The following is a 72089-nucleotide window of genomic DNA, read 5'->3' as shown; positions in this document are numbered from 1 at the left end:
ATTTCCTTCAGTGGATAATATGCAAGTTAGAGGACACTTTCTGAAAGAAATATGAATGAATATTGAGAGTAAAGAATTCTGAATCCCACTCTCTAGGTTCAGACCTAGTTTTCAGCGACATAGCTACATGCACCAAGAAGGTCCGAATATGGGACCAGTTATGGTGCCTCCCTCAGGAAAATGGTGAAGAAGATTGAAATAAGCTGGCACACTAAGTACACTTGCTCCTTCTGTGGCAAAACCAAGATGAAAAGACGAGCTGTGGGGATCTGGCATCATGGTTCCGGCATGAAAACAGTAGCTGGTGGTGTGTGGACCTACACCACCACTTCGGCTGTCAGTGAAATATGCCATCAGAACACTGAAGGAGTTGAAAGACCAGTAGAAGCTCCGCCATTTGAAACACTGCTAGCCTATAATACATGGGTTAATTTATATAACAACAACAAAAAAGAATTCTGAATCCCAGAATTGGTGGTCTAGATCACAATGTCCTTAAGCAAAAGTCAAGAAGTTGTATTTCAAGTGAGAAACCTACTGTTGGGGCGCCTGGGTGGCTCAGTCGTTAAGCGTCTGCCTTTGGCTCAGGTCATGATCCCAGGGTCCTGGGATCGAGCCCCACATCGGGCTCCTTGCTCAGCGGGAAGCCTGCTTCTCCCTCTCCCACTCCCCCTTCTGTGTTCCCTCTCTCACTGTCTCTCTCTGTCAAATAAATAAAATCTTAAAAAAAAAAAAAAAAAAGAAAAACCTACTGTTGGCACAGAGGTGAAGGCACACCCTATCTCCAGGATGGGCCAAGATGAAGGCCAAGAAGTCTACAGAGCATGTTAGGATCTGAGAGTCCCAAGTTAAGACCACAGAACTTTCCAAGGCCAGCTCTTGTAGTAGCCAAAAAGATACATAGGAGTAGCTTCCCCCACAGATAACACGAAGGCTTCTGCATGAAGCAACTTTGGTCACCTAAACTGAGTCACATGCTGTCAGACAATGTGTTCTGTTTAAACCACACTGTCTGGACTTAAACCAACTTTGCTTTCTGCATCAGTGACTCTAAAGAAATACAGTTGACTCTTAAACAAAACAAGTTGGAACTCTGTGGGTCCACTTATGCCCAGATTTTTTACGGTAGAGTATTGTAAATGTATTTTCTCTCCCTTATGATTTTCTTTTTTTTTTTCTTTTCCTTTATGATTTTCTTTTTTTTTTTTTTAAGATTTTATTTATTTTTTAGAGAGCGAGCGAGAGAGAAACAGCATGAGAGGGGAGAGGGTCAGAGGGAGAAGCAGGCTCCCCGCTGAGCAAGGAGCCTGATGTGGGACTCAATCCCAGGACCCTGGGATCATGACCTGAGCCGAAGGCAGACACTTAACCATCTGAGCCACCCAGGCGCCCCTCCTTATGATTTTCTTTTTTTTTTTTTTTAAGATTTTATTTATTTATTTGAGAGAGAGAGAATGAGAGACAGAGAGCATGAGAGGGAGGAGGGTCAAAGGGAGAAGCAGACCCCCTGCCGAGCAGGGAGCCCGATGCGGGACTCGATCCCGGGACTCCCAGGATCATGACCTGAGCCGAAGGCAGTCGCTTAACCAACTGAGCCACCCAGGCGCCCCATCCTTATGATTTTCTTAATAACATTTTCTTTAGCTTACTTTAAGAATACAGTACATAATATATAAAATATGTGTTAATCTATTGTTTATGTTATTGGTAAGGCTTCTGGTTAGTAGTAGGCTATTAAGTTTTTGGGGAGTCGAAAGGTACACTCAGGTTTTTGACTATGCAGGGGTTGGTGCCTCTGACCCCCTCATTGTCCAAGGGTCACCTGTAATTCTCTGGCTTCAGGAACTTCTGATCTCTGGGCTCCCTTTCATTAGTGTCATCCTCTGAGGACTGTCCTTCCCACATAAAGCCAGACAGCTACTAATGTTACCAGAAGCCAATGTACCAGAACAAATATGGCATCAAGACAATGTCCTTATATTGGGAATAAATACATTTTAAAAATAGGTAAAGCCTCCTGAAATTTTTAAAAGTTTATTTATGAGAAATCCATAAATATCCCAATAAGTATGTGAAAATTAATAAAGGGAGGGACGCCTGGGTGGCTCAGTCGTTAAGCGTCTGCCTTCAGCTCAGGTCACAATCCCAGGGTCCTGGGATCGAGCCCCACATTGGGCTCCCTGCTCCCCCGGAAGCCTGTTTCTCCCTCTCTCACTCCCCCTGCTTGAGTTCTTTCTCTTGCTGTGTCTCTCTCTGTCAAATAAATAAATAAATTCTTAAAAAAAAAAAAGAAAATTAATAAAGGGAAACCTCTGTAAGCTAGAGTCTGGAGGCTGGCGGGGGGAGCCCTACCACTCAATGTCAATTACAGGAAGAATTGTCAATTACAGACTCCAACAGAAGAATCCTCTACAGAAGAGATGTACATTGCATCCTTTACAAGAAAGGGACTATCCCTGCAACTCAGTCAATAGGGAATAGTCTTCACCCTAAACCCTCACTTTTCTCCAGTTGACTTTTATTCAAAACAACCCCTCCCAACTTCCTCCTTCTCCATACCACTAACATTTTTTCCCTTTGTTTGTTGGATTTGCCTGTGGTTTTGTTGTAACTTCCATGTTCTGAATTGCAATTCCCTGCTAGTCCTGAATAAACCCATTTTGCTGGTAAAATAACTGGTTGTTTTATTTTTAAGGTTAAAAAGTAAAAAGATGGTGTTTTACTTTAGGCATTAGTATCCTCTCACCATTTTTCTTTTGTGTTTATTAATCTTATGATTAGTACTGGACCGTCCAGAAGAAAAAGATAAAGGCCCTGAACATTTTGCATTATTTAAAAATTCAAAATATTTTTACTTTTCCCTGATGACCTGGACCTGTCATGCTCACCTGGCCTTTTTCGTGCTTTGCCACTGCATCTCACAGCTGTGGGATATCATGTTTCTTTCATGGAGTTCTGGCTTTATAGATTAAGACTTAGTATGCCTCTCAAAATATCTTCCAATATTGAGGTGAAGGAAATATTTAGATTCATCAAAGTGTTACAGAGAGTGAGATGGAAAAGGAAAGAAGCCTTGGTTCTTTTCGCTGCCATAGTAAAGAATTATGGGAAGGGGAAATGAAAGTGAGGCAGAGGAAAATTTTATTAAAGTACACTCCGATGGGGCGCCTTCGGCTCAGGTCATGATCCCAGAGTCCCGGGATTGAACCCCACCTCAGGCCCCCTGCTCAGTGGGGAGTCTGATTCTCCCTCCCCCTCTGCCCCTGCTCATGCTCTCTCTCACTCTCTTTCAAATAAATAAAATGTTTAAAAAATAAATAAATAAAAATAAAGTACACTCCAAAGGAGGAACGGCCAGTCGAGAAAGAGAAAAATCCCGGAAACTTTGGGGTGTGGGCTTATTTTTTCTTTTGGGTGGGCCCTAAAGTCCCAACATTTGAGTGACATGCCTGGATTGTATAATAATTAGCCAACTCTGCATGTCTTTTCCTAAAATGTATTTAAAATACCTGCATGGGGTAGGAAATCGCAACATTATTTCTATTCTAGGGACATAGGTTACATAGTAAGAACAAGCACACAACAAACTTAACTCTTCCTCTGGGGAGATGTTGTTAACCACAAACTGAAGGCTAGATTGGTGGAATGGGGTGGTCCCACTGCAGTCCTGGATGGGAGCTCTCCAGCAGGACATCTCAGGACAGCAGGACATCCATCCTCCTGTCGCTCATGCCTAGCTTCCTACCTAACAAAAGTAGTTATGTTTAAAAACTGCAAAACCACTTGCACCAAGTCATCACTGACTTCGGTAAAGATGACAATTAGATCCTGCCCACCTCAGTGATAACCATGTCAAATCAGCTTGCTGGGCAGCACAGATCCCCCCCAACCCCCCCCCAACTATCCAAAAGCCGAGCATTCCTACAAAACCTTTCATAAGCCGAAACAGCCATGAAGAGAAGAAGGAATTGCCATTAATGTATATGGAAAATTCTTGTGAGCGCTCCCAGACTCAAAAACTTAACCTCTCTTAGGCTTTACTGATACCTTATATCGCTTCTCGCCTTTTCTTGTAAAAGTAAAAGTCCTCTTCAGATTTCCTTGGTTAGCAGAAACAGGTACAAATGGAGTAGGTCTGTGGTAAAAGTCAAGTGGCCTCACGTGAACCTTTGAAAGGTGGGGGATACCCTGCATCACCGTAATACACAGTGAAACTCAAGCCATTAGCTGAACCCACAACCTTGAGACAAACTCTTGCCTTCTTGCCCATTTCAATCTCCCATTCTTTCTCTCCCTCAGTTTTGCTTTTCGTTTTCTCCATATAGTGTATATAAATGTAATGCGTGTAAATCTATGTGTTTGAAACACATCCCTGCTGTTTACTTGGTATGTGCACAAACAAGAAGATGCACGTCCACGGAAGCACTTCTAGGAGTTAGGTTAACTTTTTTTTTTTCTTTTAAGATTTTATTTATTTATTTGAGAGGGAGAGAGACAGAGATAGCCTGCACACAAGTAGGGGAGGAGCAGAGAGAGAGAAGGATAAGCAGACTCCCCGCTGAGCAGGGAGCCCGGATGCGGGACATGTAGATCATGACCTGAGCTGAAGGCAGACGCTTAGCCGACTGAGCCGCCCGAGTGCCCCTAGGTTAACTTTTCTACCCCCAGACCTTTCAGGCTGGCCTCAGACCCAGACACCTACAGGGAGAAGAGGGAGGCTCAGGTGGTCTTCATTCTCTGCCCACTCTCTTGAGGCTCAGGGAGGAAAAGCGGTGGCATACAGAAACGTTTGTACGGTGGTGTCGTAACCTGGCACTGCTGCCCTCGGGATGGTGGAAGCCCAATTCTGGCTTTTTCTCTCCAGGGGTACTTTTGGGGGTCCTCTGAAGCCTTCTACCCCCCGCTAGGTACCTTCAAGCTCAATTTCGTGGGGATTCCTTGGGGTGGGTGGCATGCTCTGCAGTCTGCCTTGGAAGCTTCATCTGCCAGAGGCGTATGTCACCGTCCCCTTGGTGTGGCCAGCAGGCAGTCCTCGTGGACAGCATCGCCTCAAGAGAGCCCCAGCCTGGCTACTTGCTGGACAGCTACTTTGTCTAGGACAGAAAACCCAGCTCTTTGTCTTGGCTGGTTCCGAGCCCAAGCCACTCCATGCAGGAAAACCTCTTATCTTTAGACTTTTCTACCCCTGTGCCCTCACAGTCAAGGGCACACGGATGTTTGCTCCAAACACTTCCACCCAAACCCCTCCCATTCTGTCTGCGGCAGAGGTGGGGCATGGTCAAGGTAAGAACTGCATACAGCAACTAGCATTAAATGGATCCTCACTCAGCTTTCCTTTCTGATCATGCTCCTGGTCTATGTGGTGGTAGAAGGGAGGGATTGGCCCTGTTCCCCGGGGTCCTGACAACAGTTCTGGGGAGATGAGCTGGCAAGCACCTCTCTTGAGAATATATCATTTCCTCATTGTTCTTAGCTTTTGAATCTCAGTGAAAACTGCAAGACAATGAGAAAACTTACGTCTAGCTTCCTGTTGCATAGGGTTGATGTAATTGGGAACCACCCCTCCCTCTCTTTTTCCCTCCAGGCACAAGGCATCATGTAATCAATCAACCACCATACTGGCCAGGTCTATGCCAGGCAGGAAGTTATAAAGAAAAACTAGAATACAAGCCTTTGAGAACTAATCATCCCAATAAATAAAACAAAGGGTGTCCATTTAAAACACAGCACATTGAGTGAGAGCAGACCTGTGTCCCCTGGCACAGCCCAGTTAGGCTGGTCAGACCAGGGATGGGGGAGATGCCTCTGAGGGCCCAGCCTTTGGAGGGGTGTGGAGGGAGGTGATGCCCTCCATGGTCATTGAGTTTTCCTTGACAACCCCAGAACTGTGGCCCGGAGGCCAGAGGCAAGAGTCATGGGAAGGGAGAGGGCACAAGGAGGGGAAGCAGGGGGTAGCCTGTACCTGCAGGATAACCTGGAGAGGGCAGATACAGGATGCCTCCCTGTCTCAGCCACTCCAGGGGCCCACAGGCCACAGAGTTCCTCATCCTCAGGCTAACGGCCTTCCTCAGCCAGAGAGAGCCTAGGAGAGCCAATGTGTGCCCAGCAACTGAGGAAAGCAAGCAAAGCATGGACTTTGCAGTGTACGAGAAGTGCAAGTCAAGAATGAGAATTTGAGGGAAATGATCCTTTGGTTGCTGGGCGGTGTTTCTTCAAGCACAAGAGACTAGACTACATTGGTAGAGCACGAGGAATATTATGCAGAAACAATGAGGAAGGCTGTGCAGTGCTAAACTGAATAGGAAAGGGTAGGAGCACAGAAGAAATTCAGAGACTGAACTGCTGGGAGGACACTGGGAAGGGAGAAGGGACAACTGCATGGGGCTTAGAGGTTGGCGGAGATCTGGCAATGCCCAGAAGGGCAGGAGGATGCACCGAAGAAGGGGAAACAGCTTCCAAGACAGAAACATCAGTCCTTATAAAGCACACACAGTCATTAAGGGAAAGCAAAGGAGTTTGCATCTTTGTTCCCTCTGTAGTCTCAGCCTCAGGAGCCCTGTCCTGGTTATCGAAGCTTTGGCTGAAGTCTGCCCCAAGTGCTCTAGTTAGGATGCAAGCAGAGCACCCTTCTAGATTCTTCAGCATGCATTTGTCTCCTCCTTCTATTTGGCTGGAGCCTTGCTGTGATTGATGTAGACATGTGACTTCACTTTCAAATGTTGCCCTAGTTTTTCTTATCCAGGTCAATCTTTGAAGGACCTTAGGTCACAAATCCAGCCAGACAGGGAACTTTATTCACCCTCATGATTTACATTCATGTGTTGTGTGCCCCTTGGAGAGAAATACCAGTTTGCCCCCTCCCCAGTCATCTGAGTTCTAGTTTGACTAGCCAAAGGGCTAGCTTTTCTCCTTCGATTATTCTGTGTTTACTTCTACCTGCACAAGTCAGTGGGGAGAATGAGCTTGCAGATCATGCTAGACAAGAATAGATTTCTTATCCTCTTAAGACATTACATCAAGACAATTTTGTTGGAACATGCAGTTATAGTATGATCAGATGTCAGCTTCCCTCCCCCTGCCCTATTTTGTCTCCAAAGAGGTACATTACTATCACATACAGGATCTATTTCTTGACTTCATTTGTTTGTCCTTCCTTCTCTCCTTCTAAAAAATCAGTGTTTTGGGGTATAGTTTATATACAATAGCATTTGCCAACTTTAAGTATTTGTCGATTTGCTGAACTTTGACAACATATAGAGTCAGGGAACCACCCCTACAGTAATAATATAGAATATTTCTGTCACCCCAGATGTTCCCTCAGGTCTTCTTGCTGTCGACCCCCTTCTCCTAGCCCTGCCCCTGACAAACTTGGTCCCTTTCTATATGAAGAGGGACGTGAGCAGCCTAAAAAGAGCATGGTCACAGAAATATCCTGAGGCTTCTTGTTCTTAATCTACAGAAATTGCATTTTGCTGGTCGTTTCCTAATTGGCATCCCGAAGAATCAGGAATCATTAAAATCTGTCCATCTTTTGCCACTTATTAGCAGCTGGACTCATTGTGTGTGTTGACTTGCTCCACGAATATCATAGATAAATTTGGTCCATGTTTCCAAAGAGATGACACTGTAATTGACATCTGTCTGGGGCTGACAGAGAGCTGGCTGAGCTTAAAGACAAAGAAATGTACATTGAAATTAAATGTAGTAAACTCTCCCTCCTACAGCTCTTCCTATTATCTTTTGGTTAGATTTTAGTAAGATTTTGTGTCTGAGAGATTGTTATCCTTTTCTATTGCCCTATGGGAATAGGAAGAGATAAGAAGTAATGAACAAAGCTAATCGAGGAATACCAGAAGGGATAATGGTGGTGTAAATGTGGTGGGGTGAACAAAATGCATTATAAACCACTTGTTGGGCATGCATCAAGTATTCCAAGGGCTGGGATACCAACCTAGAATGAGCTGTGGGTCTTGTCCAGCAGGAGCTCTCAGTTCAGTAGGGGAGGCAGCCAGGTAATCAGGCAGTGATGAGATGGTGGGATCAGGCAATGACAGGCAATGCCCGTTGGCTACTGGAGCACATTCTTCCATCAGGGAAGCCTCATGGAAACTGTGGTATCCAGGCTTCAAAATCATGAAGAGTATAACACCTGAGAACTTGTTTCTCGGGGTTGTTCATGGTAATAAGCAATTCATAAAGTAGAAACTGGAGACTATTTAAAATTAAGTGGTATCATGCAGAAGCATGCAAGAAGCGAGAAAAATTAAAAATGCAATCTGAATCAGATTATATGCAAATCTAAGGTGATTCAATTGAATTTGAAAAGAGAAAAAGGGAGGGAGGGGTGGAGAGGGAAAGAGAGAGAGAAAAAGAGAGACAGACAAAGACAGGGAGAGAGAAAGTACATGCCACGCCACGGAGCGGTCACTGTGGCAGGGTCTGAAGACGAGGGCTCTGCATTTGAGGGGCTAATACTCTTGCTGCCTTCCGAAGAAAGGATATGTCGCCCATATGTGGGCGTTGTGTGGAACTCGTGCTGAATAGGAAGTGGAAAACCAGGGTTCTGATTTGGCTTAGCTCTGGGGGAACTCAGCTTACTCGCCTACAAAATCAAGAGATGGAGCAAAATGATCTCACTAGTGTTTTAACCTCTAGACTTTTCTGATTCGATGTTTACCCGGCAAGTGTTTGTAACTTTGTAATGAGGCATAAGGATGTTAAGATGTTACTTGAGGCACCAATAGATGGGCAATGATGACTATATCTGTCCATGGCCCTCTGCAAAGGAAAGCAACATCAGGCTATTCTTCAAGTGGTTATGCTTTTGCCATGTGTGCGGATGTCCAATGAAAGTAACCCTGTTTATCGTGGCTGGAATGACTGGACCAGAGCCACAGGCACCCAGGAAGATGTATGTGAGAAGTAACCACATGACAAGTAACTTGGCGTGAAATACTGCCAGTATGAGTGACTTAATCGGAGCTTTTCTTGCTGGTGTAAACAGGATGCATGGAAGAAACATGGGTCACTGGAACTGCTTTTGCATTCTACAGGACTCTGAGTCAATCTTGAAGCACCTCATAATCTGAAGAGTATTATAGTCGTAGAAGCACTGAGACACAGAATGAATCTAAGTTGCTGAGAATGTTCCAGGGGTTCTTCATTACTGCAGATAGTCTTACAGAAACCCTTCTCATCTAGAGCAATCTGGGTGTGTGTCATCTCTGTTAACTATGGAAGTCCCAAGGACAGGCCGAAAGCTCTAAGTGAGGCTCCTGGGTGAAGACAGATGAGTAAGAGATTTCATTCTGCTAAAAGAAGAGGTGCTTCTGGAAGACACTTTGTAGCATAATGCAGTATTAGAGGAAGCTGCAGAAAAATAAATTTTCTATTTGCTTTGGGACTAAGGTGAAGAAATAAATCGGCAAAATTGGCTTTATGGCTAAATTGATAATGTGGGAATATTGTCTGAGATTTCACCCTACCTGCAGCTAACCAGTTAGCCTACCAGTTTCGTGGATGCTGTTGGCAGAAGACACGAGACTCCTGGCTCAGAGACAAGACAATTGTGGCATTCAGAGTCAGCAATGGCCCCTGTTTCTCAGGCCTCACTTCCCACAGAGTGACACTAAGAGGGTCTTGAGGAGGAGAACTTTGAGCTTAGGGACTTGAAACTTTTATAATTGGCAGTAAGCCTGTCTGCCATTATCTTTATTTTAATGTGTGGGAAACAAACTTGTCCTTTTCTCTGGAGGAAGACACCATGTCTGTCTTTCAAGGCTGTTTGCTATACAAACAGCCTTGAAAGGATAGTATTCTTGAAAAGGGAGTCAGTGCCTCTGCTGGAAAGACAAAGAGAAACAGAGACTCACAGACAACTGTCTCTAAACAGTGACTCACTAATAGAATCATGAAATCAATTTAGGGGATTTAAACACACAGAAGAATATTTCATGTAGTAGGGTAAGCATTGTTTAGGGAAACTTTTCTTTAAAAACATTTTTTTTCACCTTTTTTTCATTGACAGTAAGTTTGAGACACATTGGCTAAGATATTATTAAATATACTGAGTTCTTACATTCTGGGAGACATGACTTGGCTTGCACTTTACCAAGAACTGTGCAATAGCAATATGTATTATGTTGGGGTTCTTCTGTAATACAAATCATAAACACAATGCCATAAACTACATATTCTAATCGTGATTGATAAACACACTCAATTGCTATTTTTGGAGACTAGGAAATTTTAGATACTATATTGTGGGCTTTTTTTTTTTTTTTTTAACTAAATGGAGTTTTAAGAAGATAAATTTTACCTCCAGTTGCAGGTAGATAGCGGGCAAAATGTGTAGTATGAGTTTGGACCACTCAGGGAATAAAATATAGTATGGGAAAATTTACATTACTAACTGAATTGATGATTGCCAAGCATTGGATTTAATAAGGAGCACACACAAAAATTAACAAATGTTTGACATCTTAACAGCTCCAAAGCAAATATTTATTTCATCTGACTTGTATGCCTATGAAATGAAAGTTCTGGACAGACAAAATGAATGTTCTTTAATGTATTTGTTAAATTCAAGATTTTTAAAAACACTTTACACAATAGACAAAATTTCATTAAAACTAGTTTTTAGGGGCGCCTGGGTGGCTCAGTCGTTGAGTGTCTGCCTTCGGTTCAGATCATGATCCCAGAGTCCTGGGATCGAGCCCCGCATCAGGCTCCCTGCTCCGCGGGAAGCCTGCTTCTCCCTCTCCCACTCCCCCTGCTTGTGTTCCCTCTCTCGCTGTGTCTCTCTCTGTCAAATAAATAAATAAAATCTTTAAAAAAAACCAACTAGTTTTTAAAAGTCCACTTTCATAAATACCTACTGAAGTCATTCATATATGCAAAAGGTCAAGAGGCTAGAAAGATATGTAAAATACCAACCTGACTTCATGTGGATCATATGGATTAGAGTGATTACAATTTCAAAGGGTAGAAATTATATGTAATTTTCTATTTTATATACCTACCATGTTACCTCTATTTAAAATAAATATTTGCTGTTATTATTGCTAAGATCAGAGCCACAGTAGAAGGTTACAGTGCTAACACGTTATTTTATATTAATTGAAAAATTTACCCATTTAAATTGAGTATTTCTAAATCTTTGGGAAAATCAATTTTAAGAATGGATATAGATCATGTTTTAGAAACAGGCATATGAAATCTTTTTTTTTTAAGATTTTATTTTATTTATTTGAGAGAGAGAGTGAGAGAGAGATCACAAGAGGGAAAAGCAGAGTCCCTGCCAAGGAGGGAGCCCGATGTGGGACTTGATCCCGTGTTCCAGGATCATGCCCTAAGCCGAAGGCAGTCACTTAACCAAATGAGCCACGCAGGTGCCCAGGAATTGGAAATCTTAACATATGAAAGCCATTGTCCCAAGAATTGTATGATCAGCTAAAGAGAGAACTTCAATGGCAGAACCAAGCACCATATCACTGGGTCTATTACAAAACAGAATTATTGTTTTTATAGGCTCAAATCATTTAAAGTAAGAATATACAAATAATATTCTTGGAATATTTTAAACATGAGGAAATGCCATCAGTTCATTGTTTTTTCTTGCTTTCTCAGAAAAGTATTAAAACCACTTTTCCCTAGGGTTCAACTAGCCTGAACACTTCATTAATTTCATTGTCCCCCTTAAATGCTCTTTCAAAAGAAAAATCATACAAGAAAACTAGCTGGCAGAGATTTCACACACACACACACGCACACACACGCACACGCACACACACACACGGTTTCTCCAAGATTAACTCTGGGGTCAGGAGTCATTCCGACAAATCAAAATATCTTCATCATTTAAGATCTTAATAATGTTCTACAAATGGGTATTATTTATTTCACACATAATGGAGAGCATAAAGAAAGGTGGTATTTGTAGGAAGGTAGCAACATCCGGACTTTAAGGGGAGGTCCTTTGTCTGATATAATCAAGATAAGAGTGGGTTGTAGATGTAAATATCTAAATATATAATCATTTGTCTATCTTTTAATATAAGGCAAAGGGTTTTCTTTGAGTATATTCATTAGTTGCACTTTCAAACACATGAGTAATGCATTATCTAAGACGACCAGTTTGGTTGCCTTCAAGTCAAGCAATCTGATTTCAGCATTTGTTTGAGCTTTTATGATCCTTTTTCTTCACAATTGGATATAATTTTTGCTCCAACACTTAATTTGATTGTAATTTTTGTTTTTAACGACTCACCCGTATCAAGTCATTCAAAGGTTTCAGCTTTATATTTATACTCATATTCAACTGTTTTACATAACATTTAACTTTAACCACAATGGCAAAATGAGGTTTAAATAAACAAAACTAACTCTTAAGAAGTATTTGAAGTTCTAGTAGTGGTAGTGAAAGGGGACAGTGCTCCAAAAGGCGGCATTTACTAGGTGTAAACACGCAGATGGTGGCAAGTAGGGAGTCTGCCAAGCCAGTGAAGTGGAAAGTAGTTAAAGAAGTTTCTACTGTGTGTCAGTTATTGCTGCTATTAGTATTTATACAGAATATAGGTGGTCCTCATCTTCTTCAACACCTAGAAAAAAGGTTATTTTTGAAAGTCGTTTGCCTCGGTTCACAAACCTATTAGTTTACATTTACTTTCATATAATTTTCATTGGTATGTAGCATTCTTTTTGTTGTTGTTGTTTTGGAGAGAGAGAAAGAGAGTGAGCAGGAGGGGCAGAGGGAGAGAGAATCTCAAGCAGACTTCAAGCAGACTCTGTACTGAGCGGGGAGTCCGACACGAGGCTGGGCTTGATCTCATGACCCTGAGATCATGACCTGAGCAGAAACCAAAAGTCAGATGCTTAACCAACTGCACCACCCAGGCCCCCCAGTATGTATGCATTCTTTAGAGCCTCTGACAACTTGTTAATGAAAAAGCAAGTTCCTTGCAATCAAATTCCTGTGAAGGTTCTAAGACAACATCACTGTCCTACATGTAATTAATTACATTTTCTCTTCATCACACAGTTTCTCTAAATGATTACATGTTATATTTTATCAATATCTATTACCTATTCCTTCTGGTCACCTGGGTACTAGAGCTCCTTCTGGAACTACGATATTTATTATTTATTTATTTGTCGGAACTATGATCTTTAACCTCACTCATTTGTTTCACGGCATCTTCTCCTTTGATTCTTTAATCCCTTCCCTGTAGTATAAATGGCTAGAGCTTTCAGGATCTCTCTTATAATGCCACAATGAATGGGGCCCGATAGTCCTTTCCAACATCCTTGGAAAATATTATTCAGTTTATTTTTACAAACCTCATCCATACTTTCTAATGATGCTTTTAATATTTTCACAACTACTCCTCAGCCCATATCTTTTGCTGATCTCAGTATAGTTTGAGGTAGTTCTGTTGAACTTAAGCCTTTCTACTTCAACCCTGATCTTTATATTTATCTCTGGATTTGGTAGCCATAATTATCCTGTGACCTTCACTTTCAGATTTCTTTTGAAAGCAGCTTTGCTTAATTGTGAATTTGTTCTCAAAAGCTGACAAGAACAGTGCCAGTTCCTTAAGATCTGGTTCTGTCAACACTCCAGAGACTGTTCTTTCATTGATCTGTATTTGTACTTGATTTTGTGATGTGATTATTTTTAAGTTACAGATTGCTGCCAGGGAAACCAAGCAATCAATAGTCTTTGTTTATTGCATCTATATAACCATATACGAATTCTACAGATGTTCTGAACTCTAAGGAAGTGGTGAAGGTCAGCCTGTCTCTATGGACTTGCTTAGCAAAGGATGTTCAGAATCTATTCTGTATACTTGCAGTTTTTAAGGTCATTAATGTTTATTAAAGCCCACTTAAAACCACTGACTTTTGGTTATGAACTGTAAAGTAGTCTGCATTTTAAGTTGATTTTATATAAATATTCTAACACTTGAGAATGATACTGCACATCTTAATATTCACTGTGATGGAAAATAAACTTAATGTTTATTATAATACTTGCTAAAATTTAGTAAGTATTCACTATGACTGCTAATTTAAGTGGCATAGAAGGCAGTTATATCTGTTACAGGCTTCTGCAAGTACATTTGGAGGGCCTATATTGACTCAAAGGTTACGTATTCTAGATTGACTGACCATCCTGTGATAATCTTTGTATCAAATGGGCTTTCGCAGACCTTTCCTCTTCGTGTAAAGTACGTGTAAAGTATCCTAAAAAAAAAAAAAGAAAGAGAGAAAAAAGAAATGAGAGAAGCTCCGAGCGTTTTCTTTCATTATGAAAGTCCAGAATCAAGCCATGTTTTTCAGTCGCATAAAGGATGGTTTATAGTCTGGCAGATGGAGATATAGGTTAAAATCTATATAAATATACAGATGTAAATGCATGCACATTTAGATAACCACAGAGAGACCAATACACCAAAGAGCCAAGTGAAATTCTCTAGCACCGTTCACTGCCCACCTATCCCAGGGCAGAGCAGCGATCTAAAGCTACAGGCTGTCTACCTACACAAGCGCCGGAGAAAAAAGGATACCGATCTCTCTGAAAATGGCTTGTAATTTCCTCCGTTCGTCAATAATTTGAGAGTGATGGGACGTCTAGACTAAAATAAAGGCTAGAACTTATGTCAGCCATACATCTTCGTTCGAAGAGAGATTTAATTTAAAATTGCACAGGGCACTCAGCACCTTCCCTGCATGGAAAATTGCCCCGTCACAAGCAAGAACGATTCAAAAACCCGAACACTGCTCCATCCTGACTGAAAGAGGAGGAGCAATCCGGCGGCTCCCCGGGCTCGCCGCCCGCCGCCCCGCCCCCAGGGTCACCCCGCCCCGAGGGCGGAGCCTATATCGCCCCACCCCGCCCCGCCCCCCTCGCGTAACCCGGATACACACCCACGCTCCCCTTTCACCTCGTAGCCGTTGGCTAACGTGGAAGTGAGACCCGCTGGCCGGCTGAAAAGCCGGGACCGCGCTGCCCGGGGCAGTTGGGCGCGCGGCACGGCGACGGTGGGCTTCTCGGCGCGGCTCGGCCTTTCCCGGGAGGGAGCAATGGGGCGCGCGGGCGCCGGCGAGCGGACGCCGGTGTAGGACGCGCGGCGCCCGGCCCGGGAGCGCGGCGGCGGCGGCGGCGGCGGCGGGCGCGGGGAGGCCTGTGAGGGCCGGCGCCCCGAGCCCCGGCCTCCCGCGCCATGGCCCCTATGGGCATCCGCCTGTCCCCGCTGGGGGTGGCCGTGTTCTGCCTGCTGGGGCTCGGCGTGCTCTACCACCTGTACTCGGGCTTTCTGGCCGGCCGCTTCAGCCTCTTCGGCCTCGGCGGCGAGCCAGGCGGCGGCGGGGCGGCGGGGCCCGCAGCCGCGGCCGATGGGGGCACGGTGGACCTCCGCGAGATGCTGGCCGTGTCGGTGTTGGCCGCTGTTCGCGGCGGCGACGAAGTGAGGCGCGTCCGCGAGAGCAACGTCCTCCACGAGAAGTCCAAGGGGAAGACGCGCGAGGGAGCCGAGGACAAGATGACCAGCGGGGACGTGCTGTCCAACCGCAAGATGTTCTACCTGCTCAAGACCGCCTTCCCTAACGTGCAGGTGGGTGCCACGAGCGCTGGGCGCGCTGGGAGCGGATGAGCGGGGGAGCCTCGGAGCGAGTTCCCAGCGCCTTGACTCTTCCGACGGCCCCAGGTCGTGGGGTCCTGACCCCCATTTTGCAGATGTGGAAATTGAGAGGCGAAGTTTAGGTGCTCAGGGTCGTCCAAACAGCTGGCGGGTGAGATGGGTGAGGTTGCCGGTAGTCTGACTCAGAGCCTTTGCCCTCTGGCCCCTCCCGGGCTATGTGTTCATGCTTGTACCTGGGAGCTGGAGCTCTCGGTTCTGGGTGGGCCTTGATATCAGAAGGCTGTGAAAGTTAACTTCATTCCTTACTGCAGGCCCTTTTCTAAAACGAAGGGGTTGGACTAGAGCCCCCACGGCCCTCTATCCCTCCTTGATGTAATTGCTGGAAGGGTTGTGACTATGGAATACACGTTTTCTGCCGGATCTACCAGGAGCTAATTGAGGGCCAAGAACTGTGGAAGTCTTGTTGTGGAGCTGTTAATATGCAGGGCATTTGTGGGGGGGTATGCTCATGATTTACTTTAGGGGTAGAATGATCTCTTAATGGCATGTATTTTGGGGGCTCTTTAAAGAAGTGTTTGGAAGTATATTTCCCAGCAACTTCATTTCAGCCGTCTACCTGGTATTTTCTCCAGAGAATGAGAATTGAAGAACCTTTGCCTTTTATTTGGGTAGGTTTCTGGGGGAAGAAATTGACATTTTCTTAGATAAATCCAGAATTTTGAATTTGTTATTAGTACTTTTAAAATTCATTTTAGGGGAGCTGCTGTTGAATGAATAAAACTTAAAAAAAAAAAAAAGTTGTAATTCCAGAGGAAGAGTTTAGCATAGTGTAACAATACTTTATGAGTGTATAGTGTTAACTCACCTGACAGTAGATTTTGGCTACTGGGAAGAAAAATTGTTTCCAGTGGAATTCTGTTAATTAGATACAGTGAAATCTAAACCCCAACTTCTTTGGAAGGTATCTGACCTTTTACTGTTGTTATTGGAAGAGTTAGGAGAATATTGTCATTGTAGAATTTACTTATCTTGTGTAACCTTCCTTTCGGTCTGTCATATTATTGTTTTGGTTCTCTTCTGTCCTCTGTCATTTTTTCTTACTTTTTATTTCCTTAAAAATTTTTTTTTTGCAGGGGAAGGAACATTGGCTTCATATGGTGAGCTGCTGGCAATCAGCTGTAATTGACAGGAGAATTCTCAAACAAAACACCAAACATATTTTTCTTTTGCCCTACCCTACTTTATCATCACAAATAATACTTACCTTGTATTTGCATAGATGTTAAGATGTGCTTCTAAAGTATTTTCTTTCTCCAAAACACGTGTTCTTTTCAGAGTTTGTGGAAGAAACAGGAGTTTCAGAGAAGCTGATGGAGAATAGTTAAAACAGTAGAAAAAAAATCTTTTTTTTTTTTAAAGATTTTATTTATTTATTTGAGAGAGAGAGAATGAGAGACAGAGAGCACAAGAGGGAAGAGGACAGAGGGAGAAGCAGACCCCCTGCTGAGCAGGGAGCCCGATGCGGGACTCGATCCAGGGACTCCAGGATCGTGACCTGAGCCGAAGGCAGTCGCTTAACCAACTGAGCCACCCAGGCGCCCAATAAATAAAATCTTTAAAAAAAAAAAAAAAAAAAAAGAAGTAAATTTTATTTATGCCAGTTTACGGATGGGAAATCCGAGGCTCATGACACTCCATAGTTTACATGAACTATCTAATTCTTCATTTTAGCTAGATCTTTAGGAGGCTACTTCAAATTTATAGTATAATTTCCTGGGGCAAAACATAAAATTGTAGAAGATTAAAAAGCAGTAGTAATAAAATATATCAAGCAGAGTTGAATTTTTTTTTTAAGGGTAAAAACAAAAATATTCTTAAATACCAAAAACATGGAAGTGTGTGCATGTGTATTCACATGTGAACTCCACCCCACCCCTACCAAACCTTTTGCTTTGGGTAACCTCCACAGGATTCTGCATTTGTTTTCTCACTTATTAACAAATGCTAAGGGAATAGCTGCCAAGGGTGGTGAGCTGCATCCTATTAAACATAAAAGCTAGGCTTTCAGAATTGCAGATGTTGAAGGCTCTGCCTTTATGTAAAATAACTTCTTGTTTTCTTGTGATTGTTTGAATGTTCACATGTATATCTTTAGTGTTGGACTTTTGCTGGAGTAGAGGAGGTTATGTTCATTTATACAGTGTCAAAGTAGCGTGGTGTCATGTTGAGCTGCCTCCTTCTATCACTATGTTGTTAGACTAGAGGCCAAATATTGTCATCTAAGTAGAAACTCAGCCCTGATTCTTTTCTTCCCTCTTGTCCTGCAGCACCCAGAATACAGTCTAAAATGTCTGGTTGTTTTTGAAGCCTCACCTGGATTTTTTTGTTAAGGAATTTAAGTCAAATCCCACTCAGTTGACTTCCTTATGGAAAATTAGCATTGAGAAACCACAAATACTTCCTTCTTTTACCTGGTGCCCTGTGCAAATAGGGAGAGGTCTCTTATTTTCTCCCACGATTTTCCTGTCTAGAATCAGAAGCTTGAGCTCTCCTGATGTTTACTTCTCAGTACAAGGATATACCAGATGTATATCTCTGTACACTCTGGAGTACTCAAGTGGGAGTGGTTTTACCCTTGGGGGACATTTGGCAAAGTTTGGAGATTTTTGCTTGTCACAACTGGGGGTGGAATGCTATTGGCATCTAGTAGGTAGACCGTAAAGAGCCCACAATGCACAGGACAGCTCTCCATAACAAAGAATGATCTAGCCTAAGTTTTCAGTTGGTGCCCTGGTTGAGAAGCCCTACTCTGCAGAAGTGAGTGTTTTCCTAAGAAAACTCCCAAGTTTGTCCCTGGATTTCCTTTTGTCTTCAGCCTTTCTTATTAAGTTAGGGATTTTGGGAGAGTCCTCAGGGCAGTCTTTCTCCTCTTCCTAAACACTCTATGCTTGATTTTATTGTAAGAAAGTAATAGTAACTGCAGCCATTTGTATGATATTGTCTGTAATTATATCCTTCTGAATAGTGAAGAAAATGAAGGCTGACCATAGGTTTTGGAGTGATTTATAGCCACAGAACATACAAATTTGGATTTATAGTTTCAGTTTAACACGGAACTCTCAATGTGAGAAGCTCTATGTCCTCAACTTTACTTGTTCAAAGTTTTTGATTTTGAAAATGATTCATTTTATTTGAAGTTAAAGCATGGTATTCCAAGCTGGTTGGAGTCTTGGGTCTATGCTTTCCTTGACCTCTAGGATGGGAGTTAAATTCTTCTCTCCATAGGACTGCTCATTGGAAAAGTCTGAGAAGTGCTAATATACTGCTGAGAACACCTATCTTGAGGGGCGCCTGGGTGGCTCAGTCGGTTAAAGGTCTGCTTTCGGCTCAGGTCATGATCCCAGGGTCCTGGGATCGAGCCCCTTGTCAGGCTCCCTGCTCAGCGGGGAGCTTGCTTCTCCCTCTCCCTCTGCCTGCTGCTCCCCCTGCCTGTGCGTGCTCGTGCTCTACCTCCCTCCCTCTCTCTCTCAAATAAATAAATTAAATTAAAAAAAAAAAAAAAAAAGGAACACTTGCCTTGGCCAGTCACCCACCTATGTGATCCTGGTCAGTCATTTCACTTCTTTGAGCTACAGTTTCCTCTTCTTTAAAATCTAGATAACTGGTAATTTGATAATTAGTGCAGACATAAGCATCGCAGACAGAAGAAAATCAGGTTGAAAGGAGCTGGCCCAATAGAGGTGGTAGTATAATAAATTCAAGTATCCTGATGGGTCTGAATCTGATGCACATTGGGGGAAATGACTGGAAGAAATGAGGAAGGTAAGCAGGGGCTGGATGGTATGCCAAACTCAAAGAGGTTTGGACCTGATCTTTACTTTAATCCTAAAGTACTAAAGAAGACCAGATTTACCTGACTTTTCTTGAAGCCTGCAGTATGCTTTGTTTGGGCTGTGGGCATTTGGAGGTGGGTGAGACCAGTTAGGGGTATGTTAAAATAGGCTGTGCAGGAGATGAGGACCAGAACTCAGGCAATGGGAAAGTTATGCTCAGCTTGGTTTACTAGCTAACATGTATTTAGTTCTCAGTAAGTAGCAAGCACTGAATTAAGCTTTTAAGCTTTTTATTTCCTTTATTAATGTATTCTTGACAACAGTATAGGAAGTCAAGTACTATTGCCTCCATTCTGCAGATACAGAAATTGAGGCTTGGAGAGGCTAAATAACTTACCAAACTTTAGACAGCTAGAAAATAATGTTAGGCCTGCAGAGAGATTCACTTCATGGTCTTAGAATCATCTCAGGTCTGTTTAATTCTATATATTAAGGCAGTATAGGAGGTATGACTACAGTGTACTTTTAACTAACCTGCAGTATTTTGAATGATTAGAAGGCCTCAGAGTTGATGCTTGGAGAATAGTTTGGAGGGAGTAAACTAGTTAGGAGGGTTTTTCAAGAGAGAGATGATACATTTTAATTTGGGGGTATGTTTGTAGAGAAGATAGAATTCGAAAGAGATGAGAGAATTCCTAAGGATGTTACAGAGGATACGATTCTATATCTGAATCTGGCTTTCGCAATTGGTGTGTTGCTGGAGATAAAGAAGAGTGAGGGATGACCTGTCCAAGGGGGCAGATCATGAGTGCCATCTTATTAGACTTATGAAGTTAGAGTTGTCTTTGATATGGCCAAGGGGACATGTTAAGGAGGTATTTGAATATTTGGGTCTGAAGCTCTGAAGAGGCATCTGAACTTGAAATATGAATTTGTGAGTCATTATTGTTGTGATATTAATTGGAACCCATTGTGGACAGGATTGCTTATGGAAAGAATATAGTGTGAAAGGGGAAGATCAAGGGCCTAAGGCCAAGGGTAACAAAATAGAAAATAATCATTTAATAATAATAGCAGCCAGTTTTTATTAAAAGCTTACTCTGTGTTAAGCACTATGCTAAGCTTGTTTGTTTTACCTATTCTATTTCATTAATTCATCCAGCGAACCCAGTAGGAAGATATATTTATCATCCACTTCTAGCAGCTCAGAAAGATTAGGTGGCTAGTCTAGGTAAGTCACATTCCCAATAAATTGAGGAGCTGGCAATGACAGAACATACTCTTAATGATGGTCCTGTATGGTGAATGGTCATTGGTGAACTTTGTGAGAGCTTGCTTGGTGGCTTGATGGAAAGGGAGCAAAATTGAAAAAGATGGGACAGGGGACAATGGAGGTAGTAAAGACAAAGCTTTTAAGAAATTGGACTTCTAAGGAGCTTGGCTGGGGTCTTATATGGGACTAAGACAAGTTTCTATGGATTTTTTTTTTTTTTTTTGGTGTTTTTAAGATGTGAGACACTAGAACATGTTTAATTAATTATAGGTATATGTTTGAAAGATGGTATTGATAGTAAAATGCTTCTAAAAAGGTGGAAGAAGACATCCATTTAGAAAATAGTTATTGAGTGTTCGCTGTGTGATAGGCACAGTGCGAGGCACTATATCTAAAAACTTTATGATCTTATGATTTACGGAGAAATGCAGTAGTTGGTGCCTTCTTAAAGCATTAACCAAAAGCCTCTTCAACCCCAAAGTACCCGCAATTTCATGTGAATAGCATTAATTGTGTTTTGAAGTCTTGCTTTCCTATTCTTCAGTTCCCTGTTGAGGACTGAGACAGGCAGTAGCAATGAGGGAGGGAGAACAGATTGAACGGAAATGGTTATGGGGAAGAAATGAAAGTACATTGGCAAAGAATAATGTTGTCAATGCAGAAGTATTTATTCAACACCTACTGGGCCAGACACTGGCTTAGGCAGTGGGATGTGGCTACAGTGTGAAGGAAATTGTGTCCTAGAACTCATAAAACTTAAGTTCTGGTGGATCAGAATAGATGGTACACATGTGAACAAATAAACTGATTTCAGATACTGATAAAGGTTTTGAAGAAGAAAAATAAAACCATGTCAGGAGAGTGAGTGGGCGCTTCTTCGTTGGCCATGGTAGTCAGGGCAGGCCATTGTAAGGCTCTGTCATTTGAACTGAGATCTGAATGATAAGAAGCAGGCTAGCATGAAGAGATTTGGGAAAAGTGTATATAGCAGAAGAGTACAAGTACAAAGGCCCTGAGGCCAAGGGACCAGAAAAAACATGTCTGGAGTGTAGGAAATAAGGATGCCAAAAGAGAAAGGGTACTGGGGCCAAATCATCCAGGCCTCACTTTGTAGATGATGGTAAGGCGTCTGGATTTTATTTCTGTGTAATGAGAAACCGTTGGCAGGTTTTAAGCAGGGGGTGACAATACTCTGATTTAGGAAGATGGCACGTTGCTGGGTTGCAAAGGGAAGCTCCATAAAGGCAATGATTTTGTCCATTTTGTTCATTATTTTATCCTAGTGCCCAAAAAAGTTTAGAATATGTGGTCATTAATAGTTGTTGAATGAATGAATGAATGAATGCATCAGTGAATCCATTATAGGAGACCAGAGCGATCGAAGGCTATTTTAGAAATCCAAGTGAGAGATAGATGGTAGTTTAAATCAAGATTTGCTTGGTATACATAATTTCATGTATTTAGAATTGGGAGGTAGAATTTCCAGGACTTACTGGCTGGTGAAATGTGGAAAAGAATTGAGATAGACTTACTGATCTTGATCTTACCAGCTGTTTTCAAGGCTATTTACAGGATTTATTCAATTTGTAGGTGTGTAATGATAGTGGCAGGTTACAAATAGCAGTTGTGCAAAAGTAGATGAGGACATCGTGCTGATGTTTTTGTTCTCTTGCTCCATTTGTTTCTTACTAACCTGACTCTCAGGAAAGATGTTTTCAAATACAGTTCTATAATTTGTTAGGTCATACTACATTGAAAGGATATGGAGAAGCTGACTTGAACTTTAGGCAAAAATCTTGATCATAAGGCACAGTAGTTGCTTCCTAGACTTGGCATTGCCATTTTTGTAAACTGCAGGGGTTTGTAGTTTGTAAACTACTTTGTTGTTTCTGGTAGTCACATTTGTTGTTTAAGTTTATTCTGTGATGTTTGCATGGTGTTACTCTTACATTCATTCATCTGATGTAGCTTAGCACTGTTTATTATTAAGTGCATGGGCCCTAAATCCAAAGTACTTTAAATTGATGTCTGCAAGATGGTAGAATAGGGGTTCTCTACTGTCATACCCTCACAGGACATTGATTTGGGTACTCATTCACAGACAAGAGTTCCTTTGTAGGAGTCTGGGAGTCCAGCAGAGAAGTTCCAGTATACCATTGGGGCCAAAAAAATAAAAAAAAATTTTTTTTAAATCTTAAGAATAGATGCATTGATGAGAGTAAGAGGGATATTTTCACTTTGCTTGCATCACCCCTCCATCAAGGTCAATGCCAGGAGAGACCCGTGCAGCCTGCAATTTCACCCACAGGAGTGTGTGAGTGAGTCCTGGCTTTCCCAGCCAAGCAGGACCCTGCCCAAGGAATCCACTTCTGTCTCTTGTCACCTGTATTACTAAAGTGATCTTTAAGGCTGAGGGGTTGGGAGAGGCTGTGGGCACATAAACCAGGGCTCAGAACTCCAAAGGGATGCTATGAATCTCTTCATAGATATCCATCAGGAAGGCTGCCCACGAGCCACTGAGGAGTCCTTACCCTCAGATCCCCTCAACTGGCTCACAGTCCCCCTCAACACTCTATATGCCTTGCCCAAACCCACCCCACTCACCCACGTTGGCCTGATTTTAGCGTGTGCTCCTGTAGATGGTGAGACAGAGCCTTTGCAAATGGCTGGCAAACAAGTGCAGAAAGCCAGCATAACTGCGGAATTGGGAAAAGGTTCACAGACTTGAGTATTTCAGGGTACCACGCTAAAGAAAACAAGCCTGACCTGGCTTTGTGGGATTGAGACAAAGCATATAATCTTAATGCCCTCCAGGAGGGAACAAAAAGTGTGTAGAAGGTACATCCATAGAAGAGGTCAGAGAAAGCCTCAGAATCCCACATCAGACTCAAGGTAAGATAGCTCTCTCCCAAGGCCAGTCAGTAAAGACTAGGGGAGATAACTCCTTCTTCAGATGTGAAGGCAGCAATGCAAGACTTCAAGGAATACAAAAAAAAAGTAAGGAAATACAGCATTGCCAAAGGAACATAATTTCCTAGTAACTAGACCCCCAGCCCCCAAATAGAGATCTACAAATTGTCAATTCAAAATAATTGTTTTAAGGAAGTTCATTGAGCTTAAGAGAACATAGACAACTCAAAGAAATCAGGAAAACAATACATGAACAAAAGGAGAGATAACAACAAAGAGAAGTTAAAAAAAACACTAGAAATTTTAGAGCTGAAGAATATAAGAAATGAAAATGCAGTAGAGAGAATCGGCAGAAGACTTGATCAAGCAGAAGAAGGAATCCACAAACTCAGAAACAGATCATTTGAAATCATCCAGTCAACAGAGAAAAAAGAAAATAAAACAAGTGAAGAAAGCCTGTGTGCATTATGGGGCACCATCAAGTATAACTATTTACATTTTGGGAGTCCCAGAGGAGGAGAGAGAGAGAAAAGGGCAGAAAGTTTATTTAAAGGAATGGTGGCTGAAAACTTCCCAAATCAGGGGAGATAGGAACATCTAGCTACGTGAAGCTCATAGGTCCACAAATTCAACTCAAAGAGGACTTTATTGAGATACATTATAATAAAACTGTCAAAAATCAAAGACAGAATTTTGAAAGCAATAGAAAAGAAACTCATCTGATACAAGGGAACCCCCATAAAGCTATCAGCAAATATTTCATCAGAAGCTCTATAGGCCAGGAGAGAGTAGGATGATCTATTCAAAGTGCTGAAGGAAAAAACAAAAAAAACCTGCCAACCAAGAACACTTAATTTACCTTGTAGCACTCTCCTTCAGAAATGCAGAATAAAGACTTTCCCAGACAAATAAATGACTAAACCTGCCTTACAAGAAATGTTAAAGGGAGTTCTTCAAGCTGAAATGAAAGGATGCTAAATAATAATGTGAAAACAAAGTATAAAACTCACTGGTAAGTATATAGTGAAATTCAGCGTATTCTAATGTAATAGTGGTGTGTAAATCATTTAACTCTAATATAAAAGTTAAAAGACGAGTATTCTTTAAAACTATAGCTACAAAAGTTTGTTAATGGATATGGAATATAAAAATACGTTATATCAAAAACATGTTGTGGAGGGAGTAAAAGAGGGAAGAGTTCATATGCAATCAAAGTTAAGTTGTTATCAACTTAAAATAGACTGTTATAACCATAAGATATTTTATGTAAGTCTCATGATAACCACAAGGCAAAAACCTCTGATAGACAAAGGATACCACCATGGGAAATCATTAAATCACAAAGGAAGACAGCTAGAGAGTAAGGAAGGAACAAAGAAGCTACAAAAAACAAGGAAGCAATTAACAAGATGGCATTAGTAAGTCCACACTTACTAATAATTATTTGAAATGTAGATGAACTAAATTCTCCAATCAAAAAACAGAGCAGGTGAATGGATTGAAAAAAAAAAAGACCAACTGCATGCTGGCTACAAGAGAAACACATTAGAGACACACATAAGATCAGAGTGAAGGGATGGAAAAAAAATATTCCATGCAAATGGAACCCCAAAGAGAACAGGATAGCTATACTGCTATCAGACAAAATAGACTTTGAGTAAAAAACTCTTGACAAGGGACAAAGAAGAATTTATGTAATGATAAAAGGGTCGGTTTATCAAGAAGATAAAACAATTGTAAATACATATGTACCCAACATCAGAGCACTAAATATATTGGGCAAATATAGATCTGAGGACAGAAACAGACAGCAATGCAATAATAGTAAAGATTTCAATACCTCACTTTCACCAATGGATAGATCATCTAGACAGATCATCAGTAAGGAAATAACTTGCACTACACTTCAAATTGATAAAGGCACTGTCAGATATATACAGACCATTTCATCCAACAGTAGCAGAATACACATTCTTCTCAAGCTCATATGGAATACTCTCCAGGGTAGATACCATGTAAGGCCAGAAAAAAGGTCCTAACAAATTGAAGATTAAAATCATAATCAGAGGGCGCCTGGGTGGCTTAGTTGGTTAAGCAACTGCCTTCGGCTCAGGTCATGATCCCGGAGTCCCAGGATTGAGTCCCACATCAGGCTCCCTGCTTGGCGGGGAGTCTGCTTCTCACTCTGACCCTACCCCCCTCTTGTGGTCTCTCTCTCACTCTCTCAAATAAATAAAATCTTAAAAAAGAAATCATAATCATAAGTGTTTTTTGACCACAGTGGTGTAAAACTAGAAGTCAATGACAGGACAAAAACTGGAAGATGCATAAATATATGAAAATTAAACAATATACCCTTGAACAACCAATGGGTTCAAGAAGAAATCAAAAGGGAAATGAAAAAAAAAAATCTTGAAATTAACAAAAAAGGGGCACCTGGGTGGCTCAGTTGGTTAAGTGTCCGACTCTTGATTTTGGCTCACGTCATGATCTCAAGGTTGTGAGATCGAGTCCTGCACTCAGCTCAGAGCCTACTTAAGATTCTCTCCCTCTGCCTCCCCCTTTCTCTTTCTCCCTCTAAAAATTAACAAAAATGGAAGTACAACATACCAAAACTTATGGGATGCAGCAAAAGCAGTTCTAAAAGGGAAATTTATAATGATAAGTGCTTACATTAAGAAAAACGAAAGATTTCATTATACCTAATGAACTAATTTATACCTTAAGGAACTAGAAAAAGAGCAAACTAAGCTCAAAGTTAGCAGAAGGAAGGAAGTAACAAAGGTCAGAGCAGAAATAGAGACTAGAAAAGCAATAGAAAATACCAACTAAGAGCTGTTTTTTTTAAAAAGATTAGATTGACAAACCTTTAGCTAGTCGGAGATAAAAGGTTTCAAATATATAAATTCAGAAATGAAAGCATAAGCATTATACCTGATACTACAAAATGCAAATGATCATGAGAGACTACTATGAATAATTATAGGCCAACAAATTCGATAACCTAGAAGAAACGGATCAGTTCCTAGAAACATACAACATACTAAGACTGAATCATGAAGAAATAGAATACCTGAACCAACCTATAAGGACATTGAATCATTAATCAACTTCCCAGTAAAGAAAATCCCAGAACTAGGTGTCTTCACTGATCTACCAAACATTTAAAGGAAAATTAATACCAATCCTTTCAAATTCTTCCCCCAAACTGAAGAGGATGGAATACTTCCAAACTCATTTTATGAAGCCAGCATTACCCTAATACCAAAGCTATGCAGGGGCACTACAAGAAAAGAAAATCACGGGCCATTATTCCTCATGAACATAACATGCAAAAATCCTCAAGAGAATACAAGCAAACTGAATTCAATAGACATTAAAAGGATCAAACACCATGATCAAGTGGGATTTATCCCTGGGTTGAAGGACGGTTTACATATATGAAAATTGATCAGTGTGATATACCACATTAACAGAATGAAAGATAAAAATCACATGATTATCTCAGTATAACAATATAAATATAAAAAGCATTTGACAAAATTCAACATTTTTTCATGATAAAAAAACTCAACAAATTAGGTATAGAAATACACCTCAATGTAATAAAGGCCATATGTGACAAGCCCACAGCTAACATGATACCCATTCATGAAAATCTAAAAGCTTTTCTTCTAACATCAGGAAGACAAGGATGTCCACTTAGCACTTCCATTCAACATAGTACTGGAAGTCCTAGCTGGAGCAGTTAGGTAAATAAAAGAAATAAAATGCATCCAAATCAGAAAGGAAGAAGTAAAATTGTGTGCAGAGGACATGATTTTTACATATAGAAAACTAAAATTTTTAACAAAATACTATTGGAACTAATAATAATAACCCTATAAAGTTGTAGGATACAAAATCAACAAACAAAAAACAAAACATTAATAACAATGAACTATTTGAAAGAGGAATTAAGAAAATTCCATTTATTAAATTTATCATTCCAGGATCAAAAACAATAAAATACTTAAGGATAAATTTAAGGAGGTGAAAGATCTGTACACTGAAAACTAAGTCATTGGTAAAAGTAATTTAAGAAGACACAAATGGAAAGATGTTGCATGTCTTGGATTAGAAGAATTAGTGTTGTTAAATTGTCCATGCTGCTCAAAGCAATCTACACATTTAGTGCAATCCCTATCAAAATTCCAATGGCAGTTTTCAATGATATAGAGTAAATAATCCAAAATTCACATGGAACCAGAAAAGACCCAAGTAGCTGAAGCAATTTTAAGCAAGAAGGACAAAGCTGGAGGCATCACATTTCCTGACTTAAAATTAATTACAAAGCTATAGTAATCAAAACAATACTGTAGTGACATAAAACATACACACAGACCAAAGGAATAGAATATAGAAATAAATCCACACATACACGTTTAACTAATCTTTGACAAGGCATCAAGAACATACTACAGGAAAAAGATAGGTTCCTCAATAAAGGTGCTGGGAAAACTGGTTATCTATATGCAAAAGAATAAAACTGGATCCCTATCTTACAACTCTCAACAGAAGCTAACTCAAAATGCACAAAAAATTTAAACATACCACCTGAAACCATAAAGCTCTTTGATACTGGTCTTAGCAATGATTTTTTTGGAAAAGACACTAAAAGTACAGAAATCAAAAGCAAAAATAGGGGCACCTGGGTCTGTCAGTTGGTCAAAGCATCCAACTCTTGATTTAGGCTCAGGTCATGATCTCAGGGTTGTGAGATTGAGCCCCGCCTAGCATGGTACCTGCTTAAGATTTTCTCTCTCCCTCTCTATTGCCCCACCCTCTAAAAAAAAAAAAAAGCAAAAATAAACAAGTGAAACAACATCAAGTTAGAAAGCTGCACAGCAAAGGAAACAACTAAAGGAAAAGGCAACTATGGAATGACAGAAGATATTTGTAAACAATGTATCTGATGGGCTAATATCTAAATTATATAAGGAATTCATTCAATTCAATAGCAAAAGAATAAGTAATCCAATAAAAAATGGGCAAAGGACCTGAATATACATTTTTCCAAAGAAGACCTACAAATGACTGTCAGTTATATGAAAAGGTGTTCAACATCACTAATCATCAGGGAAATACAAATCTAAAATACAACTGAGATATTACTTCACCTGTTAGGATGGCTATTATTAGACAAGAGGTCAATGTTGGCAAGCATGTGGAGAAAAGAGAATTTTTACCCCATTGGTGGGAATGTAAATGAGTATAGCCATTATGGAAAGCAGAATGGAGGTTCCTCAAAAAATTAAAAACAGAACTACCATATGATCCAGCAATCCTACTTCTGGATATATATCTAAATGAAATTAGTATCTGGAGATATTTGCACTCCCATGTTCATTGTGGCAATAGTCACAATAGCAAAAATACGGAAATGATTAGTTAAGTGTCTGTCAGTAGGTGAATGGATAAAGAAAAAGGGTATATATGTATGTATGTGTGTGTGTGTGTGTGTGTGTATACACATAAGTACGTGTATACACACACACACACTGAAATGTTATTCTGCCATTAAAAAGAAGGAAATCCTGCCACTTGGGATAACATGGTTGAACCTGGAGGGCATTATACTAAGTGAAGTAAGCCACACAGAGAAAGTATTGTGTGGTATCACTAATATGTGGAATCTAAAAAAAAAAAAAAATGTTGAGCTCATAGAAACAGTGATTAAAATGGTGATTGCCAAAGTCTAGGGAATGAGGGAATAGAGGAGATGTTGGTCTAAGGGTGTAAACTTTTAGTTATGACTAAGATGAGTAAGTTCTGAGCATCAAATATACAGTCAGATGGTTATGGTTAATAATACTGTATCATATACTTGAAATTTGCTTCAAGAGTAGATCTTAAGCATTCTCACCACAAAAGAAAAAAGTAAATAAGTGATAGATGCATTAATTACCTTGATTATGGTAATCATTTTATAGTATATACATATATCACATTATCACACTGTACACTTTACACATATATTTATATGTATGTATATATGTATAGTTTTCTCAGTGAAGCTGGGGGGGAAGAGCCAAATATGTCACCAGTGCCACAGTCTTAGTAGTCTAACATAATAAGTTAATAGTAAGTCTTGATATCTGGTCAGGAAAGTCCTCCCACCATGATATTTCTTTCTTTCTTTTTTTTTTTTTTCCTTTCTTTCACCAAAATGGCTTGCTCTTTTTCCAAGAAGGGATTAAAAAACAAACAAATCTGTGGGGTTTTGATTGGAGTTTTCATTAAATCTATAGATTTACTGATAGGAGAATTCAGAGTTGAGAATGGAGAATGTTCTCCATAGTGCTTTTGCACATCTTGGGTAGTTTTATGTCTGGAGAATTTACTTCTTTTGTTTAAGTGGCTTCCATTTTTATGTTAAATACTTTTAGTATTTGTCTCTGGTATATAAGAAGTGCAATTGATTGTTAAATATTGATCTTATATATCTAGAGACTTTGGTGTTATTCTGTAATTTATCTACAAGTTCTTTTGGATTTTCACCAGTTGTATGTTACGATTTCGCTTCTTCCTTTCTATCTCTGTACCTCCCTACGTAGGCCACCCTCCTTTAGCTTTCTGCAATGGCTAAGACACTCTGTACATTGTTAACAGAGGTTATGATGGAGGGCAGCTTACTCTGTGTCATGCCTGCAGTGTCCTTCACCATTGGGTTTCCATTATTGTCAAACCTCATCCTTTCTTCTTGGTTTACTCAGCTCCTTTCTTTTTGGCTTACTCTACTCTAGCCCTACTGGCCTCCTTGCTTGCTCTGAATATAACAGGCACACTCCCACCTCAGGGCCTTTGCATTTTTACTCCCATGGGCTGGAAGGTGCCTTTAGATAGATGCCTGCTAGGCTCACCTCCTTTAAATTGTCATTCTAATACCACCTTTTCCTTAGCTGCCCTATCTTTGAAAACAAACAGCAACTTTTTTGCAGCATATTTTGCATATCCTATAATTTGCCCATTGCAAATGTCCAGTTCAGTAGTTTTTAGATTTGCCAAGGTGTGCAACTTTTGTCATTAATCAGTTTTAGAACATTTTCATCGCCCTAATGATATACCTGTGCCCAATTACTGCTAATCTCTGTTCCCACCCTTACCCCAGGCAACCACTAATCAACTGACTCCATAGATTTGCCTGTTACAGACATTTCACATAAATGGAATCATCTAGTATGTGATGTCTTGTTTCTTGTTTATTTCACTTAGCATATTTTGGGGGTTCATCAGTGCTATAGTATGAGTAGTACTTTTTTTTTTTTGGCTGACTAACATTTCATTGTATGGATGTACCACATTTTGTCTATCCATTCATCTGTTGATGGACATTTGGTAGTTTATAATTTTTGGCTAGTATGAATAATCCCAGGCACCCTATCTTAAAGAATAACCCTTCTTCTGTCCTACAGCACACTCTTCCCTGCTACATTCTATGTCTCCTTGTTGTCACTATTCAGCATATCACATTTTACTTATGTATCTTGTTTATTGTTTATCTCCTTCTCCAGAATTTCTGCTAAGCTCCACAAGGGCAGAGATTTTTGTCTCACATTGATCACTGTTACACATCAGGCCCTGGAACTGGCAATCAGTAAACATTTGCAGAATTGATAAAGGAATAAGTGAATGGATGGATTGGATGTTTACACCGTATTAAAAATATTTTTTGATTTAAGTGGCTTAATGTTTCTGGAATATTACTATTTTTAACTTTCTCCCTGACAATTTGGGATATGTCAAGGCACTTTCCAGAGATTGCTGGTATTTGTAGGGTTTTCACCGTGTGTGACTTTTTACTTATATAGGTGTCAGTGTTATAATCACTTTGACACTCTAGTTTGGGGTCTGGGCATGGAATCACATGCAGTATAAACACAGTGATCTGCTGTGGAAAGGGAGCTTGTCCGTCTGCCTTCAGCTCGGTCATGATCCCAGGGTCCTGGGACCCAGTCCCACATCGGGCTCCCTGCTCAGCGGGAAGCCTGCTTCTCCCTCTCCCTCTCCCACTCCCCCTGCTTGTGTTCCCTCTCTCACTGTCTCTCTCTCTGTTGAAAAATAAATAAAATCTTTAAAAAAAAAAAAAAGAAAGGGAGCTTGTCAGAAAGCATAGCACCCAAAAGCCTGTCCTGCTCGTCTTTCTACTGGAAATTCCCATCTTGGGGACATTTTTTCTTGCATGTGTATGTTATGATTTGATAGAGGGAGTCTTTTGATAAGGTAGTATTTAAATAAGGTTGACAGTCTGTTATTAACCTCATTCTTAAAACACAGTCAGTTCTTAGATTTGCCTCATTGGTATGTCCTTTATTTACAAAGGTAAATAAAATTCTAACACATTAAATCATTGTTTTATAAACCAAAATGTATTTTAAGTATTCATTAAGAAGCTCACTGTTGAAAGCAGTGGTTTTCTACTCACCCACACCTTTACATATCTTACGATAAATCAGATTTATTTTATATTTTAACATTGTTTCCTAGTAAATAAAAATAGAAAATTTGACTTCAGCATTTTATCCTGTGACATACCTTTGGTTTATAATGAAGAGAAGACTGATCTTTTTTTTGTCCTTTTGGATTACCCGTCTCAGTTTTGTTTACATTTTATAATGTACTAGTTTATGATCTATTTCATTATTTCCAGGTTTCTTTTTTCTATTGATCAAAGGTATATTTTAGATGATTACTTTTCTAGAATATTGTGTCTCTTAGCATTCATCATTTCTCTGTTTTAAGGCATATTTCTTTTAAGTCCATTGTCCCTTTTCTTTTCCTCTTATAGTTGATTGCATTCAGTTCAATGTTCCATAATATTGTCAGTCTATTTTCACACTTTAGATCTACTGTTTTTTATAAATATCATTAAGCTTTAAATAGTTTGTTTCTTAGTTTCTCTGTATTTTTCTATAATTGGATTCTCTGTCTTCGGCAACAGACAGCTTGAATATTGGATTGGAAGGTACTTGAAGACCAGATGTTGCTGGAATTTCTTTTATATGTGTCCATTTTACAGTGAAATGCTTCAAAATAAAAATACTGATTTACCTACTTTCAGTTTGTGTGATTTGGTCTGAAATGTTTTTCTCTTTTGTGTTTTCTCAGGTGGCATTTTTTTCTTTCTAAATTTTTTAACTGTCATCTATTTTTGGTGCAGATAAATACTGAGGAACATGTGGATGCAGCTGATCAGGAGGTTATCTTATGGGATCGTAAGATTCCTGAGGACGTCCTGAAGGAAATAGCCACCCCTAAAGAGGTACCAGCAGAAAGTGTTACTGTCTGGATCGATCCACTTGATGCTACACAGGAATATACAGGTGACTTTACATTAAAATTGATCTCAGGGCGCCTGGGTGGCTCAGATGGTTAAGCGTCTGCCTTCGGCTCAGGTCATGATCCCAGGGTCCTGGGATCGAGCCCCACATCGAGCTCCTGGCTCAGCGGGGAGCCTGCTTCTCCCTCTCCCTCTGCCTCTCTCCCTGCTCATGCTCTCTCTCTCTGTGTATCTCTGTGTCTCAAATGAATATATAAAATCTTAAAAAAAAAAAAAAATTGATCTCAAACTTCAGATTGCCATTATATATTAGAGAACCAGAACAAAGGCAGTTAGTATATACTTGGTGGTAAATACGTTACCGATCTTACACAACTTTTCCAATTAGATTTTAAGACAGACAACTGGATTAACGCAATGCGATATGAAACCTTTGAACTGGATCAGTTATTCTCAACCTTTACCCCCAGCCCCAAAACCAGTATATTGTGGCATACTCCTATTGATGATAGCGATTCACTGTTTCACTGATCCTTCAGAGAAGGGAGATTTTTAGCAGTCACAGCAAAATCATTCCTATTAGACATCTATTTATTGAAGTGTTTGTTTATAGATGGAGTTATATATTGAGGTGTGAGTTCAGGTATTTATTTATATAGCCAGAATACAATATTTACTTGTGATTTGGGGAATTTAGGTTTTATTGCGTATACATCTATCTTTGGAATTCAGAATAGTAAATCCTAGGCACCCAGGCGTAATTAAGTAGGAAAACAGAGAATTACTGCCCTCATCTCCATTTTCTTTTGTTTTTTTACCTAGTCCTAGGTCAGATTTCATTTCTGTAGCTCCTCTCTAATGCCTTGTTTCTTACCCAGAGATAACCAATTCCTGCTTTTTCTCTCTTTTGTTGGTGTATATGGTAGTTAATTGCTTATCTATGTGCCCTCCTTCTAGATAGTAAGTTCTCTGAATGTGGGGCCTTCCGCTTTTTCATCTTTGTATCCTAGTCCTTAAGCACTGAACTTGACCGTAATAGACAGTCAGTAGGTAACTATTTGGAGAATAGGAGGAAGATACAAGGTGTCTAATAGTAACTGAAATTAGAAAATATTTTGCAGAAGTAGGTAATAGAAATAGGGAATATTGAGGGTTTTTTTAATAATTTTTCCTAAACCAGAATTGGCCTGATCATACACTAGTGATAATATTTAGTGAGTGCATATCTTGTGCAGGGACTATTCTAAGTATTTGACTTGATTTTCAAATTTAAAACTAAAATTTTAAATTATTTTAATAATTTCTGTTATTGGGTTTTTGTGTTCTTTTTCTTCATAGAGGATCTTCGAAAGTATGTCACTACTATGGTATGTGTGGCTGTGAATGGTAAACCTGTGCTAGGAGTGATACATAAGCCATTTTCTGAATATACAGGTAAGAAATGCACTAGAGCTTTCAAGAGTTAATGTTATTAAATCATTCATCTATAGTACTTACTGTCCTGTCACAATCTCAGCTGTAGCTCACTAATTATTAAAGTCAATCCCCTAGCATACCTCTCACTCTTTCATTGGATACAGTGAGGATTTTGTTGTTGGATATGATACTATATGATGAAGCAGAGCTTTCTAACCTTTCTTTAGAGGATAGAAACTGACTGACAATGAGAGATAATGTCGAGGAATACAGTTGGGCACAGACTTCCCAGCAGCTGAGTTCCTCTCTGTTTCTCTTGTGCTGTTGCTGGGGATAAGGTCCAGGGCTCTTACACATTGGATTCTATGTGGGTTCTGAGATCCACCATCAAGGGGCCTTAGCCAAATCTGTTGTCACATCAGGAAATGAGCTTGATGTTGTGGTGGTTAAGGGCAATGGCAGCTTGGCAACCTAAGCGTCAAAATTGGATGGTGTTATGGTGAAAGTCTTACTAATCAGGCTAACTCTAGTGTAGCCCTGGACACTCTTCAGAGTTCCATTTGACCCTTGTCTACCCCACCTTCTTGATGTAGTCATGTTTGTTAGCTTTGTGCAGATGGCAAGTCAGATCTTTGATCGTCACGTTGGGAGTTGGGAGTGTGGAAGACCATGCCAGAGAGCTTCCCATGCAGCTCAGGATGACCTCGCCCAAAGCCTTGCCAGTGCTAGCGGATACTGGCATGACATTTTGGCATCACCACAACCATTACGCTGTAGTTTGCCAGAGAGGCTAGCCATGGTCTTCTGAATAGCAGTGATAGTGTGGCCTGTGGTTACAAGTCTAGAATGATGCCATGAGTTGTCCGGGTGGAGAAGTTGAGGGAAAGAGTTAGTGGTGTAAGAAGCATCACTGACAGTCTGAAGGGACTCATCATACTTTTAATGAGTCATTCCCATCAAGAACACGGGGCAAGGATTATGGCCTTTTGGTTCCACTGTTTTCTAAGATGATGAGGTTCTTGATGGTGACAGGATCCATTTTGCCAGTGCCAGCGTTGAAAGCAGCCCTCATGGCAAAGGTGCTGTGGGTTAAATCATGCCCCCCTCAAATTCATGTTCACCCCTGTATTAGCTTCCTAGGGTTGCCATAAAAACAGAAAGAGAAAACCCACAAACTGTATGTCTTTAAACAAGAGATATGTAGTCTAACACAGTTTTGGAGGCTAGAAGTCCAAAGTCAAAGTGTTGGCAGAGACATGTGCTCTCTGAAACCTATAAGGGAGAATTCTTCCATGTTTTTCTCTTAATTTCTAATAGTTTGACAGCAGTCTGTTGTGTTCCTTGGGTTTGTGAACACATCACTCCAGTCTCTGCCTTCAGCACCTCATGGCATTCTGCCTATGTATCATTGTCTCTGTGTCACTTCTCTTCTTATAAAGACACCAGTCATATTAGAAAGAGCCCACCCTACTCCACCATGGCCTCATTTAGCTAAATACATCTACAATAAACCCATTTCCAAATAAGGTCAGACTCTACTATGCTGGGGAATAGGACTTCATCTTATCTTTTGGGGGACTATAAACTCATAACAGTCAACTTCAGAATGTGACCTTATTTGAAAATCAGGTCTTTACAGATGTAATTAAGGTAATTATCAGGATAAGATCATCCTGAATTAGGGTAGGTCCTTAAGTCAATGAGAGTATCCTTATAAGAAACTGGGATTACAGAGACATACAGAGGATAAGAGGATGGGATGGGTAGAGGCACAGATTGGAGTGATGCATATAAGCCAAGGAACACCAAAGATTGCTGGCAGTTGTTGGAAGCTAGAAGAGAGGCATGGAATAAATTCTCCCTTAGAGTTTCCAGAAGGAGTAAACCCTACCAATACCAGTATCTGGATTCTGGACTGCCAGTACAATTCATAAACTGTGAAATGTGTGAGCCTCCAGACTATGAGAAAATAAATTTCTCTCCTTCTAAGCCACCGTGTTTATGGTAATTTGTCATGACAGCCCTAAGAAACGAATACACCCAGCATCCATATAGCTCTGTTGTTTACTCCACCCTTTCTCACTGTGTCTCAGTGGTGTGGCTGACACTGCATAAAAAGGCTGGCTGTCAAGTGGACATAAGTGGAGACAAGGTTAAGTTTTGATTACTCTTAAAACTTATTTGCTTTGCAGAATACTTTGTATCCCAAATTCCAGCTCCTCTGAGATAGGCTGAACATATACTTGAGTGTTGGCTCTGCATTTCAAGACCTAATCTGTTTTGTGTTAATCTGACCTTATGTCTTTTCATAATTCAGATAGTTTTTACAGTTGACAATTTGATGAGCTGTAAAAGATTTAAGTCATTATTGAGACATATAACTATATAACTATAATTATATAGTTGATTTATGGTTTGTGGATTGCTTTCACATGTTTCCTTTAATCCTTACTGAATAAGTGAGGATATAGGTTAGGCTACTAATTTAGGCTGCTGTAATACATTGCACCAAAATACCAGAGGTTGAACAAAATAGCTGATTTCTCTCTTCTCTAACAGCCTGTATACAAACAGACCAGGCATGCAGGGTATTCTCTCTTGTTGCTTCGCTGTGCTAAATTTTGGTGCCCCCTTCTGCATGACTGAGGATGGCTCTCTGCTTCAACCACATTTCACCATTGAAGAGGATCAAAGGGGAGACGTGGAGGACATTTTCCACTAAGGGTTTGACCTATAAGTTGCACGCATCACTTCAGCTCACATCCCACTGACCAAAATGTAGCTTGAACCCAGCCACAGGGGAGGCTAAGAAATGTAGTCTTTATTTTCGGTGGCCATCCAAGCACCCAGTTCAGGGGTTCTGTCACTTAGGGAGAAGAAGGCAGTGGTTATTGGAGCATAACTTAACCTAGCAGTATTGCTACACTTAGTATAACACATGAGGGAGGGGTACACTTACTAACATCCCCACTTACAGATGAGAAAATGAGCCTCAGAAGTTTGATACATTCCTCAAGGTCATCCAGCTAAATTAGAGGAGGAAGCAACCTCAGGAATTTTATGCAAATCAGTAGTACATCACACCACTTTCATAATAACTCCACAGTTGCCAACATTTGTATAGTGGTTAACTATTTGCAGTAAACTAAGTTACCTCATTTGAACCTGGTGATAACTCTGTGAGACAAAGATAAGTGTTGTTATTTTTGTTTTTTATAAAGATGAGAAAAGGGGCTTAGCAAAGTTCTTAGGAAAGCAACATAGTTCAAAATGTTATAGCAAGAGCTAACCACTCCTTATTAATATCTCACATTTGTTTAGTATTTTCACAGTTCATGAAATGTATTGGCATAAATTCATTTCAGCTTCAAAATAACTGTGGAGGGGCGCCTGGGTGGCTCAGTTAGTTAAGCGACTGCCTTTGGCTCAGGCCATGATCCCGGGGTTCTGGGATCGAGTCCCACATCGGGCTCCCTGCTCGGCGGGAAGCCTGTTTCTCCCTTTCCCTCTGCCACTTCCACTGCTAGTGCTCTCCTGCTCTCTTGTTCTGTCAAATAAATAAATCTTTAGAAAAAAAAAATAACTCTGGAAAGACTATAAAAGAGGAATTATAGTGACCTTCAGTTAAAGAAAGAGAAAACAGGCATATAAAGATTAAGTATAGGGCTTAAGTCTTTGAAGTCCTCTCTCACTTTCTTTTCTTTTCTTTTTTTTTAATTGAAGTATAGTTGACTCATTCTTCGACATGGTTCCTGATTGCCTGTCTATATCCGTTAGGGTTACATTTATCTGTATACAAAATAAATCTGATTACAGTAGTTAAACAGATACAGGTTTTATTTTTCTCACCTGATAAGATGGGCAAAGGGCAGGGGTTTCAGTTTATGGTACTGTTAAGCACCTAACTCCTCTTTTTGCTTTTTTGTCTTAGAAGGTAGTTTTTTGTTTTCATGCTTACAAAGACGGGTGCTTCCAGTTTCCATGGCTCTCTTCCAGTCTGGAAGAAGGGGGAAAGAAGAGGGACAAAAGATCTATCCCAGATATTCTTTGTGTTAGGAAAGAGTAACTTGAAGCCCTCTGCTCCATCTCATTGGCCAAATGTCACATGGCCCCCTTAGCTGCAAACAGCCTGATACTGCAGAGAGAATTAGAATCTTAATAAAGAAAATGAAGAGGAAGTTGATACTGGGTAGGCAGAGATTCACATTCTTTGGGCCCTAATTTCCACATCTGTTCCTTTTAGGGGTGGGGAGAATAAGGATCATAAAATGCCCATTTAAAAAGAAACAACTTTATTCCATAAGACGACGTATCCTCTCCCCCTAGAGTCTTACCTCCTCTAAAATAAAAAAGCCAAAAGTTTCTAACTTAGGAACAGCTTGTGTTCCAAAATGGTTTCTGTAAGTTGTAAGGAAATGTCTGTTGTTCTGTGATGCCGCTGAGTTGCCCAGTACGCTGGAACAAAGGTGCTTGCTAGTCTGCAAACATTCTAAAAGAATCAATAAGTCCTTAATTAGGTGTGGGTTGACCTTCTGTTCCTGGATCGAAGGTTTGTTTGGCTTGTGTCCTCTTTTTGGACTGTTATTTTCAGATCCAGACTGTATATTGATGTTGGCAGAGTACAGACTATCAGGTATTATATGCTTACCAGAATTTAACTACACTTGATTATAATGGGAGCTAGATAGTATTGTTGACAGCAGGGAGAGCAAAACTGATCAAAATTCTTACCAGACTTAATTAGAAGTAATTCATTGAGTTTGAAATTCTAAGAAGCAACAGGTACTTAAATAGTATTTTAACAAAGTAATGTATAAATGTGTAAGTGTAATATATCCATGCAGTGGAAATTTGTAGCTAAGTTACAATGTCTGAAGTGTGTAGCAAAGTACCACTTTTTATTACCCACTGGACTTTTTTTTAGCATATCCTCAGAATAAACACATTCTGTTAGCTGCTCTTTTACCTTTTCATGATTACCTCATTACCATCAATCATTTATTTAAGCATCTACCGAATTTTTTTAAAGTGCTTGAAATAATTTGTCCATGTACGTGTTAGGACAGAATTTGTTGAAATTCTGTAACGTGAAATATATTTTTAAAATACTAAATTACTAATTCTTATCTAAAATTATTCTGGTACTATCTACTGAGATACGCTGTCTTTATTCTCTTACACAATACTGACCTCTAGAGATGTAGCACTGTAAATTCACTTCTTAGTAAAACCATGTTTTTTCTGATTATTTCTAAAAAGAATTGAGGTTTTTTTTTTTTCTCTTTGTCATTTTTTAACTTTTATTTTGAATAATTTCAAACAAACATAAAATTGTACAGAATCTTCATGTGCTCTTTCATCAAGATTTAACAGTTGAACATTTCTGTATATTTGCTTCCTTCTTTTTTTTCATGTACTTTAAAGAAAATTGCAAGGATCGTGACATTTTACCCCATGCACTTCACTATGCATCTGTTAATATACTATTAATGTAATACTATTATTTTGAATATAATATTAAAATTAACATTCCCTAATTGATCCCATATTCACATCTCCCCCAGTTGCTTCTAAAGTGGATTTTACAACTGGTTACTTCAAACCAAGATCTGGTCAAGTCACATGCATTTTTTTGGTTGTTCTGTTAAGTTCTGTTAATCTCGAACACCCTCCAGTCCTCTTCTTCCCCATGACATTGACTTGTTGAGATCAAGTTAGTTGTTACATAATGTCCTGCTTTTGGGACTCTTCTGATTATTTCCTAAGAGTGTCATTTAACTTGTTTACTTTTCATCTTCTTTTTCTTATAAAGTGCAAATTAGATCTGAAGCCTTGATTGGATTAAGGTTAAGGATTTTTGTCAAGAACACGTTGTAGATATTCTTCATGTACTTCCTGCTGCATCATTTTATATGATATATAAATATCTAGTCTTATTATTAGTGATGCTGTAAGATGGTTAAAATGGTCATGACCAGATCTCTGTTACAAATTATTTTGATTCTCTTGCTACCAACAAGTAGTCTGGAGAAATATTTTGGCACCATTTGAGATCAGGATTCTATCAAACATTTCACATAATAGTTTTAAGATCTATAGAGACATGAAATGGGATTTCTAATTCTGTTGTATTTTCTACATACATTAGCTAGAATTCTTCTACTGAGAAGTTTCTTCATCAACTGGAGTTACTTGTTTATCCTGAAAGGTAATTCCTATTAGAAAGACAAAATACATGTTTAACTTTTTTTCTTCACCAATTTCTAAGTAAGGACTTTGGGTAAAAACTACCTCCAGGGAAATGAATGTTATTTTTTCAGGGAAGAGCAGGCTTTTGCCTTTATTTTTTTGATATCCTTAAGGTCTCGTGGATTTTTCTATATTCAGTGCTATTCAAACTACAGGTATTATTTTTCAAGTTAAATCTCTTCTTTTCATTGCCCACTTTTACTAACACCTTTATATATGCCTTTTTGTTTAAATGCCATTATATGGTCCTGTGCTTTAGGTCTCGTCTGTTGGTTCTCCCCTATGAGCAACAGTGAAATCAGCTTATTGTAGCCTCCTTGACTACCATCCCATTTTAGTCAATCATACCTTTTTTTGATATGTGTCTTTCTATTATTCAGTTCTTCAGATTAAATGGTATCCTTTGACTCTCAACCAGTCAGCTGTGAGATAACATTTACACACTTTTAGTCTTCCACCTATTTTACTATCTTTGGTTTCCTCTTAAATCCACAGTTAAATTTATTCAGTATTGACCAACAGTGCTTTTGCTAAGAGTTCTTCAGTCATCCTTTGGTTGGATAAAACTTGTCCTCTGAAAGATCACTTCAGGAGAACTAGCTCATCCAGGTCATGTTACCGGAGTTCTTACATGTTAAAAGCTTTTTCTGTAGCCTTGATTCTTTAAAGACTCTCAGCTACTTACAGACTCTTTGGTTTAGCCCCTCTGTCCTTGGGCTGCGCTAATAAATTACCAGAAACTAGAGGGCTTAAAACAACAGAAATTTATTTTCTCGCAGTTCTGAGGGCCAGAAATCCAACATCATGTTGTTGGCAGTGTCGTGCTCCCTCTGAAAGCTCAAGGGAAGAATCTTTCCTTGCCTCTTCCAGCTTCTGGTGGCTCCAGGCGTTCGTTGACATGCCTTGGTTTGTAGACACATAATTTCAGTTCGTGCCTCCACTTCTAATTCTCTCGGTCTGTTTTTCTCTGTCTCCTGTTTTTATAAGGATACCAATCATTGATTTAGGGCCCAGTCTAATCCAGTTTGACCTCAACTTGAACTACATCTGCAAAGACCCTATATCCAAATGAGGTCATATTCTGAAGGTTCCCAGGAGACAGGAATTTTAGTAGGACACTATTTCACTCACTATATACTCTTTTTTTTTGGTTAACTGGTAGAAACTGTTGAACTGGTATAATATCTGTGTGGGTGCACGTTGAATCTTGTAGGCAGAAAAGCTGATAATCCGATTTTCTTTCCTTTGTAAGTAGCTCGGGTATTTTTGCCTGGAACGCCAAAGAGCTTTATCTTGAAAGTCTAATAATAGAACTATGATATATCTCAGATTCAGAGTTGGGATTCTGGGCAGATATCTACATAGTATGTCTCTCAGTGTGGATATTCAAGTCCTCTTTTATTTCAGGAACATTTTTTTGAATCAAAGTTTTAAAGATTAGTTCTATTTCATTGTTTTTGTTTTTCTTTTGAAGAGACTCCTAATATATGTATATTGACTCTTCTCTCACTGACTTCTGTATCTATTACCTTCTTTCTGGTCCCCTTTATCTGTTTGCTTGTTTCACTTATTTTTTGCTTTTCTCATTGCTTACTGTGCTTTTCGACCAATCTGTTGCCTTTCTGTGTATCCTGTGATCTAGAACTAAGTCTTAAGTGATTTTGTCTTGTTGTTGTTGTTGTTTGCATTCTTTCCTGTATTATATGAGTTCCCATTTCATATCTTCCTATTTATCTTTCCTGAGTTGTTTTTTTGTTCCATAGTGTTCTTTTGTTGTTGTTGTTGCTTATTTATTTTTAATCGTCTTTGAATGTTGTGTTACAGTTTTACTCTGCTTTATAGAAATTTTCAAGTAGCCTGAAATGTTTTAATTTTCATTCATTGTATTTTCTTCTTATACTTTTCAGTGGACATTGCAGTTGTACATATTTCTTACTTACATTTGGGCCGGACACCGTGCAGTCGGTGGGAAGGTGGTGGCAGAAAAGGAGTTTGGGTGGTTCTCAGTTCAGGAAATTTTTTTTTTTTTTTTTTTTTAGATTTTTTATTTATTTATTTGAGAGAGAGAATGAGCGAGCACATGAGAGGGGGGAGGGTCAGAGGGAGAAGCAGGCTCCCCGCCTAGCAGGGAGCCCGATGCGGGACTCGATCCCGGAACTCCAGGATCATGACCTGAGCTGAAGGCAGTCGCTTAACCAACTGAGCCACCCAGGCGCCCAAGGAAATTTCTTTTCTGTTAGGACAAGGAAGGCATCTTTATTATCAGGCATCTTTTTTGTTTTCACTTTTCGTCTGTCTTGTTGGATCCTGTCTTGTTTCAGTAAGGCCCTTATCTTCAACACCTTCTTTTTCTTCAGTTCTGTTTGCTGTCTTCCAGTTGCCTCTCATGCTGAGACTTTCTGAAAGGCGTTCTATGTCGTCTGGTCTGTTGTCAGGACTTCACTTTGGCTCCGTGTCTTCTCTAGGCCTCCTCTTGTTGCTGCTCTGTTGCCACATCTCAGGCCTACATGCAGTAGTTCTCATTTTAGATGGGACCCTTTCCTTCTGGGGAGAAATCTTGGCTGTTGTTCCCTGAGTTCTACCACCACTGAGAGGCCTCCAGCCTCTTGGCACTTCTGTGAAGCTCCTGCCATGAGAATATGGCATACTGAGGTCAACTATGGCACTTCTTCTACTGATCTTCAGTATTTACTTCCCTTCTTTCTCATAAATTTGTGTTCGTGACTATTCTTCGTCTCCTCCTTATTCTTTAGCTATTGATTAAGGGTGTTACTTGTTCTCCTTGTTGCAATGTGTGGTTTTTAGAAAGAAGTGTGAGAGGAGTCCAAGAGACTGACATCCTTAGCTCAGAACCTGGACATTCTGTTCATTTTTTTTATTTTTTCCCTGCAGCCAGGAGTAAGTAATAATGCATCTGCTTTCGTTGCTAGCCATGGTGGACTGTGTTTTACCCCATAGTGAGTGACTGCTAGAGCAACAGTCTAATTTGATAATTCTGAGTAAGTTTATTTTCTTGTATAGGTTGGTAGTCAGTGAAGAAAACTTCCAAACCAAGAAAAAGATTTCAAGCCATTTCTAGGGTCTCCTCATCTTCTTAGAAATTTCTGTTCTATTTTGAAATCTAGAGCATTTTCTTTTTATATTCTCTGATAAAGCAGATATGTAAATCTAACTCACCTCTTTAACTGTTTTATGTTTATCACTGAAACCATGAATATATCAGAAATAGGAGGAGAAATAGTAAGGAGGAGAAAATAGTAGGAGGAAAACCTATTTTAAATTTTGAATTATCCAGGGTAGCTAGTTGTGTTTATGTCCTAGGTTGTCGCAGGTTGAGTTCCCCAGAAACCAGACTTTTGAGATGGAGATTAGCATGTAGGATGTTTAGGAAAGAGTGCCCTTGGGATCAAAGTTGTATAAGAGAGGGAAGGAAGCCAGATTACGGTATAGAGAGATGTTGAGTTGCAGTATAATCCCAGTGAGAACTCAGCACCTCACTGGGAGCTCTCGAGCCTGGGAGTTCTTAAGCCAAGTTTTTAGAAGTCATTATCTCTGGTTGGGCAGGGTTATGTGACCTTTTTAAACTTTGTTTTAATATTTGCCTATTTTAATGCAAAAAATGTTAAATATCACTCTCATTCTCAGGAAAAAAAGCATTTTTGTTTTGGGGAAAAACAAGTAATTCTACGGAAAAGGGTATTTTGTCAATCAACTCTTGGTCCTTTGAGTTCCTGTTTCAAAAGCCTTCAGTGCTGTTAATGGATATCATATTTGCTTTTCAGCTTGGGCAATGGTAGACGGTGGGTCCAACGTGAAAGCCCGCACTTCCTACAATGAGAAGACCCCAAGGATCGTTGTGTCACGCTCACATTCAGGAATGGTCAAACAGGTTGCTCTTCAGACTTTTGGAAACCAGACTACAATTATCCCAGCTGGTGGTGCTGGTACGTTCCTATTCCCCTGTTGTGCCTGGGGACAGTGTCCCCCGCATGGTCAAGGCTTATGTTGGGAGAAAGATTTGGTTGTCCTGTGCTTGGGAAAAAAGTGAGAATAGACAGTGTACTTTGCAGACAGGTATGGTCTCCTACTTGGTTATCTCGAGGGTGGGATTTCAGCCACACATGCCTTCTTGTTAGAAATGACCTCACAGGGACACCTGGGTGGCTCAGTCGGGTGAGCGTCTGCCTTTGGCTGGGGTCATGATCCCGGAGTCCTGGGATTGAGCCCCGCATGGGGCTCCCTGCTCCATGGGGAACCTGCTTCTCCCTCTCCCTCTGCCTGCCATTCCCCGTGCTTGTGCTCTCTCTCTCTCAAATAGATAAATAAAAAACCTTTAAAAAAAAAAAGAAAGAGGGGTGCCTGGGTGGCTCAGTCTTTGAGCATCTGTTTTTGACTCAGGTCACGATCCCAGGGTCCTGGGATCCAGCCCCACATTGGGCTCCCTGCTCTGCGGGAAGCCTGCTTCTGCCTCTCCCACTCCCCTTGCTTGTGTTCCCTCTCTCGCTGTGTCTCTCTCTGTCAAATGAATAAATAAAATCTTTAAAAAAAAAAAAAGAAAAGGAAAGGAAAGAAAGAAACAGCCTCACAGTAAGGACAATAGTTTCACAACAGTGACTGCTGTTCCTTGAATACTACAAAAGCATCTTCATGTCAGTGATGTACTGTCAGTAGTGGTTTTATATGTGATCTAATTTCAAAGTAATTGTGCTGTTAGCTTAACTGTAGGAATATCAGGGAGAGAAGGGAAGATCAAGCACATTACGATGGCAGAAAGATGTCAGGAATCCTCATAAGTGTTACTAGGATGACTAATCCCTGGGCACTTTTAACACCTCTGAGCTCTTCAGCTTGCATGTCTGGGATGAGCTGGAGTCTGGTAGCCACCCAGCTTACTCTATATTCTGCACTATTTTATTACCTGTTGTTGATCAGGGGTCAGCTTACTTTTTCTAAAAGGCCAGATAGTAAACATTTTAGGCTTTATGAGCCACGTGTAGACTCTACTGCCTACTATTCTTGGATTTTTGGTTTGTTACCACCTTTAAAAATACAGAAAACCATTCATAACTTGAGGGTTATACAAAAAACAGTGCATGGCCTGAATTTGGCTCACAGGCCTTTTGCTCACCCTTGTTTTGAGTGCTTTTTAATATGACAGAAGTGTTTTAATTCAAATAAATAACAAATTATGGTGAAAAACATGTGTTTAAAACCTTTACATGATTACATGTATGTACCTTACTTAATATATTTTCCTATAAGCCCTCTGTTAATGTTGGTTAGGAAGGTAATGTTCAGAATATCCAGTATGAATGGGATACATCAGATTCTAGACCTGGTTTCTTCTGTTTGTTTTATTTTATTATTTTTTAAATTTTTAAAAATTCTGCCTCATTACAGAAAAGGCTTAAGGTTGTGTTATTTTGTCTTCTTTCAAATCAGTGTTCCTAGATATTCAGATGAAACCCGTGGGTATATAGCTTCAGTATAGTATTCCAGAGGAAAGGATACACAGTGACTGTATCATTCCATAGAAAACAACCACAAAGTAGATTTAAATTTAAAGGATTATAGAAGTATATTTGGCTACACTTGAGAATAGCTTCATAAATTCCTTTACAGTATATTTTTTTGCTCATTTGGGTTCGATGTCTGCACTGTTAACTTCCTTGAAAAAAGAACAAAACTATTTTTAAATAGTTTTAGATTTTGCAATTGCAAAGATAGTATAGAGAACTTCTGCCTATCCTGTGCTGTTATTTTTCACAATGTACTCTTAAAAAGTAGGCTACTTGGGGGGGGATGGGTTAGCCCGGTGATGGGTATTTAGGAGGGCACGTATTGCATGGAGCACTGGGTGTTATACACAAACAATGAATCATGGAACACTACATCAAAACCTGATGATGTAATATATGGTGACTAACATAATAAAATTAATAAAAAAAAAGAAAGAAACAAAAAAAAAAGTAAGCTACTTTCTTTAAATCTTTTGAATAGTAACCTAAATTCTGTGTTTCTCTTTTAGGTTATAAAGTTTTAGCACTCTTGGATGTGCCTGATAAGAGTCAAGAAAAAGCTGATCTATATATCCATGTGACATACATCAAAAAATGGGATATATGTGCTGGCAATGCCATCTTAAAAGCCCTTGGGGGGCATATGACTACCCTGAGTGGTGAAGAAATCAGTTACACTGGTTCCGACGGCATTGAAGGAGGGCTCCTTGCTAGCATCAGAATGAACCACCAGGCTCTAGTCAGAAAACTCCCAGATCTAGAGAAGACAGGACATAAATAAGCAAAGGTGATCACAGGTCACAGCTCTTCCTGAGTTGAGCAGTCAGCCTGAAACGCTGGGGTCTTCAACGCTTTGGTGGAGACTGCATGGTTAAGGCCATCCAGAACTTTTTAAAGTATTTATGAAGCATCAGAGACTTATTTTCCCTGTAATAGGATGCAAGATCAGGGAAAGTGGGTTGCTTCGTGTCTCAAGTATTGTCTTTATTTTTGAGACTATTTTCGTACAGTTGTCATACACAAGGCCGCATATATATATATATATATACACACACACACATATATATATATATTTGTGAATTAAAATCTATAGCTGAGTCTACATTGTTATGAGTCACAATTTTCACACAACATCATGAATCTTCACTATTTGTTAGTACTTTCATACAGAATAGGGCTGAAGAAAGGATTGATTTTGTGTAGATTTAATACTACTTTACAATTGTATCTCATTGAAAATAAAGTAATTGGAGGTTTTTACCCCTAATTCAGATGGAAAGCACAAGAAGCCACACATTCATTAATATGCAACAAATGCTCTATTTATCTGTTGTTACTGAATATTTCTTAATGGATTAAAATAGAAAAAGCTTATTTTTTTTTCTTTGAAATTTTAACAGGTTCACCAGCTAGTCGAAAATATAGCTATATGATGATTGCGTTGTAATAGTAGTTTCTGTGTGTGTGTTTTTGTTTTTGTACAGAAAAGTGTATTTGTATCCATGGGTTCAATATTTCTGCCACCTTACTGTTGATTTTTGTTTGTTCTGTGGACATTGCATGGTCCCATCCTTTCCCTCCTAACCAGCATTTAGTCTTTAACATGTAAGGTTTGGATTAAGGTTTCAGGGTTAGCACTAAGATTTTGGTACATTTTCTCATTAGGGATAAATTATGCACTATAAGAATATAAATTATTCTGTTAATTGAGTCATTTGATACTACACAAATTGAGCTAGCTTTCGTTATTTTCAAGTTTTGTTTTAGTACTTTTTAAAAACGTTGCCAGGTTTGTATGTAGAGATTCTCACCTTATCAAGAATGATTTATGGTTGCTTTTACCATTAATAAATGGATCTAATCTAATCTCAAAGTAGTAGCTTTTAAGATACTTTAAAGTTTCCTTTCAGATTAAAATAACAAAGGTTAATGTTACTTTTTAAGTAATTTTTGTTTTAATTCAGTAGGCAGAATCTGACTGGAAGAAAGGCAGTGGCATATTCACTGTGTCCCTGTAATTAGAACCTTGCTCTGTGAACTTTCATCGGAATGTTGGATTTCTCTCAGTGTGTTATCTGGAAACTTCGTGTAAACAATACCATTATTTCATGTGACTTTGATGTCCTTGTATTTTATAACATACTGATTATAGGGGGAGGGGATTGCTCATTGTTTTCTTCTTTTCTTTCTTCAAAACAACTTTCCATTTCTTTTCCTGTCATGGAGGTAAAATTGACCAAAGAATGGACATCCTCACCTAGTGGAATGTGCATACAGCTGTAGGTCTGCCTTTTACATGGTCTCCAGGGTCCTTTCATTCCTCCTTAGGGAACTGAATTTAGTACAAAGCACATGTTTATTCCCAGTCTCTAGCAACTGTTCACAAACCTGATAGTGTGGTGGGCCTCGATAGGTTCAGTGAAAATTCATACAAAGTTTTGGTAGTTGGAACACTTGATATTTAAACAGGACTTACAGGTTCAGAACAGAGTATTGGAGACCTCATCTTTTTACTTTTCAATGAAATGAGAATATTTTTTCCTCAGGAGAGATGGCAGAGGCATATACTATTTCCAGAGTCTGTGGTATAAGCATTTGTTTTAATTGTAATGTGTCAAACATGGGGCAAGAAGACTGGCATATTAAGAAATGGCATTTAATTGGAGGGTTTTTTTTTTTTCAATATTACATGGAAAATTTCTAATTTAATGGAAATGAAACTAGATCATATTAGCAAGCATGATTACTTTGGTTTTATTTTTAATTCCATTAATCTGCATGTAGATAATGACTTTGCGAAGGGTTGATGTTATGTGCAAAAGTTAAGATATTGGCTGACAGTTAAATGCATTATTTTTATAATTTGTTGGGTATAGTCTAGTTACTAATGGTTTTTAAGTGCTTTTATAGAAAATTCATTTTTAATATTTTTGTTTCTAAAAGTCAATATACATTACAGAACTAATATAAGTACAAAGAACAATATTTATATTTATTTATGTGAGACATTATTGTGCCAGAACATAACCAGTAAAACACCATGAATAAGTGAGGCATGTACTATCTCCCAGAATTACTTCTAAATGCAGCAAAATAAAGTTGAACGTTTAGCAAGCCTCACCTCCCCAACTCCTGGTCTTCCCTTTCCTTTATCTTTGCTATCATTTAGAGCACAATGCTCCCTTAAACTTTTGAGTTTTACACATCACATTTAGTAAAAGTAGTGGCATCGATAACTTCAGTATTTATTAGCTGTCCCCTTGCTCTGCCCTTCATCTCTACCTCATTCCCTGGCTCCCCAGCCCGTTGATGTTGCTCTGTATCTGCCCCTTTCTGGACCATACTCTCCCCCAAAACTTAACCCCTGAATTCTCTCCTAGACCTACTTCTCTCAAGATTGGCTGCTGAGATCTTATGGTAGAACTGAGTTAAGTTCCTGGTCAGGGAGATGAAGCCAGGCAAGAGTTCTGGTTGACCGTTATTTCTCAAAGACTGTTCTCAAAAGGTAAAGGAAAATCACCTTCAAAACCACAAAGATTTACACAGTCAAGTCTAATCCAGTGCTTCTGTCTTTACAAACCATTTCTTTAGATCCTTTCTTCACAGAATGAAAATGCAGAAAATACAAGAATTAGGTATATAAGCCTGCTTAAGAAAACTTGCTTTTTCTGTTAGCTTTCATACTTGTGTCCCTATTTCAGTTGAGATTACAAAGGGCCTACAAGGATCATATTTGTTTGGTATTCAGTTGTCCTCTTTCCTCTAATGTTTTTTCTTGATTTAAATCAACATTCAGATGAATTGTTTATGGCTGTATGATGAAGCTAACAAGTGTTTTGGTTCATGTGTTTTAAGTAACAATTGTGCAAATTCTGTTGCTGAGTGCTCCCTTTGAATATTGTGCTAATTGGGTTCAGAGGAAGTAGGGGAGGGGCAGTGGCTAAGAAGAGGGTGGGAAGGAAGAAAGCTCCAGGGAAGGGTAGCAGAGGGAGAATGCAGAGCAAACATCTGCCTGAGCCCTAGGATCAGGAACTCTGCCCTTGTCTCAGATGTTCAAAAACTGGATCTCACCCAGGCTTTGAAGGTGACAACGATCTCTGATAGCAAAGCATAAGTAAAGAAAGCTGGGGTGCCACCACCCTCTGTTCTTCAAAAAAGAAAATATCCAGCTTGCCTCTCCTTGATAACACCTTGAAAATGGCCTTATGGAGACAATCTTTGGCAGGTTAAAAATAGAATCTACTTGGGTTATTCTAGCTACAACTATTTATCTTGGCTATGTGTTGACTGGTCCTGGATAGAAACTGATTTTTCATTTTTGATCTTCGTTGAATTTGAGGTATATTATTTTCAGTATATGCCTACAAAAATTCTGTCTTGTAACTGTTGTATAAAATCAACCTAGTCTATGGTTTCATTTTTATCCTAAAAAAAGTTGTGCCTTAACAATAGGGCATTGTATGTTAATAAGGGAAAATAAAATCTTTTTTTAATAGATGGGGAAAATAGGAACTTTTTGCCATTAAAATTTAAGTTCTTTTAACATTTTTAATATTAGAGTTGGGGAAAATTCATTAAATTAAATACAATTGATATAAACTTATTTTTGCATAACCTAGCATTTACAACTAAAGTACATTTTTATAAGAACTGGCATCTTGATGTATATAGGTCTGAAATGATACTTCATCCTTTGGTTTTTAATTTGAATTAATACAAGACCAGGATAAGGTACATTTAAAAATTTTTTTTCTTTTAAATCATTTTAGTGTGCTATTGTATCTGTTCTACTGGTCTTCTGAGTTAACGTTGGTTTTTAAAAACAGCTATTCATGGTACCATATCAATAATTTATTAATGCTAAAAAATACTGTGTGTTATGTGACTTAACAAACCAGAACAGTTCCTGGATTGAAGTGGGGAGGGGGAGAATTGGGGATTCTGATAGCAGTTACCACGAAGGCAAGAAGAATTGAACTTTGTATTTCAAAAGGAGGTTTTGGTTTTATGAGGTGCTGTTTATGTAAGTTGTTTATTTTTATTTTATCAAAGCCTGGCAGGTATTAGCATTCCAGTTTACTATTGGTTTCTGTTTTTAAAAGTTATTTTTAAAGTTGGATGGTGAATTAATTCTGTGGGAAAACGAGATTTATAAGTAGGTTTTTTTTTGAGATAAAATAATATAAGCCAAACTTTTAGAAGTTAAGGCTGATGAGTATTAAAGCAACGTTACATAATTGTGTTTGTAAGTGTTCCCTAAAGTATTATAATTAAGGTAATTTGTGTAAATTACAAAAGCAGAAACTGATGTTTGATTAGTAGTATGTTCCGTTAAAATTCCTCTTGAAGTATGTTCTACACATAGTTATTATTCAGGAAAGACTTGCTCATCCTGTATTTTTTTAAATAGGAAATACAGCATGCCAAGGCATCATTAGATCAGTTAGCCTAGAAAGACTTAAATCTCTCTCCCCAAATTATCTCTTCTAAGCTCTCTTCATCATTTATGCTGAGTTGAGGAGGTAACGTTTAAGGACTTTAATTCATGTGTAAAAATACGGACTTCCAATTTCCCTGTAGCATTACGTCCTCCACTGGCAGGAGCCAAAGCTAGTCTTAGAATCTAACAAGAGAGACTGTGTTCTGCCATGATGAACTATGGTGCTCCGGATGGATTTTTCCCCCCATTTGATGATGTTATTTAAGCTACTAGATGTATATACACACGGGGTTGAGTTTACACGAAACTATGAAATGGTGTTTCCTGTTCATGTCCCTGCCTCTTCAAACTTTGTTTTTTTAATAGACCTCACTTCCTGTCCATCACTTCCTTGTAATGGGCTAACACTGATGAGAGGAATTAAAATAAAAGAATACTTTTGAATACTCCTGCCCTATTCACACACATAAAGCTGTGGAGGAGTTAGTCCAGTCCTGTTCCCAAGCCATACTTAGACACCAGACTTTTCTTCTCTTGGCACGTTGTATCCTGCCTCCCTCACCCACAGCACAAAATTAAGGGGGTCCTGACTTTAACCTCTACGGAGAAGTAAGCTCTCCATGTTTTTAGAGCAGTTATTTTGTACCGCACTCATTTTTATATGTGCTGTTGTAAACTTCTTAAGGACAGGGATTGTGTCTTGGTGATTTCTGTATTTCCACCTCAACCCCAGCAGCTAGCCCAGTGTCTTGAATAAATTAGGGGCTTAATGTGTGTTGCACTAAATTGAATAAAGGAGTACTACTACCATAAGCGTTTTTCATGCCCCGGTTGTGTAAGCTGATTGTTTGTTTTGTTGACTCTGCAAATATTTATGATTATCACCCCTTGCACACTAAATTATTTTTAACTACCCCATGGACATTTAGCTCTAGAAAATGTGATTGCTTCCAATGAAATGACTATCCCGAACTCTCTGCCCCTGGATATACTTTGCCAAACTGAAATTTGAATTTTCTGAATAAATTGGTCATGTCTGAAAGAGATGGTGTGCTGCATCTGCTTTTTCCCTTTTTTTTTTTTTTTTAACTAGGGTAACATATACATACATACATTTACCATTTTAACCATTTGTAAGTGCACAATTCAGTGGCATTTAATACATTCACAATGTTGGACAACTGTCACCACAATGCTTTTGAAGAACCTGTTCATCATCCCAAACACAAACTACCCATTGAGTCCCTCCCCATTCCCCCTTCACCTCAGCCCATGGAACTCTTCTGCTTTCTCTTACGAATGCATCTGCTTTTGAACTAATATTTCTGAGATTCTCTCACCATGTACAGAAAGGCATCTGTTTGAGAAGGGGTGTACAAGGCAAAAATAGTCATAACAGAATTACATCTTGCATTCTTTTTTTTTAATTTTATTTATTTATTTTGACAGAGACACAGTGAGAGAGGGAACACAAGCAGGAGGAGTGGGAGAGGGAGAAACAGGCTTCCCGCGGAGCAGGGAGCCCGATGCGGGGCTCGATCCCAGGACCCTGGGATCATGACCTGAGCCGAATGCAGACGCTTAATGACTGAGCCACCCAGGCGCCCCTACATCTTGCATTCTTCATTAGATTTAAGATGGAGGTTAGAAAAAGAGCAAAAGAAGCAAAGACAAGGACAAATTTATAGAAAGGGAGTAATAGAAACAGTATGATGAGAAAGATCTCCAAGGCTTTTGTTTTCCTCAAGTCTTATAAAAAGATGTCATCAGGGGCGCCTGGGTGGCTCAGTTGGTTAAGCGACTGCCTTCGGCTCAGGTCATGATCCTGGAGTCCCGGGATCGAGTCCCGCATCGGGCTCCCTGCTCAGCAGGGAGTCTGCTTCTCCCCCTGACCCTCCCCACTCTCATGCTCTCTGTCTCTCATTCTCTCTGTCTCAAATAAATAATAAATAAAATCTTTAAAAAAAAAAAAAAGATGTCATCAGCCCCATATTATGAATTTGATTATTTCATATCCTGGACTTCAGCATCAGCAGAGGTATATTACTTGTTCATATAAATAAATAATAGAGAATTCTATTCTACATCCTAATAGAAATTAGGATATAGACCATTATTTAAAAAATTGTTTCTAAAATCTGAGTATTTTGAAAGCACAGAAACTAATTTGAAGTACAGTTGACACAATATTACGTTAGTTTCAGGTGTACAACCCTGATTCTACAACCCTGTACATTGTGTTATGCTCTCCACAAGGGTAGCTATTGTCTACTGTCACATGTGCTATTATCATACCAGTAACTACACTGTCTATGCTGTACCTTTTAGCCTGGTGACTTACTCATGCCATAACTGGAAGCCTGCGCCTCTCACTCTTCTTCCCTATTTTGCCCATTCTCCCATCTCCTTCCCTCTGGCAATTACCAATCTGTCTTCTATATTTATGGGATGGGTCTGTTTCTGCTTTTTGTTTGTTCGTTTGTTTTTCAGATTCCACATATAAGCAAAATCATATGGTATTTCTCTCTGTCTGACTTATTTTAGTTAGCATAATACATTCTAGGTCTATTCATGTTGTCACAAAAGGCAAGATCGCAATCTTTATTTTTTAAGGCTGAGTAATATTCCATGGTATACAATACCACATCTTCTTTATCCCTTCATCTATCAATGGACACGGGTTGCTTCCGTATCTTGGCTATTGTAAATAATCCTGCAATAAACAAAGGACTTCATATATCTTTTTGAATTAGAGTGTTCTTTTTCTTTGGGTAAATATGATGTAGTGGAATTACTGGCTTATGTGTATTTCTAATTAAAAAAAAAATTTTTTTAAGATTTTTATTTGAGAGGGAGCGTGCACGAGAGCACAGACAGAGAGTGAGAGGGAGAAGCAGACTCCCTGCTGAGCAGAGGGCCCCATGCAGGGCTTGATCCCAAAACCCTGAAATCATGACCTGAGCTGAAGGCAGACACTTAACTGACTGAGCCACCCAGGCATCCTTGTAGTATTTCAATTTTTAAATTTCTGCAGAATCTTCATACCTTTTCCCACAATTGTACCAATTTACATTCCCACCAACAGTGCATAAGGGTTCCTTTTTCTCCATATCCTCACAAACAGCTGTTACTTCTTGTCCTTTTGATATCAGCCATTCTGACAGGTATAAAGTGGTATCTCATTGTTTTGATTTGCATTTCCCTGATCATTAGTGATGTTGAGCAACTTTTCACGTGTCTGTTGGCCATCTGTATGTCTTCTTTGTAATAACGTTTTTTCAGTTCCTCTGCCCCTTTTTTTTAAAGAAACCCTGAACATTAGAGTTGGAAGATCGTTTTTTAAATTTTAAATTCTTGTTTAGTTAACATACAGTGCTGTATTAGTTTCAGGTGTACAATATAGTGATTCAACACTTCCATACATCACCCAGTGCTCATCACAAGTGATCTCCTTAATCCCCATCACCTATAGCACCCATCCCCCACCAACCTCCTCTCTGGTAACCATCTGTTTGTTCTCTATAGTTAAGAGTCTATTTTTGGGGGGCGCCTGGGTGGCTCAGTCGTTAAGCGTCTGCCTTCGGCTCAGGTCAGGATCCCGGGGTCCTGGGATCGAGCCCCACATCGGGCTCCCTGCTCAGCGGGAAGCCTGCTTCTCCCTCTCCCACTCCCTCTGCTTGTGTTCCCTCTCTCGCTGTGTCTCTCTCTGTCAAATAAATAAATAAAATCTTAAAAAAAAAATCTATTTTTTGGTTTGTGTCTTTTCTTTGTTCATTTGTCTTTTCTTAAATTCCACATATGAGTGAAATCACATGGTATTTGTCTTTCTCTGACTGACTTGTTTCTCTTAGCATACTCCCTAGCTCCATCCATGTTGTTGCAAATGGCAAGACTTCATTCTTTTTTATGGTTGGGTAATATTCCATTGTAAATATATACCACTTATTTATTCATCCATCTATTGATAGGTACTTGGGCTGCTTCCATAATATGGGGATTGTAAATAATGCTGCTATAAATATAGCAATGCATGTATCCCTTTGAATTAGTGTTTTTGTGTTTTGGGGGTAAATACCCAATAGTGCAATTACTGCACTATTATTAGGGTAGTTCTATTTTTAATTTTTTGAGGACACTCCATACTGTTTTCCACAATGGCTACCCCAGTTTTTATTCCCACTACCAGTGCTAAAAGGGTTCCTCTTTCTCCACATCTTCCCCAACACTTGTTTCTTGGGTTTTATATTTTTTCCATTCTGACAGGTGTGAGGTGATATCTCATTGTCATTTTGATTTGCATTTCCCTGATGAGAAGGGATGTAGACCATCTTTTCATGTGTCTTTTGGCCAACTGGATGTCCTCTTTGGAGAAATGTCTGTTCGTGTCTTCTGCCCATTTTTAATCAAATCATTTGTTTTTTCAACTTTGAGTTATATAATTTCTTTATATATTTTGGATATTAACCCCTTATTAGGTATGCCATTTGCAAATATCTTCTTCCATTCAGCAGGTTGCCTTTTTGTTTTGTTGGTTTCTTTCTTCATGCAAAAGCTTTTTAGTTTGATGTTGTCCCAATAGTTTATTTTTGCTTTTGTTTTCCTTGCCTGAGGAGACATATGTAGAAAAATGTTATTAAAGGCAATGTCTGAGAGATTACTGCCTATGTTTTCTTCTAGGAGTTGTATGGTTTCAGATGTCACATTTAGGTCTTTTGTCCATTCTGAGTTCGTTTTTGTGTATGGTGTAAGAAAGTAGTCCAGTTTCATTCTTTTGCATGTGGCTGTCTAGTTTACACAGCACTTTTTGTTGAAGAGACTGTTTTTTCCCCATTGTATATGCTTGCCTCCTTTGTCGTAGATTAATTGACCATATAGTGTGGGTTTCTTTCTGGACTCTCCATTCTGTTCTGTTGATCTATGGGTCTCTTTTTGTGCCAGCACCATACTCTTTTGATTATTATAGCTTTGTAGTATATCTTGAAATCTGAGATTAGCACAGAAACATTTTTAAATGTCTCAGCTCTTTAATAAGTTCAAGGATTATTTTCTTTCTCCCTTTTAACTTTTGGGTGGCTCTTTTTTTTAAAAAGTTTTTATTTATTTATTTATTTGTGAGAGAGAGAGCACACAAGCGGGGTAGGGGTAGAGGGAGAGAGAAAAGCAGACTCCCTGCTGAGCAGGGAGCCCGAAATGGGGCTAGATCCCAGGACCCTGAGATGATGACCTGAGCTGAAGGCAGATGCTTAACCAACTGAGCCACTCAGGTACCCCTTTGGGAAGCTCTCATTAGGAATATCATTTCAGAGTTTCCAAAGCACTTCAATATGGATTCAAGTTGTCCCAGAAGAGGAGTGACCCTATGAGTGCCAAGTACCACCTGATATTTCAGAGATTATATATGGTTTTTTATTTTTTGCAATTTCTGAGAATTTTAACTTGTCTCGCTCAGTTTGGAACTCAGACCATGGAGGAAAAACAACGACAAAAAAACATGATTCACAGTGAATTCACTGATGGAGTCCAGCACCTCACATGGTCTCCATTTACTCTCTAGAACTTCTATCCCTTCCTCCCAGCCAGTGCTGTTTACCAGCCAATCGTGCTTTGGGGATTAACATGAGAACATTGGGAAACGAAGGAGTCCATCTTGTTGGACAGAGAGCAGAGTGGTTTCTTTCCCAAACAAGATTTCTGATCATAAAACAAGATTTCCACAGCTCTGGTGGGAGTTCTTCCCAGATAAGTACTGGGTCAGATCTTATTTCACAGTAGGAATGCAAACAGCACATTTGTGAAAGTTTTTCTTTCTGTTTTCAGTGAATTTAGTTCTCTAGCTGGATTAAGATCTTTGGTTACATCAAATCTCCAATTGGCAGAAGACCAGACCTAATTTTTCAAAGAGAACATTGTCATGGAAAATATTTTAAAAAGTGGATGTAATTTTGCCTAAAGCAGCTGTTAGTAGGTAAGCAGAGGAGTGTCATGGGGCAGGAGGAAATGATCTTTCTCAAATACACTTTTCATTCTCTGGAGAAGTGATAAAACATTCTTCGGTGTGTCAAATGGTTGTTTTGGACAGCAAGCCAAAGGTCCTGGAAACCTCAGCAGATTAAATATCTCAACAAAAGGAAACATTTAAAATTGTAAACTATGTCAGACAACAAAATGACACTGCACTAACAGTAAGAGCTGAATTTCCAGTAGTGATAAGTCACCCTCAGCCCCGGACCCCTGGAAAGTGACAGGGTAGATCTGCGAAACTTGTGGCCCATGTTTCATGCAACAGATGGGTTATCGAGCAGCGTGAGAGACAGGAGTTGGGAACCCCCGGCAACGAGAGTGTTGAGTAGGGAAGGTCACTGCCGGGACCCTGGTGCAGTGGTGCCTGCCTTTCAATACCCTTCTGTCTCTCATTACCTCTCATAGGGTCTTGGGCAAGGCAGTCAGACATGAAGGGGCATAACAGCAAATGAGGTAAAATACAGAACAATCAGAGAATAGTTAGGCAAGCCCTAAAGGATGCACACTCCCTCCGCCTGGCCCCCTGAGTTTTTTTATGATTGTCTGATCTGAAGGCTTCTGCTCCATGCTGTATTTATTTGGCAAGACTCTCTTGCTCTCTAGAAACAAAAATTAACTCAAATTAACCTAAGCCGAAAATGATTTATTGGCTCAAGTGTCTGAGAAAGACAAAGTTAGGGATGAGAAGATGGACCGTTTAGATGATGTGGTCATTTCTCTCCCTCTCCCTTGGCTCTCCCTATCTGCTAGTGTGTTGTGCCCATCCACTTCTACAGACTGTCTTGCTCCACACAGTGGGGAACATGGCTGTCAGAGAGCCCAGATCCACATTATTCCAGCAGTCCCCACATGCATGCAACAGTCTTCTATACTAACTTCACAGGAACGTCCTGGAAAGGACGGTGGTAGGTTTGGTTGGGACACATGCCCTCGCCTGTCCTAAACTCTCTGTCCAAGGGACAAGCCAGGGTCTGTTAAGAAAAGGAAGAAAATCTGACAGAGAAAACAGTGGCTACTAAAATCTCATCAAGGATTTATCTGTGAGGATGAGGTGAAGGAACTCCACTCATCCTCAGCCAGTGCCCATCTGCGAAGAGCAGCTGACCACTGTTGTCCCCTCAGATCTCTCACTTGTTCTTTCCTGATTGGAGGCCTAGGTCTCAACAACACCCCAACTCTGCAGCAGCAGGCTGTGTCCTCCATTGCCTAAAGCCTTACAGCCAATTTCCTGGCACCTTGCTCTTATGTGAGGGATTGGGCTGCGGAGAGGCAGAAGATACACAGATTGGCCTGCACCCTTGTATTTGTGCTCAGAATTTATATCCCTCTCAAGATCTCTGATCCTTCTTCTGTAGATTTCCTGGAGTCGAGGCAAAAAGTCATTACTACTATGTTGGTCTGAGTGGTTGTGCCCCCTGCTGGTATGTAGAAACCGGTGTGGAGATCAGTGGACCAGGCGGAATGCAAGTGGAAAACAGTGAACACTGCAGGTTTGAGTGTGCTGAGTACTGGGTGCCCAGAGGCCAGATTCCCCATCTTTCCTGCTTATCCCTAGTGTTGGCATGAAGGGTTGGCCTCATCCTGACAAGAGGAGAATGTGAGTCCCAAGTCCTCTTGTGGGCTTTCAATAGGGCGGATGAACTCAGATGAAGTATTAGTAAAGATTGAGGTTGTAAAAAAATGAAATACTCCAGGTTTGTCAGATCTAATAATTCTTAATCTAACATGCAAAGAGTAAGCATGAAAGAGCCCTGTGAAATGGGTAACAGATGAAGACAGGAATGCCCTGGAGTCAACATCAGCCCTCCTTTGGGAGGACTTGAGTCCATGGTGAAGTACTGTGGGAACAGAGATGATATTTCTGATAAAAGCCAACCACAAGAGTTAAGAGGGAACCAGAAAACAGTCCTTTAGGGGTTAAGACATTAAAGGTTCTATGCTTTCAAAGCACTAACATTTAGAAGTGATTTTTTAAAAATGGCCTACATCCTAAGAATTCTTTATTATAATGGGCAAATAAAAAGGCATTTTTAAAAACTTGGCTATCAATTTGTTTATTTAATATTCTTGACTTCTGTGTTAGCAATTTCTAAGATTGTAAAAATTCCAGGGAGGTACTCCTTATCCTTAGAAATAAATATTTTGTTCAATTCTGAACTCAGTTGTTCTATGCCAACCTGAACCCACAGCCCTGATTAGTTGGAGTCTTTGCCCTGACTCTTCTGGTCCAGGGAATAAAATTACACCTGCATTAGTTTGCTTTGGGTTGCCATGACAAAGTTCCACAGACTAGGTGTCTTCAACAACAGAAATGTATTGTCTCATGGTTCTGGAGGCCAAAAGTCCAAAACCAATGTGTCAGCAGGGTTGGTCCCTCCTAAGAGATGTGAACGGAAGTCTGTTCCTCAGTTCTCCCCTAGTATCTGGTGTTTGCTGGCAATCTTTGGCGTTCCTTGGCTTGTAGAACATCACTCTGATCTCTACCTTCAACTTCACATGGCATTCTCCTTGTGTGTGTCCGAATTTCTCCCTTTTATAAGGACACCAGCCATATTGGATTAGGGGCCCACCCTGCTCTAGTATCACCTCATCATAACTAATTACATCTGCAAAGACATTATTTCCAAATAAGGTCAACATCATGAGATATTAGGAATTTTGGTGTAGAGGCAATGCACCTCATAATAATACACCTAGGAAGAACTAGGATAATGGTAAAAATGAGATAGAGATTATGTAGAAGTACTCTAAAACCATGGAAGTAGCATTTCTAGTGCCAGAAAGAGTTTTCCATGATTGTAATCCTTTATGAGTTTTTTGATTAATTTTTAAGGAATTAAAAGTATTTCAAAGGATCTGACATACTCAGCTTTTGAAAACTTTAAGCTTCAATTAGCGTTTAAATGCTTTGAGATACGCAATTTATTAAATTCATAGACCTTGGTGTATTTTTTTATGTAAGGACTATGAGCATATTTAGATGAATATTTAATCCAAAACGAGAAATTGAATATTAGAAAAATAGTAGTGAGCGGCCATCTTCAAGAAAGAGAGTCCAGCAGATACTCATGAATCTGTTAGTAGGAGGCTGCAGCAAAGAATCTGATATGGAGTATCCTGAAACTCACAACTGTCTCTGCCCATTTCCGCCTCTCAGTAAAGACAAGAGCCACACTGCAGAATGCCACGTTCTAGGCTGAGCATGGCAAGCGCTGGGTCTGGGAGGTGGGTTGTGAGGGACTTTGAATGTTTAGCTAAGACTAATTTTCAAATATCTTTTAACTGCAGAATCTTTGTGTGAAAATAATATCTTACATGTAGTCTATAAAAGGGATTGCAGCCAACATTCTCCACTGTCACCGAGGCAGTGTTTTGTTGAATGTTGTCTTTGTTATCACTCGCCTCAGCATCACCTGGAGATACTTGAAGTGGTAGATTCATGGGCCTGCGGTACACTCCCAGATCCTGTGGTTTAGCTTCAGGGCCCAGGAATCTGCATTTGAACACACTTCCAAGGATTTCTCATATATGCACTAAAGTTTGAGAGTTGCTTCTTTCTTTAGCTTAATATTATGTTCTGGCACAAATTTGGCTTAATCCATGTTAAACTAAGAATCTGGGTTCAAATCCTACTTGGTCCACTTCTTAGTTCCTTGATCTGGGCTCAGTAGTACCAGTGTGCACCCCGGTTTCACTACCTCAAATGTTGTTGCGAGTGTCCAACTAAACAATGCACATTAAGCCCTCAGCACAGAGCTCAGCAATGCTGAGTGCTCACTAGGTATTTATCAGTATTAATTCTACCATCATCCTTATCACCACCATTCCTGTTCTTACCATGACTTCTACTGCTTTGAGTTGGGCGGGATAGCTCAGGAGAATTCATCATCACCGCTAAATAAACAAATTCCTGCTTCTAGTCCCCCTGGAATTTTCTGCACTGGCCCTCGGAGACAGATTGCAAACCACCCCCTGCAGTTTGGATGCCTACCCAAAGGTCCCTTTTTAGTCTGGGGCTTACATTCTAACCACAGATGTTTTCTCCCACCACCCTCTTTCCCAGTTTGTGGGTCTTGGTTGTTCCAGTTGTTCTAGCCCAGCGGTTCTCACCCATTAAAGTCCATGTGAATCACCTGGGAATCTCCCTGAAGTGCCAACTCTGGATCGGTTGGGTCTGGGGTGGGTGGAGAGGCCGAATTTCCAAAATGCTCCCAGGGGTCCGCTGTGCTGCCCATAAAGGAAGCACACCCAAGAGACTCGAGGCTCAAGAAAATGGTGTATCTCTGTGTGGTTCTCCCTGGATCCCCCACAGTAGGTGTTGCTCCTGCCACAGAGCCCGTATCTCAGGCTACATCACCCAAGAGACCCTGCTGCCTGCCCTCAGCTTCACGGGCTCCAGAGAGAGATTCCCAAAGCGGGTGGTACAGTCACAACTCCCAGGATACTTAAACTTCCATTTTATGCGTGTCATATATGTCATTTTCAGATGAATAGGAACTTGACTTTATTTATATAGATATTATTATTGTTGTTATTTTACAAAGTAGAGGATCTGGAGAGATATTTGAACTTACCATTGGCTTCCCCCTAAGTGTCACATGAGCTAAAAAAAAACCTTAAATAACACTCTCCATCTTCACAGTTAGAGAGGGCTCCTGGCTGACTTTCAAAATTGAGAAGGAAAATAAGAAGGAAATTCCTCTAAGGATATTATGAAATCGCTATTGGCTTCTTTTGTTCATAAAGGAACTCGTGATATGGGTCATTTAAAATAAAAATAAATAAACCTCCTGACTGCGCCCGCTTCCTCCTTTTGTCTTGGCTGTTAATCTGGTTTCTAGAGAGTGAAGTATCAAGCTCTACCACATAGGGGAAGCAGAGCATCACTCTTTCTACACCGATGAGCAAAAAAAAAAAAGCCCTGTTTCGAGTTTGGGTCTGAATTTCCAAAATCTTGAAGTCAGAATTGAAAACAACAGAAATTGTCTCGCTAGTCATAACCCTCTTCGGCTGGTTGAACTTCCCAGGTATAACTTTCTAACTTAAGAGTTTGCTTGAAGAATCATGTTTGAGGTAAACTGTTTTTAGGGGGAGCAGCTGGTGTGTCTTTGTGAGGACTGTGTCTGGCCCAACCTGTCTTGTGACAGGGCAGTTAAGAGGAAGGAGACAGTGCAGCAGGAGTGGGGCACTGATTAATTTCATTCCAGTCCAGGAGATCAGAATGCCCACAGCTTCTAGCAAAATTCACCAGGATATCTCAATTCAGGGGGGCAGAGGGGGAGAGAAACAAGAAGCCTTTGAGGAAACAAAATGGATTTGGAAGACTGCTGTGTCTAAGCAGCAAAAGCAGTAGGCAATCTTAAAGAATCGCTTTAAACTGAAAAACCACTTCACCTGGAGGAATCATTTTGGAAACATTTGGATCATTCGAACTGCTATTGACAATGCAAGCTGTTTCAGAAGCGGATAGAGCTTATTTTTATTTTTTATTGGGTATTATGAGGCTGGCCTTTGAAAAGGCTGACAGTTTTGGACGTCCTTCTATTTTGTCTCTATGCAAACTGACCAAATCTTACTCCTCTGCGCTCTCAGAAAATCGGACAGAAGAGCGATGCTTTGAGGCTCCATAAAACATGCATGGATGCAGGTTCCATGTTCTGTCATTCAGCTGTGGCCTCGAGTCACGCAGAAAAGGCTACATTTTGCAAGAAGGCAGGAATTCTCGGTGCATCCCCTTCCTCTCCCTCCAGGCTGGAAGGTGGAACACGAAGGAGGGTTTTTAAGGCAGACGCTGGGCGCTGAATGGCAGTGATGGTGTCCTCCCTCAGTGGTGTGTATGTTCACTCAGGATAGAGTCGCCCTGTCAGCTGGCCTGCCCACAGGGTGTGGGGCTGGGCGGGCAAGGCGCTCTGTCAGCCTCAGCCCTGTCATGTGGGTGGGTGAACACGTGGCTACAGTTGACCAGAGCCGAGGTGATGTGCAGCCAGAGGGTACTGGACCACGGGTGCAGCCAGAGGGGTTGCCTGCAGGTAAATCCGGTGAGTTCCTCAACTCCGTGACATTTCATCAGGCCAGACTTGGCTTCTGACAAGAATTATGGCTGCAGACCCATAAACACAGCTGCCTATCCGAGACACCCCCTTGAAGGTGTATCTTCCCGTTAACATTGTGGCATCCTGAGGGCTCCCCACTCCAGCTCCATAGCCCTTCGGGATTCTTCCCTTTTTCCTCATTCTCTCCTGTAAGTGATTGGCAACTTTGCTTTCTACTTTCAACGTGCTCCTTGATCCTGTTGACCTCTCTCCATCTCTGTTACTACCACCAAGTCCCATAACAATCGAGTGCAAATCCAGGAAGACTGTCCTCTCTGGCTGCCCCCTCCCCAATCCATCTTCCACCCAAAACTCTGCCGGGTCCTTGGAAATGTAAATCATAGCCTATGCTGGACCTACTTAAAACCCTTTAATTTAAGCCCATTGCTCTTGTAATGCAAATGTCTTACAATGACCACTCCTAAAAGTCCCTAGGCCCTGTCCTGGGTTGCCTGGGACTTAATTGGTTTTAGGGAAGTCCTGTGTCCCAGGACACCCCTTATCCCCACAGACCAGGATGGTCGATCACCCAAAACTCTGATGACTTCATCTCCTCCCTACTTCTCCAGGTGCATCCCACTTCACTTTGCTGCATACTCTCTAGGTTTGAGCCACGCTGACCTCCACGTTGACCCTCCAGTAGGCTGAGCTCTTCTTGACCTCAGGCTGCTGTCCTTGCTCTTTCTCGTGTGACTCTTCTCCCCCAGCCATCACATGCTGGCTTTGTCATCTCCATGGTCCTTTACGGAACCCCTGCCTCATAAGCGGATCCCACTCTCTATGTGCCTGCTTTAGGCAATGCCCCCTTGGAAGGGACACTTCCAGCGATTAGAGCCTTTTTGTTCTTTATTCACCTGGCAGAGTGCCCAAGACATAATCCTTGCTCAGGAAATATTTGCTGAAGGAATTTTTACAAACATGAGCACCTCAGGTATCTTTCCGTTAGGCCTAATTAATCCTCCTTTTCATTTCACTCTGCATTCTCAACCTTGTCTTCTCAGCTTAGTTCAGGGGCTGTAGAACTGAAATGTGCTGAAGCTTAGCGCACAACCCCATTCAAGAGCCTCACCTGCAGAAATTCTGATCTCTGAGGCCACGATCCTGCACTTCAGCTGCCCCCCACCCCCACCCCCACCCCGCCACATATACATTACGGGGGTGGTCTGCAGGCTGCATTTTGAATGGTTCTGAGTCTTGCCTTTTGAAAAGCTCCCTTCTTCACCTGCTATTCCATTCCAGGCTTATTTCCCACTTAATAGCCACCCCCGGCATTCCATTTGAGTCTCCAAACTCTTTCCATTCAACATTCAATTTAACAAATACCTCCTAGTTCTTGGGGAGAAACATATCCTTTTACTTCAATTATGTCTACTATTTCTTTTTCTTTTCTTTTCTTTTTCTAATCTAGGAACCAGATTAAATAGCACCATTTATGAAGCCTTCCTTAAGTCCCCTCACAGAATTATTTGCTCTGTATTCTGTGCTACCAACAATATATTTCCATATTTTAAGACAGGAATGAGGAATTTTGTCTGATCACTGGTCTACCTCCTCCAAGAGACTATATTCTCCTTGAAGGCCAGGATCCATTGTATCCATTCATATGGTTCCTAATTTTAGCAAATGGTGGGTGCTCAACAAACATGTAGAATGGATGGATGAATGGGTCAACATTGTGCTCACTGTCAAACTTAGAGAGAAAAACACATAACCCAACAGCCACAGTACTATGGAGTAAGTGTTTTTCTGTTTTTTTGTTTTTTTTAGATTTTATTTATTTATTTGACAGAGAGAGACACAGCGGGAGAGGGAACACAAGCAGAAGCAGAGGGAGAGGGAGAAGCAGGGAGAGACAAGACGAGGTCAGAGAAAGGAGGCAATCTGGAGAGCTCGGTACATGGGAGCAAAACACCAATCCTGTTCAACGTGGTAGAAAGGTCAAGTAGCAGGGGGTGGCTTCTGGTGTTGATGTGAGCGCTGTGGGAAGAGGTGGCTGGCTTTGAGCTCTGCCTCCATCATAAGTAGTTGTGTGACTGGAGACAGAGACCTCCCTGGGTCTTGGTTTCCTCACCTCTAAAGTGAGACCCTGCATTCGTTTCCTAGGGTTACTATAACAAATTACCACAAACCATGTGCCGTAAAGCAACACAGATTTACTCTGTCCCAGTTCTGGAGGCCAGAAGTCCAATATGAAGGTACTGCCTGAGCCTCCACTTTCCGGAAGCTGTAGAGGAGAATCTGTTCTTGCCTCTTCAAGCTTCTAGCAGCTGCCAGCATTCCTTGGCTTGTGTCTGCATCACTCCAATCCCTGCCATGGGGTCCCACTGCCTTCTCTTCATCTGTCTAATATTCCTCTACCTCCCTCTAATGAACACACTTGTCATTGGATTTAGGGGCCACCCTGAAAATCCAGCTTTGACCCCTCTCAAAATCCTTAACTTAATCACAGTTTTGGACCACATGAGGTAATACTCACTTTTTTTAAAACCATATTCACAGCTTCTGAGGACGAGGGCATATCTTTTTGGGGGACCGCCATTCAATGCATGACCAATAAACTGGTAGACACTCAGGTCAAACATGCTGAAATTTAATGATTCACCAATCAACTGATAACATAGGAAACTCTACTATTATTTAGCACAAGTTCAGAATAATTGTCAGACTAAAGGAGAATGTATCTGCATCAAGAATAGCTTATATACAGGTGGCGTTAGTTTTTCTCCAGACTGTCACATGCCTTACGGTGGTTGGTGTGTCTGTGACCCACACATGCTGGGGAGTCCTTTGGTGGGCTGTATACTTTTTCACTTAACAGATTTCGCTTATCTCTCTACAGCCTAGTCTGCAAATCCTTTGTAGAGCAAAGTTTGGTAACCATCAATTTGATAAGGTAAAAATTTTGACTTTAAAGCATTAAGACATTTTATTTAATTTCTTTGAAATACATTAAGTACACTGCAAATGCTGATGGGTAGGAAAGAGAACCCCCTACGTAAGTAAATACTTTGAAAAATGGATAATTTATGAGTATGTTCGTGTTTCAGAACAAAATTTACATATAAAGTGGTTTTCTAAGTTGCCCTAAAATACTTTTGAGCTTTTAGCATTTCCTTTGCTTACAGTTTTAGATTGCTTTGTAAGCTCTTATTCCACAGAAAGTACAAAGGTACATGTTAGGCCTGTTAACCAGAGTTCTTTCCAATTCTGATTTAGAGGAATATCAAAAACAAATGAAGTTTTCTGCCTGCTGTACTTAAGAGAAACCAAGTTGCACTTTTATTTGGATTTGTACCACACCAGACAAGACAATGTCTTTGTCGCTCTCAACAACTCCCTCCCTCCTTTGGGGGCATTGAGAACATTTATTTTTGTATTTAGCCTTCATCTGTTCTAGTCTGCCTTCCCTTTAGCTAAGATTATGTGTTTCTCAAGGAAACGAGATGTGAAGAAGAAAACTCCGAACATTCTAAGAGTCTCCAAGCACCTTGTAGCCCACATACTGCAGTTAGTAAATGTTTGTTTCTGAAATATGAGAACAGGATGAACTTTCCACTAGCATTTTTGACAATTTTCCAACTGGTCTCTCTTTTAGAAACTAGGCCTTTCTATCCACTGTGTTCCTAATTTGGGGAATCTTTTCCCTACTCTGTAGAAAATAGGAAGCCAAATCTTTAGAGTCTCAAAACCACTCAAAGGCTAAGAAGCAGGTTGAAATCTCTTAAAGCTGAACACTAGAAAAAAAAAAATCAAAATCAAACACATACAACAAAACCCTGCGTAATTGTTCAGTATAAATTGTAATTAGCTAGAAGTTCCTTAGAAAGGTCATTTTCAGAAAAAAAGCAGGGTCTATCTGCAAAAGACTCATGTCAAAATCAGTGAAGGGCCAAGTGAACTGTGAAAGCATATTGAGGTCTGTACTTGTTGCAAAGGTGACGCCTCCTGCCCAGTAGCAAGAATACCATACGGATGGACACCTGGGTGGCTCAGTCGGTTAAGCGTCTGCCTTCAGCTCAGGTCACGATCCCAGGGTCCTGGGATCGAGCCCTCCATCGGGCTCCCGGCTCAGTGGGAAGCCTGCTTCTCCCTCTGCCCCCTCCACCCTCTTGTGCTTGCTCTTTCTCTCGAATAAATGAATAAAATCTTCAGGAAAAAAAAAAAAAAAAAGAATACCAGACGGAGGGTAGCACGCCTGCCATGACCACCTCCCACCCACAGACAGCCTCCGCTTCTCCTTTGCCTGCCTCTCATTGCTTGTATGTGCCATTTCTTCTTTTTGGAATGAGTCCCCACTACTCTTCAATTTGGCTGGCTAACCACTAACTCTTTTCTTCCTCTAGCCCTCCCCTCCTCCCCTGCCTTCTTCCTCTTCCTCTGCCCTTCTTCTTCTCCTGCCTTTCTTCTCCCCCTCTTCTTCCCTCCCCCCCTTTTTCTTCCTCCTCCTCCTCTTTCTTCTTCCTCTTCTTCTTCTTCTTCCCTTTCTTCTCCTCCTCCTTCTTCTTTTTCTTCTTCTTCTTCTTCTGCTTCATCTCCTTCTCCTTCGTCCCAACTTAAGTGATGTCACATCTTTTTAAATGGTTTCCCTGAATAACACCTCTTCCCTTAGGGTTTAACTACCCTTTCCTTTATGCTCAAATAGCACTCTCTTCTGGAGGACCTATCAGAATCCACTATTCCTCTGCCAATCTCTCACTAGTCTTCTTGAGGACACAAACTATCATCCATATTAGCTGCTCAATAAATATTTTTTGAAAAAAGAAATGGAAGAAATATTTGAGGCTTGCCATGTGGTTTTGATGAGCTAGAAAGACCATAAAACTTGTTTTTACTAAAGAAAGAGCTTTCTTATCTGGTACGTTCTGTATGATTTCCTGGACTTGTCAGGGCAAATGTCTAACATTTGTTATTTCTTTGTCACTGAACTTAATTTAGCTCAGAAGCTTCCATTTTCTTTCATGGCAAAACTCTTAATCTTGCCACCTTGAGATAACTCAATCCACTTCTGGTTTAAAGGTCTCTCTGGGGTAAATTCTCTGTTAAATCCACAGGCTCTCTCTCACCTCTCCCCTACTTCTTTGTGTGTGGCCCCAGGGTTGAGGGAGGAATCCCTGGGTTCCTGGTTAAGGTAGCTCCTGAAAGGAAAGTAAACCCTTGCCACATAGGCAACAGTGGGGACCTCTCCAGGGAGCTTGCTGGTCTCTCTCTGGGCTCAGCCCTATCTCAGCATGCAGTTTGTGTTGTTTTTCTAAGGCTCAGCCTTTTCCTCTCTGGACCCTGACTGGAACTCCCAACTCTGTAGTTTCTGCTACAGGGATCTTGGGCTTCTATTAAAATATCCTTTCGGTGAGTTCTCTAGCTGTCAGTTCTTCGCCATCTTCCCTGCTGACCTAGGCTTGTGGGTACCATTTAAAACATCCCTTCATCCCAGGGAAGCCCAGGGAAACCCAGAGAGGTATGGATGGTTCTCTCAGGCTCTACCTCCCCTTCCCATCCTTCCCTTTTCACCTTAGTTCCAGACTCCTTCAGAGTGGTTAGGGAATGAACTGCTAGGAGGAGCCCAGGCCTTGGGAGTTTCTGACCTTGGGTGAGCATATGAGTCCCCATACTTTGACTTTGAGCTTTCTGTGGGGCAGGCTCTTAAGCTCCCGATGTGAACTCAGCTTGTCTCTGGCTTAAATTTCAGAATTTGTCTTTTAGGGCTTGGTTTCTCTGTGTCACTTCCAGCATATCTGGGGTTTGAACAAAAGGTTTACACTGTTCCAAAAGGGTCTGGGAGAGGAGATTGACTCCTGGACAGAGAATAGAATTTCTCCCCATGTACTGTACAGTCTTCCATTTGAGACTGATTTGTTGTCAAGACCAGAGAGGAATCCCTTTCTCTCTCCTTCTCCGCTCCCAAAAGCAGAATATATGAGGCTTAGATCCTGAAGTTTTGGTCAGGAAATTCATGTTGGAAGCATCTGGTACACAGAGCTGTTCAGTTATGTTATTTTACTTCATCATAGTGACAGAAATGACAGGTATTAACAGTTGAGTAGTAACATTTTCTTTTTAAAACTGAAAAGCTATCTCCATCCCACTGAAAATAAATCATATAGGCTGACCCGATTCTTCTGTTTTTTAAAAGAGTTTTAAATTTTCACTAATAATATCTTTATATGAGAATATTGTTAAAAAAAATAAAAACAAAACCCAAACTGACCCTTACTCAATTTCTTCTGTTATATACTCATGGATTTATGTCATTTTAAGCTTTTCTATTTCTAAACTAATGATTATTTCTTCAAGCCCTTATAGGTCAGGCCCTGGCGATTCTCATTAAAATATGATACACATAAAACAGAGTTCTTTTAAAAAAAATCACATTCACTCAGCAATTAGCTTTGGAGAAAAAAAGAGAATATACGAGTATAATTTGCCACTTAGGAAAATAAGAATGGTTCTTAATTGAAGATCAACAGACTTTAATGCTTATTTATTCAATAAGCAAATACATAATTGGGAACAGAGCATCAGTTGTTCAGAATGGACTAAGAGACCTCCTCATATGGGCTGGAGCAACATGCTGTGTTTAGTGGCAGTATTTATGCTGCATATTTTCTGTGAGCACACATGCTAAGGTTAGATTCTCTAATTCCCAAGTTTCTTGTGGGAGTAAATTAGCTGCATAAAGCTAGGCTTAACCCCATGAAAGAACTCAAACTATCCTTTTTATTTCCTCCCAATTCTTTGAAGCAATGGATGAAATTGCCAAAATATCTTATGTGACAAGATCAGCCTGACCCTGATATACATGCTGAGCCACAGATTGATCTCCTCAGAGTAATAAAAATGTTTCTAGCCTCACAGTGAGTAAGGAAAGGGTTAAGGTATAGGCAGGGAGAGATAGGGGGCCCCTAACTAGGCTCTGAGACTCTTCCTGGCAGGCTGAAGCACTAGCCAGAGTGAACCGGAGATGACGGAATAGAGCAGACCACCTGGCTGGGGATATTGGGGAGAACTTTTCTTCGACGGCTACAATGTAATCAGAAAATGACCAAACCTCAAAGAAATAAGTCATTAAAGGTGTTATCAATAGTTCTTGCTCAAACCAAGATGGCACAAGAATCTCAAGGTCACAAGCTCTCTAGTCAAGTTTTCAATAAAGGACCAGCCTAAAAACCCTCAGTGGCAACCCATTCGGGACCCCTCTCACTCTAGAGAGCTTTTCCTTTCCTTTCTGCTCTCACCTTTACTTAATAAACTTTCACTCTACTTCACCCTTTTGTGTCCGCAAGATTCATTCCTCCACTCCGTGAGACAAGAACTCTGTGATCCTGCAACAACAGGACTATTGTTGGGAGAAGGTGAGGTAAGGCAAGTGGAATCATTTGGCACTGTCCTGGGAACAGAGTAAAAGTGAATATGGAGCTGTTTGAAATGAGTGGCTGGGAAAGGATGGGAGCCTCCCCAAAACAAGGGACAAGCTCACCAGGCTCCCCCAGACCCAGTTGGGTGGGATCTTCAGTAACATCACAAACCACCTGAAAATGAAGAAGTTGTCATGGCTGAATTTCAGCAACGAGTGCTAAACAGTCGATTTCAAGTAATTTAGTCAGGCTGGAGAATGTACGTCAATAAATCTTTGCAACTGGTTTAAAATTTTCCAGAAAGAAGCAGTACCTGGAACATGTATGAAAATTGGTGAAAACAAATAAATGAAACAGTTCCATTCCCAATAGTTGGAAAAATATCAAATATATATGGATGAATTTAACAAAGAACTTAAAAGATATTTATGAAAAAAACAAAGCTTTACTAACGAACATGAAGGAGGAAATTTGAATGAATAAAAAAGACATACTGTAGGGTGCCTGGGTGGCTCAGTTGTTAAGCATCTGCCTTTGGCTCAGGTCATGATCCCAGGGTCCTGGGATGGAGCCCCACATCAGGCTCCCTGCTCAGCGAGAAGCCTGCTTCTCCCTCTCCCACTCCCCCTGCTTGTGTTCCCTCTCTCTGTCAAATAAATAAATAAAATCTTAAAAAAAAAAAAAAAGACACACTGCTTTCTTGAATGTGAAAACTTAATGCCAGAAAAATGTGATTGGAATCCATCTTAGTCAATATACTTAATGCAGATTGGATTATATTCTAAAATAAAATTTTGTTAAAATATAAAAATGATTTTAAGGTGAGTCTGAAAGAGAAGACCATGTAATTTTAAAGAAAGAAGAAAATGGGGCAGGAAATCATTTTCCTTTCATTTAAAAACATTTTATTAAATATTAAATAATAAAATAATGGGACAGATCCATGAATTCAAATAGATACAGAGTCAAACATAAATAAAATTTAGGAAAAAATAAACTGGCTTTTCAGATTAGTGAAAAATTC

At 40.1% G+C, this 72089-nt stretch overlaps 1 protein-coding gene across 1 annotated transcript; it reads left to right on the top strand.

The window, feature by feature from the left end:
* The first annotated feature begins 15160 nt into the window (after positions 1-15160).
* BPNT2 (3'(2'), 5'-bisphosphate nucleotidase 2) lies at positions 15161-52642 on the top strand. Its single transcript, XM_035011185.1, has 5 exons — positions 15161-15614; positions 32857-33019; positions 34315-34410; positions 44424-44585; positions 46670-52642. Exons 1-5 carry the CDS (start codon positions 15225-15227, stop codon positions 46939-46941), a joined length of 1083 nt encoding a protein of 360 aa, XP_034867076.1. The 5' UTR covers positions 15161-15224; the 3' UTR covers positions 46942-52642.
* The last annotated feature ends 19447 nt before the right edge of the window (positions 52643-72089 follow it).

This window comes from Mirounga leonina, unplaced genomic scaffold (assembly GCF_011800145.1).
Source record: "Mirounga leonina isolate KUSES-001 unplaced genomic scaffold, KU_Mleo_1.0 Mir_165, whole genome shotgun sequence".
In the NCBI taxonomy this organism is placed as follows: Eukaryota; Metazoa; Chordata; class Mammalia; order Carnivora; family Phocidae; genus Mirounga; species Mirounga leonina.
The sequence above is the reverse complement of the archived record's forward strand: the minus strand, read 5'-3'. Positions and strand labels throughout refer to the sequence as shown.

What these genes read in the sequence shown, in the direction of transcription:
- BPNT2 (XM_035011185.1), top strand. Translation starts at nt 15,225, where the DNA reads ATGGCCCCTATGGGCATCCGCCTGTCCCCGCTGGGGGTGGCCGTGTTC. An exon ending in TGCTACACAGGAATATACAG is followed by an intron (nt 33,020 to 34,314) that starts GTGACTTTACAT and finishes TTTTCTTCATAG; the next exon opens with AGGATCTTCGAAAGTATGTC. An exon ending in TATCCCAGCTGGTGGTGCTG is followed by an intron (nt 44,586 to 46,669) that starts GTACGTTCCTAT and finishes TTTCTCTTTTAG; the next exon opens with GTTATAAAGTTTTAGCACTC.